This window comes from Lutra lutra, chromosome 8, assembly GCF_902655055.1.
Source record: "Lutra lutra chromosome 8, mLutLut1.2, whole genome shotgun sequence".
Classification (NCBI taxonomy): Eukaryota; Metazoa; Chordata; class Mammalia; order Carnivora; family Mustelidae; genus Lutra; species Lutra lutra.
In genome coordinates, this window is record NC_062285.1 from 90,201,399 (window position 1) to 90,266,285 (window position 64,887).

At 36.9% G+C, this 64,887-nt stretch overlaps 1 protein-coding gene across 1 annotated transcript; it reads left to right on the top strand.

Annotated features, from left to right (window-relative positions):
- The first annotated feature begins 1,258 nt into the window (after positions 1–1,258).
- LOC125106962 (NKG2-C type II integral membrane protein-like) lies at positions 1,259–45,679 on the top strand. The gene is made up of 4 exons (XM_047741524.1): positions 1,259–1,340; positions 1,855–2,003; positions 38,905–39,005; positions 45,371–45,679. Exons 1-4 carry the CDS (start codon positions 1,259–1,261, stop codon positions 45,480–45,482), a joined length of 444 nt encoding a protein of 147 aa, XP_047597480.1. The 3' UTR covers positions 45,483–45,679.
- The last annotated feature ends 19,208 nt before the right edge of the window (positions 45,680–64,887 follow it).

Genomic DNA, 64,887 nt, shown 5'->3' on the forward strand with positions numbered 1-64,887 from the left:
TCCAACACATGTTGTTTCCTGTCTTGCTAATTTTGGCCATTCTAACTGGTGTAAGGTGGTATCTCAATGTGGTTTTAATTTGAATCTCCCTAATGGCTAGTGATGATGAACATTTTTTCATGTGTCTGTTAGCCATTTGTATGTCTTCATTGGAGAAGTGTCTGTTCATATCTTCTGCCCATTTTTTGATATGATTTTCTGTTTTGTGTGTGTTGAGTTTGAGGAGCTCTTCATAGATCCTGGATATCAACCTTTTGTCTGTACTGTCATTTGCAAATATCTTCTCCCATTCCGTGGGTTGCCTCTTTGTTTTCTTGACCGTTTCCTTTGCTGTGCAGAAGCTTTTGATCTTGATGAAGTCCCAAAAGTTCATTTTTGCTTTTGTTTCCTTTGCCTTTGGAGACATATCTTGAAAGAAGTAGCTGTGGCTGATATTGAAGAGGTTACTGCCTATGTTCTCCTCTAGGATTCTGATGGATTCCTGTCTCACGTTGAGGTCTTTTATCCATTTTGAGTTTATCTTTGTGTACGGTGTAAGAGAATGGTCGAGTTTCATTCTTCTACATATAGCTGCCCAGTTTTCCCAGCACCATTTATTGAAGAGACTGTCTTTTTTCCACTGTATATTTTCCCCTGTTTTGTCGAAGATTATTTGACTGTAGAGTTGAGGGTCCATATCTGGGCTCTCTACTCTGTTCCACTGGTCTATGTGTCTGTTTTTATGCCAGTACCATGCTGTCTTGGTGATCACAGCTTTGTAGTAAAGCTTGAAATCAGGTAACGTGATGCTCCCAGTTTTATTTTTGTTTTTTCAGCATTTCCTTAGCGATTCGGGGTTTCTTCTGATTCCATACAAATTTTAGGATTATTTTTTTAATTTAAATTCAATTAGCCAACTTATGGTACATCATTAGTTCCAGATGTAGTGTTTAGTAATTTATCAGTTGTGTATAGCACCCTGTGTTCATCATATCACGTACTCTCCTTAATGCCCATCACCCAATTCCCCCATCTGTCCCCACCCACCTGCCCTCCAGCAGCCAAGTTCTTAAGATTGGTTAAAATCAATACTGTAAGAGATGGAGGGATTTGGTTCTTTAGGCTTTTGAAATACTTTCTCCTAAGTCTTCATTGCTTTACTAATATTGCTTGGTAAAATAAATTTTATGACAGAATTTTATAATTCTAAACAATACACCAAATTCTCAGTTAAGGAACCCAAGTCATTATATTATATTTATTTCAATATTAAATTTTTATGAAGATTCCTTTAGTTTTTTCAGCTATTGACATACTGGATAAGGACAATTCATCCCTGAAAACAAAAATCCAGAAAAGTATAAAATGATTTTCAAAGTCCTGATATTATTTTAGTTTCTATTTTATCTCTATCTTTGGGCAAAGATGATAGATTTTTTGGGGGGGGCGGGGGAAATTAACTACAAAATTGGATAATAAAGGTTCAGAAATGATTATAGGACAATATTACTTCTTAGGTAACAGTATGAAGAAATATTCATTTAAAATCCCCATACCCATTGTTCCCAATTACCTCAAATTTCCTCCTTCTATAACAAGAGATGTATCATTTTACTATTTTAAAATAATGTTTTTGTTCAGTGATCTCAGGACATGTAGAGATTGATATTTTTGTGTGTTTGCTTTATGTGGGCACATAAATTAGGGAAAAAGCTGACTGTTCTCTGTGAGTGTGTTTCAGTGTATTTTGTTTTATTTATACCATCCTGTGAGTGTATATAGATATGTGTATACATATGTGAGTATATAAATTAATTTCAATTTGTCAATATTCAAAGATCTCTTGGAAAATATCTCATAATCTTTCTTTACCTTATCACTGTGGTCATTGTCAAAAAGAGTGGTTTATATATTGCAACACTTGCTATCACATTAGCATTGAAAGAAAACCATGCAATGAGAGTTTGACAGCCTGCGTTTCTAAGAACTCTAAACTGCTCTACATAGATGATGAAGAAGAAATGGTAAGATTTCAAATGTTTCCAGATTTTATTAAAAACTTACCAGTTAATATTATATTGTAGAGCTCATCCATATTTTTGCATTGTAGTTTATTTATTTTAAAATCTGTTAATATTCCACAGTTTGATTCTATGATATTCTATTTATATTTTTATCCCTTTAATGTACACTCAATAATTTTCAGTCTTGCTTTTCATAGAACCATCTTTCTATAAATGCTGTTTTGCCTGAAATAACTTTCTATTTAATTTCACTATACAACAAGGAAACTAGACATATGATTGTACAAATTGATCACAAAGTAGCTAGAACCACATAATTGCAAATCAGATCATGGGAATAGAAGTTTGGAGCTTTTATCAGTCCTGCCAATTTTAATACCATGAAATATCTTCACTTACTTTTGGACTTTATATGAATGGAATCATTCAGCATACATTTTTATGTATGTCTCCTTTCACTCTCATATATTTGTAATCCTCTATATTTTCACATTTGTCTATAGTTTGTGAATTTTCACTGCTGTCTAGTATGAATATGATATTTTAAATCTATTCTCAGGAATTCATTCCTTTTTAGTGTGTGTATTATGAATTATTATTTTGTGAAAAGACTTTTCTATATCATTTTTCACGTATTATGTTTAAAATGATATATATTTAAATAAATACATATTTATATATAATATATAACTGCACAGTAGATAATATATTATATTTAGGCATATTGTATTTATCATAAAAGAATAATGATGCAGAAATATAACATTATAATTATACATAATTATAATACATTTTCTTCTAAGCATTGTAATGAAATTACACAGACATAGGTATGTGTGTATGTCAATTTATTACATTATTCCAACATTTTTCTATATTATTGTGTAAATACACCTTTTATCAAGTAGTCCATTTATCTAAAACTCAGTTGTCTCAGAAAAATTAAAATAACTTCTGATGGTTATATAACAGTATCATTTTTCTGGGGTATTAATTATTTGACTAATCTCTTCTGTGAGAGCGAGAAGTGCTCAAGTGTGTCTCTTGCTCTTTTCTCCTAGACAGTGTCTACTTTTCCCTTTTTAATAGTCTCTGTCATATTTTAGATATGAACTCTTTTTGGAATTCTTAAAATGCAATAGATTTTTGACTCTGTGACTCACATTTTTACTCTCAAATTGGAGTCTTTTAATGACCAAAATTTATTAATGCTACTGTAGTTCAATTTATTACTTTGGGTATTGGTGATTATTTTGGACCAATTTCAGAAATTAGTCAAAGTTCATGAGTGTAGCTTCCTATATTGCTTTCTAGGATTTACTTTTTTAAAAATTTCTTTATTTTTTAACTTTTAGTCAGAGTTTATGGTTCAGTAGAAATTTATTTTTTGTGATGTTATATTTGTGATTCTGTGAGATAAAAGTGAAGGTTATACTTTCCTATATCATTGTTTAATTGATTGAGTATAATTTATAGCAAAGTAGATCTTTTCTTCACAAACTATTTGTATATATATAGATACATAAGTAAATATATAAGTTCTAATCTGCTTTATAAATATATATTTGTATAACTATATAGATCATTATATATACATCAATCACATTCTACACAATCTATCATAACCCACAGCACATTCAGTAAAATGGAGAGCCTTACCTTCCTCTATGTCCCTTTAATGTGTCCCATTTATACTATAATAGTCTTAAATATTTCTCCACTTAAACTGAGAATCACATGGGTATTCTAATTTTGTTTCAACTGATAATTTTGCTTTAAATATCAATTTAGAAAACACAAAAGGTGAAGGAAAGTCCTTTAGACCTAATGATAGTTTTAGTCTTTTTTTTTTTTTTAAGATTTTATTAATTTGACACAGAGAGAGAGTACAAGTAGGGGTAGTGGCAAGCAAAGGGAGAGGGAGAAGCAGGCTCCCCGCAGAGCAGGGAGCCTGATGTGGGGCTCAATCCCAGGACACCAGAATCATGACCTGAGTTAAAGTGGACACTTGACTGACTGAGCCACACAGGCACCCCAGTTTTAGTCTTTCTTTTGTTATCTCTTTTGTCCTGATGATCCAAGATTCCTTCTTTTATCATAATTTCTGTTTAGGTAATTCCTTTTAGCAGTTCTTTTAGAGTGGGTCTGATGGTGACACATTTTCTTGGTTTTCCTTTATTGCAGAATGTCTTTATTTCCCCTGCATTCCTGAGTGATATTTTTGTTGGATTGTCAATGGTTTTTGATTGGAATGATACACTTGGCGTCTAAATATTTTTGTCTTTCTAGCATTTTTTAAACTATTATTATGCTCAGTTAGCCAACATACGGTACATCATTCATTTTTGATATAGTGTTCAGGGATTCATTAGTTGCGTATAACACCCAGTGCTCATGTTCCATTACTTAGACGGGAGAGAAAAAAGTTTTGGGAGTTTTGTCTGTACCCATTGGTGTCTGTGGTTTGCTCACCAGTCTGGGACATGGGAGTGAAAAAGAAATTCCAGGTCTCTCCCTGCCATGTCATTTCTTAGGTTTGGAGTTTTGTCAGCTTTCTCACCACCTGTCTGAATGTTCTTATGTTGTATATAAATATCCAGTGGTTTTAGCTCTATTTGGTGGGAGGAATAGGAATAAGTATATTCTCTCTATCTTTCTAAAGAGGAAGTCTTGTATGTAGTGGTTTTATTTGAATTTTCCTATGAATAATAGTGTTAAGCATAATTTAAAAAATAACACTGAGCATCTTTTCCTTCACTCATTTGGAATTTTATAGTTTACACTTTGGTTTTGTCGGCTTTGGCCAGCAAACCCTGAGGCAGCAAGTGAAAAGATTACTCCAGACACTTAAGTAGGAGAAAGAAGAGGGTGAGGGGACCAGATGCTGTAGTGGCCACACTCTGTCTTCATTTTTATTATGCATGCTATTGTTAACATCAAAGAATCAAGATTAGAAATGAATGTGAAATCTCAGTAACTAGGGCAGACTACTTGGCATCATGTTATTAGAACTATTTGCACTGTGACTTGCAGGCAGAGTAGGTGACCACTAAGGATTTATGCCTAACCTAAGTTAAGCATTTGCCCCCTGGGAGATTGCTTTGAGCCACAACTAGGATCTTGCTATTTTCAGCCCAGAAACTTCAAAGGAGGCCCAGTTTTTGTGTCACTCCTTCTTTGCTTTTCAACTAGCCTCTCTCAAGGAGAATTGTTTATTATATCTTCGCTAGCCAGGTATTGTGAATTCCCACAGGTTTATGATCAATTTGGAGCATTTTTTTTGTATTGTAGTGTAGGGTATGTAATTATTAATATTATTTGATACTCAGTTATTACACAACGTTTGTTGGAAGACTCCACTGAATGACTTTGCATCACTATTGAAATTTATTCACTATATGCGTGTTCTCTTCTAGGATTTTGATGGTTTCCTGTCTCATGTTTAGTTCTTTCATCTGTTTTGAATTTATTTTGTGTATGGTGGAAGAAAATGGTCCAGTTTCATTCTTTTGCACATTGCTATTCAGTTTTCCCAAAACCATTTGTTGAAGAGACTGTCTTTTCCCTCCCCCCTTCATTGGACATTCTTTCTTGCTGTTGAAGAGTAGTTAACCATATGATTAAATGTAGGTCCACTTCTAGGTTTTCTGTTCTGTTCCATTGATCTGTGTCTATTTTGTGCTAGTACCATACTTTCTTAATCACAATTGCTTTGTCTTAAAGACTGGAATTGTGATGCCTCTAGCTTTGTTTATTTTCTTCAAGATTGCTTTGGCTATTTAGGGTCTTTTGTAGTTCCATACAAATTTTAAGATTATTTGTTCCAGTTCTGTGAAAAATGTTCTTGTTATTTTGATAGGGACTGCATTGGATGTGTAGATTGCTTTGAGTAGTTTAGACATTTTAACAATACTTGTTCTTGCAATCCATGATTTCAATTTCTTTTTTTTTAAGGATTTATTTATTTATTTATTTATTTATTTATTTATAGAATATGAGTGGTGCAGTGGGAGCAGAAGGAGAGGGAGAGAGAGAATCTCAAGTAGACTCTGTGCTGAGTGTGGAGCCTGATGTGGGGATTGCTCTTATGACTCTAAGATCGTGACCTGAGTCAAAATCAAGAGTCAGCGACTTAACCAACTGAGTCACCCAGGAGCGTCTGTTTTTCCATTTCTTTGTTTCATCTTCAGGTTCTTTCATCAGCATTTTATAGTTTTCAAAGTGCAGATCTTTTACCTCTTTGGATAGGCTTATTCCTAGGTATCTTAAGGGTTTTGGTATAATTGTAATTGGGACTGATTGCTTGATTTCTCCTTCTTCTGCTTCATTATTTTGGTGTGTAGAAATGCAATAGATTTCTGTTCATTGATTTTGCATCTTGTGACTCTACTGTAAATTTATCAGTTCTAGCATTTTTTTGGTGGAGTCTTTTGGGTTTTCTCTATAGAGTATCATGTCATCTACAAATAGTGAAAGTTTGGATTCTTCCTTGCTAATTGGGTGCCTTTTATTTCTTTTTGCTGTCTGATTGCTGCAACTAGGCCTTTCAGTACTATGTTGAATAACAGGTATGAGTGGACATCCCTATCTTATTCCTGACCATAGAAGAAATGCTCTCAGTTTTTTCCCTATTGAGGATGATATTAGCTGTGGGTTTTTTGTATATGACCTTTATGATGTTGAATTATGTCCCTTCTATCCAGACTTTGTTGAGGGTGGTTTTTATTATTATTATGAATGAATGTTTTACTTTGTCAAAGCTTTCTCTGCATCTGTTGAGAGGGTCATATGGTTCTTATCCTTTTTTTAAATAATGTGGTTTATCAAGTTTGTTGATTTGCAAATACTGAACCAGCCTGGCAGTCCAGGAATAAATCCTACTTGACCATGGTGAGTCGTTCTTTTAATGTACTGTTGGATAGGATAGGCTAGTATTTTGTTGAGAATTTTTATATCCATGTTCATCAGGGATATTGGTTTGTAGTGCTTTTCTTCAGTGGAGCCCTCATATGGTTTTAGAATCAGGGTAATGCTGGCCTTATAGAATGAGTTTGGATGTTTCCTTCCATTTCCATCTTTGTGTGTATTTTGAGAATAATAGGTATCAACTCTTCTTTAAATGTTTGGTGGACTTTTGTTTGTTAGGAGATTTTTTGACTATTGATTCAAAATCTTTGTTGGTTATCATTCTGTTCAGGTTTTCAGTTTTTTTCCTGCTTCAGTTTTGGTAGTTTGTATGTTTCTAGGCATTTATACCTTTCTTCCAGTTTGTCCAACTTGTTGGCATACAATTTCTCATAATATTTTCTTACAACTGTTTGTATTTCTGTTATAGTTGCTGTGATCTCTCCTTCTTATTTGTGATTTTATTTATTTGGGTCTTTTCTCTTTTCTTTTTGATAAGCCTGGTTAGCAGTTTATCAATTTTAGTATTTTTTTTTCAGAGAACCAGCTCCTGGGTTTCTTTTCTTTCTTTCTTTTTTTTTTTAAAGATTTTATTTATTTATTTGACAGACAGAGATCACAAGTAGGCAGAGAGGCAGGAAGAGAGAGAGAGGAAGGGAAGCAGGCTCCCTGCTGAGCAGAGAGCCCTATGTGGGGCTCAATCCCAGGACCCTGAGCCGAAGGCAGAGGCTTAACCCACTGAGCCACCCAGGTGCTCCAAGGGAAGGGATTTTAAATCTCCAACTATACTCATTGAATTGTTAGGTTATCCTTCTAATTCTGTCAATTTCTACTTCATGCTTTTGAGGGTTCTTTTGTTAGGTGAATAATGTATATTTATAATAGTTCTCTTTATCCTTTAACATTTTGATAAAAAATATTCTGATAATACTTCTTGCTTTAACAGCTACTTTGTCTGATATTAGAATAGCCATTTCTTCTCACTTATGGTTATTGTTTTAGGTTTTCCCATAAATAATTATCTCCCATAAATAATTTCACCTATTTGTGCCTTTAAATCTAAAGTGTGTCTACTGTAGATAGCATATAGATGGATCTTATTTTTTAAATTCAGAGTGACAATTTCTACCTTCTAATTGCAATATTTATTTCATTCATATTAATGTAGTTATTTGTACACTTGAATTTAGGTCTATCATTCTGCTCTGTATTCTATGCATATGTCTTATTTTCTTCTTCCACCTTAATTGACATCTTTTGTATTAAACACATATTATTTTAGTGTTCCATTTTAATGCCTCTGTTGATGTCTTAGCTATATTTTTAAATTATTTTCTTAGTCATTCCTCTAAGTATAATAAATATATCTTCTGTTTGCTTTTATTGATATGTACTTTACACATAACATTGCATGTATATATTGCAATATGATTACTATGGTAATATTAATGAACACCTTTCTCATGTCACATATTTATCATTTATGTTTTGTGTTGAAAACAGTTAAGATTTATTCTCTTTGTGGCTTTGAAGTTTATAATACAGTAATGCTGACTATAATCACTATGTTGTACATACGGTCAGCAAAACTCACTCATCTTCAAGTTGTGACTTTGTACACTTAAACAACATCTTCCCAGTTTCCCCACATCTTAGGCCCAGGTAAACAACACTTGACTGTGTTTTTATCAGTTGATTTTTTTTAGATTCCACATTTAAGTAAGATCACATAGTATTTGTGTATTTCTGTCTGACTTATGTCACTTAATATAATGCCTTCAGAGTCCATCCATTTGTCAGAAATGGCAAGATTTCCTTTTATCTCATGGCTGAGTAACATTCGTATATATGTGAGATATATATATTAATCATACCTTCTTAACCCTTTATCTGTTGGCAGACCTTAGGTTGTTTCATTTTTTGACTATTGTAAGTAACGTAATGAGCATGGCTGTGCAGATATTTACTTCAGATACTGACTTCAGTTCCTTTTAATATATACCCAAGAGTGAGATTACTGGATTATATGATAATTCTATTTTTAATATTCTTTGAAAATTAAATGAATTTCCACTGTGGTTGTACCAATGTACATTCCTACCAAAAGTCTTCCTTTTCCTCACATTCTACCAATATTAGTTATCTTTTCTCTTTTTGATAAAAGCCATTCTAACAGATGTGAGGTGATAATCTCATTGCTTTATACTCACTGATTTGCATTTCCCTGATGAATTGTGTGGTTGAGCACCTCTTCATATACCTATTGGCCATTTGTATATCTTCAGAAAAATGTCTACTCAGGTCCTTTGTCCATGTTTAAAATTGGATTATTTTATTTTTTATTATAGTGTTGTATGAGTTCTTTATGTATTTTGGAACTTAGTCCCTTATCAGATAAATGGTTTGCAATTACATTCTCCTAGTCTATATGTTGTCTTTTCTTTCTTTTTTTTTTTGACTGTTTCTTTTACTGTGCAGAAACTATTTAATGTAATGTCATATTTTTTGTTTATGTTTTTGCTTTGTTTATTTATTTTTTGTTTTGTTTACACTTTTATTTTATGCTTATGTTTTTGGTGACTTATCCTAGACATCATTATCTAAACCATTGTCAATGATATTTTTCCTTTTGCTTATACCAGTGATTTTACACTTTCATATATTTTTATGTTATTAATTTGTGTGGGTTTTTGTTGTTGTTTTGTTGCTTGAAGAAATCCCTTTAGCATTTCTGTAGACTAGATCTAGTGCTTATATATTCCTTAGATGCACAGTTTTAACAGACACCAGTGGAGTCATGCTGTTGCAATCCTGTGATTGACACCCAAGTCCAGAGTTGAAATTTGATCCACCATCCCCTGAGATGGTGGGAAAGTCTTTATTTCTCTTTTATTTCTGAATGATAGCTTTGGGGAGTAAGACATTCTTGGTTGACAGTTATTTCTTTTTTCCTTTGATCACTTTGAAAATATCATACCAACTTCTTGGGAAGTGGCAGAGTTAGAAGTTCCTAAGCTCAATTCATCTCATGGGTAAAACTAGTTAACACTCATATCAGTGTAAATAACCTAGACAATGACCCAAAGACTTGCAGAACAGACTGTCCACAGAAGAGTTTAGAGAAGAGGCTACATCCAAGAAGGTAGGAAGTCCAAAGATGTAGGCAGGACCTAAGCAGACTTGCATGACTGTTCGTGGGAAGAAGCACTGCCATAGGTATGGAGAGAGAAGAAACAAACCTTCATACAGAGCACTCCAGGTATGGGGAACCCACTTAGGGAAAAAGAATCCCATAACATTGGCTTCAAAAACCAAAGGGGTCTTATTTTTGTGGGGATTAAGACATGAAACTTTAAAATGAGTAATCCTATCTCTGAGAGAGCCTGGGGGCTATAGAAAACTCAGTCTCTACCCCTAGAGACAGCACAACAAACAACATGACTGAGATACACCATAGAAGCATCAGATTAAAAAAACACCTAGCGTATACAAGAAGTTTTATATACTAATTTCAGAGCATGTGGGGGAGGGCAGGGATCTTCAAAGGAACAAAGGAGATGGCCAGCAGCATTTCCCTGCCCTGATCCCTGGCATAGAGACAAGGAACCAGTGCTGCACCAATGCTCTCCACCTAGCTTGCTAACACTATGCATCACCCTGTATTCCCAACAGTCATGGCTCCTCCAGCCAGGTTCCTGTTCCAGGTATCTTTCTACCTGAGCAAAACTTGCTGACACTGTGTGTCCTGCCCTATGTTCTCCTGGGAACCTACTATCTCCAACATATCCTTGTCCAGAGCTCAGGCAAAGCTGTACCACAAGCCTGGGAGTATCCAAGAAGCCCCAACAGGGGCCAGTACCATTCTAAAGGATTTCTGCCCTGGGGAAGAGGAGAAGATAACCACATGCAGTAGTCCAACTGCAGCCCCAGCAGAGAGTTGGGGTAGATACATGGTCTGACTGCAGGCCCTAAACATTAATGAAAGCTTCTATGGGAGAATAGAAAAGCTTCTATAGGAGAACACAGGGAGAATGGCCTGCTATTTGTATGGTGCTGCATCTTTGGAAATGTCTGGTCTGACTCAACTCAAGTCCAAAGAGGCCCTAAATGGGACCAAACCCATTCCCCAACAGACAATGACCACTGCAGATGACAGGACTCAAGGTAAAAGTAGATCAGCCACAACAGCACGGCTCATACAACACACACAGGCGACACCCTTGGAATGCCTGGATCCACTGAACAAGGGACATTATATAGCAAGGCACTACAGGAACTCTTCTTCATAAAGCTGTTATTTTTAAGAGCAGGAGATATAGCTGACTTTCCTAATACACAGAAAAAGACACAGAGTTAGACAGAATATCAGCAAGGAAACAGTGGCTTTGAATGACACACTGGAATAGATGGTTTTAATAGATATATTCAGAACATTCTACCCTATTAGGGCAGAATACACATTCTTTTCAAGTGCACATGGAACATTATCCAGAATAGGTCAGAAAACAGCTCTCAGCACATTAAAAAAGATTGAAGTCATACCAGGCATCTTTTTCTGATCACAATACCGTGAAACTAGAAATCAACCACAAGAAAAAATCTGGAATGAACACAAATACATGAAAGTTTAAATTCATGCTACTAAACAATGAATGGGTCAACTGAGAAATCAAGGGGACATTTAAAAAATACATAGAGACAAAGGAAATTCAAAACACATTATTTAAGGGGGGGGGAAGTTATAGTAATACAGACCTACTTCAAGAAGCAAAAAAAAAAAAAAAATCTCAAATAAAAAAACAAACTTTACACTTAAAGGAGCTAGAAAAAGAACAGACTAAACCCAAAACCAGCAGAAAGGAGGAAATAATAAAGATTAGAGCACATACAAATGATAGAGGGACACCTGGATGGCTCAGTTGGTTGAGCATCCAACTCTTGATTTTGGCTTGGCTCATGATTTCGGGGTTGTAAAATCAAGCCCTGCATTGGGCTCTAGTCACTTAGCATAGAAGTCTGTACTTCCAAACATGTGCTGAAGCCAGCTAGTACTGGTTTCTGAACACCAATTATGCATGTCTTTTTCAACACTGTGTTCATGATCTCACATTGGTGACTTGAAATAAACCATTCATGGTGACTTTGCACCACAAATATCAACAAATGCTAAAAAAAAAATAATGTTTTCATCCCTTCTCCAGTATGCCCAATTACCAGCACAAGGTTGTATCTATTCATGGTACAGACCAATACAGTGATACAATGATGACTTCAAATAACCTTACTTTTTAAAGAAATAGAGAAACGTGCACACAAACACACACACACACACACTCTCTCTCTCTCTCTTAGACTTGCCCACATATTTACTATTTCTATTGACCTTTATTCCTTCCTGTGGATCTATGTTACCATCTAGTGTTACAAACTTTTAGCTTGAAAAACATTTTTGAAGAACAGGTCTGCTAAGAAGAAATTCAGTTAGGTTTTATGCATGTTGTTAGGTCCTTACTCACCTTCTTTTTTTGAAAGACTGTTTTGCTGAATCTAGAATTCTTGTTTGACAAGTTTATTTGTTTTGTTTCACTTTCTTTTAGGGTTACTTTGGTTTATATTTTGTTGTTGTTGTTTTGTTTTGTTTTGTTTCCAGGACTTTGAGCTCCTTGGTTTTGACCTTCCCTGTCTTTTACTCTTTATAGTTTCTGGTGAGAACTCCTCTATTAATCCTATTATTCGTTGTAATTAAATGTAATCAGTAGTTTTTTGCTACTTCCAAGATCATCTTTTTTTGCTTGCTTTTTATCTTATTTTTTAATCATGCTAAAATAATAGAAAATTTACCATATTACCCATTTATTTAACAAATAAACTTTTTTTCTGAGAGCAGTTTTAGGTTCACAGCAAAACTGAGATATGGCATAGAGATTTCCTATATACTCCTATAGTCTATACGTGCATGGCTTCTCCTATTATCTATAACCCCAACCAGAGTAGTGCATTTGCTACAACTGATGAATGTACATTGACACATCTTTATTACTGAAAGAACATAGTTTAAATTAAAATTTTCCCTTGATCTTGTACATTTTATGAATTTAGAGATATGTATAAAGACATATTTTTATAGAATGGTTTCACGGGCCTAAAAATCCTCTGTCCTTCCCCTATTAATTCTTCCCTTCCTTCTAAGCCTTGGCAACCACTGACCTTTTTACTGTTTCCATTTCCATAGTTTCATGTTTTCTGGGATGTTGTATAGTTGGAATCACACAACATCTCACGTCTTATCCATTACATTTAATATACATGTTAACATTTTACAGCATGCATCTTTTTTTTTTTTTTAAAGATTTTATTTATTTATTTGACAGACAGAGATCACAAGCAGGCAGAGAGACAGGCAGGGAGAGAGGAGGAGGCAGGCTCGCTGCTGAGCAGAGAGCCCGATGTGGGGCTCGATCCCAGGACCCTGGGATCATGACCTGAGCCAAAGGCAGAGGCTTAAACCACTGAGCCACCCAGGCACCCCTACAGCATGCATCTTAACCAACTTTATTCATAGTCTGGGAGTGCTAACTGTATTCACATTGTTGTCCAACAGACCTCTAGAACTTTTACCTTTTAAAACTGAAACTTCATACTCCTCCACTTTCCCCTCAAACCTTATTAATCATCATTCTACTTTCTATCAGTTTCAATATTTAGATATTTCATACAATGTAATAGTACACTCTTTTGCGTATAACTGGTTTTTTTTTCACTTAGCATATTTTTCTGGGGTTTCATCCATGTTGTAGATGTGACAGGATTTCCTTCCTCTTCAAGGCTAATATTACACTGTTGTATGTAATATAAAATAACCATATTTTCTTAATCCTTTTACACATCAGTGGACATGTGGCCTGCTTCTACCACTTAGCTCTTGTAAATAATGCTGCAGTGAGCATGAGTGTAAAGATAATTCTTTATGATCTTGCTTTCAATTTTTTAGACATTTTCCTATATGTAAGATTGCTGATTCATATGATAATTCTATTCTTAATTTTTTGAAGAAGTTCTATAATGTTTTCATAATGGCTGACTGATTTTCATTCCCAAGAACAGTGCAACCATGTCTACTTCCTCATAGGAGGTTTTGTTTTTTGACAATATCCATCCTGAGGAATATGAGGTGATACCTCATTATGGTTTTGATTATCATTTCTCTGATAATTGGTTATATTGAATATCATTATATATTTTTTTTGACCATTTGTATATTTTCAATGTCTATTCCATTTCTTTGCCCATTTTTAATTGGATTATTTGTTTTTTGTTGTTGTTACTAGTGACATAGAATTCCTTATATTTTTGGATATGAATCTTTGTTTTGATATATAATTTGCAGGCATTTTTTCCCCACTCTATCTTTTCATTCTGTTGATCAGTCCCTTTGATGCCCAGAAATATTTTAATTTTATGTAGTCCATTTGTTTACAATGGCATTTTCCTTGTGGTCTGTGCTTTTAGTGTCATATCCAAGAAGTCATTGGCAAATACAGTTTTATTTACTTTCCGTCCATGTTTTCTTCAAGGAACTTTATAGTTTTACACCTTGTGTTTAAGTCTTTAGTCCATTTATTTATTTATTTATTTATTTAAAAGATTATTTATTTATTTATTTATTTATTTATTTGACAGAGAGAGAGAGCAGGCAGAGAGGCAGGTAGAGAGAGAGGAGGAAGCAGGCTCCCTGCTGAGCAGAGAGCCCGATGCGGGGCTTGATCCCAGGACCCTGAGATCATGACCTGAGCCGAAGGCAGCGGCTTAACCCACTGAGCCACCCAGGCGCCCCTCTTTAGTCCATTTAAAGTTAACTTTAGTATATGGTATAAATGTAAGCATCCAACTTCATTCTTGTGCTTGTGGATAGTAAGTTTTCCAGCACATTTGTGAAAGATACTGTCCTTTTCCTATTGAATGGTCTGGTACCCTCATAAAAAATGATTAGACCATACATACACAGGTTTTTGTCTGGATATATTTTGAAGTTGTTTCCATGGGGGATTTAGAGTATGGGGCTTTCTATTCCTGCATCTCTTTGATGTTACACCCTCTCTAGTCTGAAAGAGTGTGTAGGGCAGATATGGATTCTGTGGTAAATAATGTGGTCCACGGCTGCTGGATGTGGAAGACATATCATCTATTCCCTGATTTTCACACTGACTTAAGTCACCTCATAACCTACCCTCTTCCCTCTAGATTATTTCTTTGTGTTTACAAGTCTTCTTCAGTCATGTCAGTATGAAGTTTTGAGATGTGGATTTCTATGTGGTCATTCTGTTATTAGTTTACTCACTCCTGGGGTCCATACATATTTTTTAATGACATTTAAGGAGTTGTTCATTCATTGTGATTTAAGACTGTTTTCTGTCCTTTTTTGTCTCTCTTGTCTTCTCAGATTATACTTAGACCTATGCTAGTTTTCCTGATACTATTAAAATTCTCAGAACCTTGCTAATTTTTTTCTCATTTTTCCCTCTCTTTCTCTGGGATGAGTAAATTCTGCTACTCCATCCTCCATTTCATCATTTTTTTCTACTGCATCTCAAGTTTTCCCTAGAGTAAACAGTGCATTTATAATTTCAGGTATGTATTCATAAACTAAGGATTTCTCTGTGGTCTATTCATATAGTTTTATTTCTCTACTGATATTTCCTACTTGTTATTTGGTACCATATTATCATTTAATAATTTGATCATAGTTATCTTTATAATTTACATTTATTCATAAATATTACTTTAATATACTTTTTTTTTTCTAGCAAATCTAACATCTTTTCCCAGTAAGAGTTTCTATTAACCTTGTTTTCACTTAGCATACAGACCTATACTTTCTATGCATGTTTTAAACCTTTTGGGTGGACATTTTGAAAATATAGTTTAGGAAACATGCATTGTATTTCATTTTTCTTAGTTTTTTTTTTTGAACTTGTATAACTTTTTTTTTTTCATTATATGTGTCTTTTTTTTTTAATTTTTTTATTTTTTCAGCATAACAGTATTCATTGTTTTTGTACCACACCCAGTGCTCCATGCAATCCGTGCCCTCTCTAATACCAACCACCTGGTTCCCCCAATCTCCCACACCCCTGCCCCTTCAAAACCCTTAGATTGTTTTTCAGAGTCCATAGTCTCTCATGGTTCACCTCCCCTTCCAATTTCCCTCAACTCCCTTCTCCTCTCCATCTCCCCTTGTCCTCCATGCTATTTGTTATGCTCCACAAATAAGTGAAACCATATGATAATTGACTCTCTCTGCTTGACTTATTTCACTCAGCATAATCTCTTCCAGTCCCGTCCATGTTGCTACAAAACTTGGGGATTCATCCTTTCTTTCTTTCTTTTTTTTTTTTTTTTCAGCTTTATAAACATATATTTTTATCCCCAGGGGTACAGGTCTGCGAATCGCAAGGTTTACACACTTCACAACACTCACCATAGCACATACCCTCCCCGATATCCATAACCCCACCCCCTCTCCCAACCCCCTCCCCCCATCAACCCTCAGTTTGTTTTGTGAGATTAAGAGTCACTTATGGTTTGTCTCCCTCCCAATCCCATCTTGTTTCATTTACTCTTCTCCTACCCCCTCGACCCCCCATGTTGCATCTCCTCTCCCTCATATCAGGGAGATCATATGATAGTTGTCTTTCTCCGATTGACTTATTTCGCTAAGCATGATACCCTCTAGTTCCATCCACGTCGTCGCAAATGGCAAGATTTCATTTCTTTTGATGGCTGCATAGTATTCCATTGTGTATATATACCACTTCTTCTTTATCCATTCGTCTGTAGATGGACATCTAGGTTCTTTCCATAGTTTGGCTATTGTAGACATTGCTGCTATAAACATTCAGGTGCATGTGCCCCTTCGGATCACTATGTTTGTATCTTTAGGGTAAATACCTAGCAGTGCAATTGCAGGGTCATAGGGTAGTTCTATTTTCAACATTTTGAGGAACCTCCATGCTGTTTTCCAGAGTGGTTGCACCAGCTTGCATTCCCACCAACAGTGTAGGAGGGTTCCCCTTTCTCCGCATCCTCGCCAGCATCTGTCATTTCCTGACTTGTTAATTTTAGCCATTCTGACTGGTGTGAGGTGATATCTCATGGTGGTTTTGATTTGTATTTCCCTGATGCCGAGTGATATGGAGCACTTTTTCATGTGTCTGTTGGCCATCTGGATGTCTTCTTTGCAGAAATGTCTGTTCATGTCCTCTGCCCATTTCTTGATTGGATTATTTGTTCTTTGGGTGTTGAGTTTGCTAAGTTCTTTATAGATTTTGGACACTAGTCCTTTATCTGATATGTCATTTGCAAATATCTTCTCCCATTCTGTCAGTTGTCTTTTGTTTTTTTTAACTGTTTCCTTTGCTGTGCAAAAGCTTTTGATCTTGATAAAATCCCAAAAGTTCATTTTTGCCCTTGCTTCCCTTGCCTTTGGTGATGTTCCTAGGAAGATGTTGCTGCGGCTGACGTCGAAGAGGTTGCTGCCTGTGTTCTCCTCGAGGATTTTGATGGATTCCTTTCTCACATTGAGATCCTTCATCCATTTTGAGTCTATTTTCATGTGTGGTGTAAGGAAATGGTCCAATTTCATTTTTCTGCATGTGGCTGTCCAATTTTCCCAACACCATTTATTGAAGAGGCTGTCTTCTTTCCATTGGACATTCGTTCCTGCTTTGTCGAAGATGAGTTGACCATAGAGTTGAGGGTCCATTTCTGGGCTCTCTATTCTGTTCCATTGATCTATGTGTCTGTTTTTGTGCCAGTACCATGGTGTCTTGATGATGACAGCTTTGTAATAGAGCTTGAAGTCAGGAATTGTGATGCCACCAACTTTGGCTTTCTTTTTCAATATTCCTTTGGCTATTCGAGGTCTTTTCTGGTTCCATATAAATTTTAGGATTATTTGTTCCATTTCTTTGAAAAAAATGGATGGTACTTTGATAGGAATTGCATTAAATGTGTAGATTGCTTTAGGTAGCATAGATATTTTCACAATATTTATTCTTCCAATCCAGGAGCATGGAACATTTTTCCATTTCTTTGTGTCTTCCTCAATTTCTTTCATGAGTACTTTATAGTTTTCTGAGTAAAGATTCTTAGTCTCTTTGGTTAGGTTTATTCCTAGGTATCTTATAGTTTTGGGTGCAATTGTAAATGGGATGGACTCCTTAATTTCTCTTTCTTCTGTCTTGTTGTTGGTGTAGAGAAATGCAACTGATTTCTGTGCATTGATTTTATATCCTGACACTTTACTGAATTCCTGTTCTAGCAGTTTTGGAGTGGAGTCTTTTGGGTTTTCCACATAGAGTATCATATCATCTGCAAAGAGTGATAGTTTGACTTCTTCTTTGCCGATTTGGATGCCTTTAATTTCCTTTTGTTGTCTGATTGCTGAGGCTAGGACTTCTAGTACTATGTTAAATAGCAGTGGTGATAACGGACATCCCTGCCGTATTCCTGACCTTAGCGGAAAAGCTTTCAGTTTTTCTCCATTGAGAATGATATTTGCGGTGGGTTTTTCATAGATGGCTTTGATAATATTGAGGTATGTGCTGTCTATCCCTACACTTTGAAGAGTTTTGATCAGGAAGGGATGCTGTACTTTGTCAAATGCTTTTTCAGCATCTATGGAGAGTATCATATGGTTCTTGTTCTTTCTTTTATTAATGTGTTGTATCACATTGATTGATTTGCGGATGTTGAACCAGCCTTGCAGCCCTGGAATAAATCCCACTTGGTCGTGGTGAATAATCCTTTTAATGTACTGTTGAATCCTATTGGCTAGTATTTTGGCGAGAATTTTTGCATCTGTGTTCATCAAGGATATTGGTCTGTAGTTCTCTTTTTGGGATCCTTGTCTGGTTTTGGGATCAAGGTGATGCTGGCCTCATAAAATGAGTTTGGAAGTTTTCCTTCTATTGCTATTTTTAGGAACAGTTTCAGGAGAATAGGAATTAGTTCTTCTTTAAATGTTTGGTAGAATTCCCCCAGGAAGCCGTCTGGCCCTGGGCTTTTGTTTGTTTGGAGATTTTTGATGACTGTTTCAATCTCCTTACTGGTTATGGGTCTGTTGAGGCTTTCTATTTCTTCCTGGTTCAGTTGTGGTAGTTTATATGTCTCTAGGAATGCATCCATTTCTTCCAGATTGTCAAATTTGTTGGCGTAGAGTTGCTCATAGTATGTTCTTATAATTGTCTGTATTTCTTTGATGTTCGTTGTGATCTCTCCTCTTTCATTCATGATTTTATTTATTTGGGTCCTCTCTCTTTTCTTTTTGATAAGTCTGGCCAGGGGTTTATCAATCTTATTAATTCTTTCAAAGAACCAGCTCCTAGTTTCGTTGATTTGTTCTATTGTTTTTTTGGTTTCTATTTCATTGATTTCTGCTCTGATCTTTATGATTTCTCTTCTCCTGCTGGGTTTAGGGTTTCTTTCTTGTTCTTTCTCCAGCTCCTTTAGGTGTAGGGTTAGGTTGTGTACCTGAGACCTTTCTTGTTTCTTGAGAAAGGCTTGTACTGCTATATATTTTCCTCTCAGGACTGCCTTTGTTGTGTCCCACAGATTCTGAACCGTTGTGTTTTCATTATCATTTGTTTCCATAAATTTTTTCAATTCTTCTTTGATTTCCTGGTTGACCCATTCATTCTTTAGAAGGATGCTGTTTAGTCTCCATGTATTTGGGTTCTTTCCAAATTTCCTCTTGTGATTGAGTTCTAGCTTTAGAGCATTGTGGTCTGAAAATATGCAGGGAATGATCCCAATCTTTTGATACCTGTTGAGACTTGATTTAGGACCAAGAATGTGATCTATTCTGGAGAATGTTCCATGTGCACTAGAGAAGAATGTGTATTCTGTTGCTTTGGGATGAAATGTTCTGAATATATCTGTGATGTCCATCTGGTCCAGTGTGTCATTTAAGGCCTTGATTTCCTTGTTGATCTTTTGCTTGGATGATCTGTCCATTTCAGTGAGGGGAGTGTTAAAGTCCCCTACTATTATTGTATTCTTGTCGATGTGTTTCTTTGATTTTGTTATTAATTGGTTTCTATAGTTGGCTGCTCCCACGTTAGGGGCATAGATATTTAAAATTGTTAGATCTTCTTGTTGGACAGTTCCTTTGAGTATGATATAGTGTCCTTCCTCATCTCTTATTATAATCTTTGGCTTAAAATCTAATTGATCTGATATAAGGATTGCCACTCCTGCTTTCTTCTGATGTCCATTAGCATGGTAAATTCTTTTCCACCCCCTCACTTTAAACCTGGAGGTGTCTTCGGGTGTAAGATGAGTTTCTTGTAGGCAACATATAGATGGTTTTTGTTTTTTTATCCATTCTGATACCCTGTGTCTTTTGATTGGGGCATTTAGCCCATTAACATTCAGGGTAAGTATTGAGAGATATGAATTTAGTGCCATTGTATTGCCTGTAAGGTGACTGTTATTGTATATTGTCTCTGTTCCTTTCTGATCTACTACTTTGAGGGTCTCTCTTTGCTTAGAGGACCCCTTTCAATATTTCCTGTAGAGCTGGTTTGGTATTTGCAAATTCTTTCAGTTTTTGTTTGTCCTGGAAGCTTTTAATCTCTCCGTCTATTTTCAATGATAGCCTAGCTGGATATAGTATTCTTGGCTGCATGTTTTTCTCATTTAGTACTCTGAATATATCATGCCAGCTCTTTCTGGCCTGCCAGGTCTCTGTGGATAAGTCTGCTGCCAATCTAATATTTTTACCATTGTACATTACAGACTTCTTTTCCCGGGCTGCTTTCAGGATCTTTTCTTTGTCACTAAGACTTGTCAATTTTACTATTAGGTGACGGGGTGTAGACCTATTCTTATTGATTTTGAGGGGGGTTCTCTGAACCTCCTGGATTTTGATGCTTGTTCCCTTTGCCATATTGGGGAAATTCTCTCCAATAATTCTCTCCAATATACCTTCTGCTCCCCTCTCTGTTTCCTCTTCTTCTGGAATCCCAATTATTCTAATGTTGTTTCGTCTTATGGTGTCACTTATCTCTCGAATTCTCCCCTCGTGGTCCAGTAGCTGTTTGTCCCTCTTTTGCTCAGCTTCTTTATTCCCTGTCATTTGGTCTTCTATATTGCTAATTCTTTCTTCTGCCTCATTTATCCTAGCAGTGAGAGCCTCCATTTTTGATTGCACCTCATTAATAGCTTTTTTTATTTCAACTTGGTTAGATTTTAGTTCTTTTATTTCTCCAGAAAGGGCTTTTATATCTCCCGAGAGGGTTGCTTTAATATCTTCCATGCCTTTTTCAAGCCCGGCTAGAACCTTGAGAATCATCATTCTGAACTCTATATCTGACATATTACCAATGTCTGTATTGATTAGGTCCCTAGCCTTTGGTATTGCCTCTTGTTCTTATTTTGTTGTGAATTTTTCCGCCTTGTCATTTTGTCCAGATAAGAGTTTATGAAGGAGCAAGTAAAATACTAAAAGGGTGGCAACAACCCCAGGAAAATATGCTTTAGCCAAATCAGAAGAGATCCTGAATTGTGAGGGGGGAGAAAGGGGATAAAAAGGGGTTCAGAAAGAAAGAAAAAAAAAACTATTAAAAAAAAGAAAGCATATAAAGAAAAAATATAAAAAGAGGAAAAAATTATATATATTAGATAAACTATTTAAAAAACGTTAAAAAAAGAAAACAGTAAAAGTTAAAAAAAATTTAGCAGAAGAAGAGAAAAAGAAAAAAAAATTGAAAAAGAAAAAAAAATTAAATTAACTGCAAGGCTAAAAAATCATGGGGAGAAAGCCATGAGTTCCGTGCTTTGCTTTCTTCTCCTGTGGAATTCTGCCGTTCTCCTTGGTAGGTGAACTTGGTCCTGGCTGGGTTTCCCATAGATCTTCTGGGGGAGGGGCCCGTTGTAGTGATTCTCAAGCGTCTTTGCCCCAGGCGGAGTTGCACCACCCTTACCCGGGGCCGCGCTGAGTCATCCGCTCGGGTTCGCTTTCGGGAGCTTTTGTTCCCTGAGCGCTTTCCGTAGAGTCCGGAGGACGGGAATAAAGATGGCGGCCTCCCGGTCTCCGGCCCAGAGGAGCCGAGAGCCCGGGGCCCCACTCCTCAGTGTGCCCTCAGAGAACAGCGCCAAATGACTCCCGTCACCCTGGCCTCCGGCCGCGCTCCGAGCTGACCGAGCCTGCGACCGGTTCAAGGCAACCCCGAGCTGAGAGTCACTCCTCGGCTCTGTCTCTGCAGCCGGCTTCCCCGTTCTAATACCGGTAAGCTCTGCGACACTGAGACACCCCCGATCCTTCTGCGACCCTGCGGGACCTGAGGCCGCGCTTACCCCGCCTGGGCTTCACCCCAGTTAAGCCTCTGGAGCGATGTCCCTCAGCGGAACAGACTTTTAAAAGTCCTGATTTTGCTCCGTTGCTCTGCCGCTCGCCGGGAGCCGGCCCCTGCCCCCGCGGTCTATCTTCTCGTCGCTTTGGATTCACTTCTCCGCCAGTCCTACCTCGCAGAAAGTGGTTGATTTTCTGTTTCTGGAATTGCTGTTCTTCTTCTCTTCAATCTCCCGTTGGATTTGTAGGTGTTTGCAATCTTTAGATAAGCTATTTAGCTGATCTCCCGCTACCCGAAGTAGTCTCAGCCTGCTACTTCTCCGCCATCTTGACTCCTCCCCCCTGAACTTGTATAACTTTTACCATAGAATCTTCTCTTCTGAATTGCCTCCTGATATGTCTGCTCAGTTTTCCCACATTGTTTGTTTTTATTTTCTAGCCTATATTCCCGGGCATTGCCCTTGGTGATTTTGTAGCTTAGATGTCAATCATTAATTTTTTAAAAAAGGCTGTATTCAAATACTGCAAATCAGTAGGGTTTCTGCTCTCTGCCATGTAATGTGTGTGTATGAGAGCGTGTGGGTGTGTGTGTGTGAGGGAAGTGCTCATAACTTTATTATCATTTCTCAATTCTCCTTAAGCTTTCAGGTTTCACTTTTAACTGGGTTTATCCGGCTCTCCTCTACATGTGGGCACATTTTTTTTTTTTTCCATCAACCAGGAGTTTATAGAGAGCTAATGTCCTCTCTTCTGGTGTACTTTCACTTTCAATATCGTCCCCTTATATTTTTGGGAGGCCTCCACCTCAGATTAGAGAAAGTGTGAGTTTTACTCATACATTATCAAGCAGATTCCCCACTTGGAGCTGAAAAACAATAGGCTACTTATCCTTTTCCCCACTGTTAATCCGGTCTGGCCCTGTGGCAACAGTACCAGTGATTTTTGCAGCCTTTCCCAAGTTGTAAATACTATAGTTCCTCTTGATCACTGAGTGAGGGCAGCAAGTGGGAAGGCATGGGCAGTCCTAGGCAAGAAGATTACAAACATTCATTACTTGAATCTGTATGTTTTTTCCCAATAATAAATATTTCATAAATTATTATTAACATTTGGTCAATTACCAGAACTGTAAAACTGTTATTTTTGTCAGATTGTCCTCTGCACTTAGTTTTACTGAGATATTTTCATAATCTGTGCAGTGTATAACATTATATTATAATTTGAAAGACTCTATAGGGAAGCCCATGTGGTTCACTTAGATAAGTATCTGACCGTTGATTTTGGCTCAGGTCAAATCTCTGGGTCATGAGATCAAACTGGGCTCTGGGCTGAGTATGGAACCTGTTTGAGATTTTCTCTCCCTCTGCTCCCCCTCCTGCTCTCTCTCTCGCTCTCTCTAAAATAATAATGATAATGATGTAAGAAGGAAGTAACTTTATTTGTTGCTACAAAATTCAAATGAGTTTAAGAGCTTTTATTTGACTTCAAATAAAATCTGTTTTCTCATAGTATATGTTGAACTTCTTCATTCATTCTTCATGGATTAGAGTCTCTGAGAGAAGCAGTAATTCATGGGTGTTGCCTAAAGGCTTAACTTTCTTTTCCAAACTGTAAGTTTCTTGAAAACTCCTATATTTTACCTCTTAGAAGAATTACTCATAGAAAGAAAAAAAATATGTGAATAATATATAAACAGTGATTTAAGTGCTTCTATAGAAAAATTATATGAAAATATTCAGATTTAGATATATAACCATTTAGTAAATGAAATGCTTCTTCATTAAAATATTAAATTATATTTTACCAAGATTAATTAATATTATTTTTATATTTCAGATTGTCAGTAACTTCAGAGAGGGACAACAATTGTACATTTTTACATGTTCGCACAAACAAATTTACTCTTGCATCCTGCTTAGAAAGAAAAACATATATTTGTAAGTACCAGGCACTTCAGCTTATCTAAATTTGGTATATTGCTTTCTTATCATCTGTAAAGAACATATTTCTCTTTTCTTCAAGCCATACAATTATTTACTCAGTTTTTTTTAAGATATTATTTTTGAGAGAAATTTTAGGTTCACAACAAAATAAAGAGGAAGGTACTGAGATTTCCTTTATTGCTCCTGTCTGCACATGTAATGGCCTCCCCTGTTATTAGCAACATTCACTGGAAGGGTCCATTTGTTACCAAGGATGAATCTGCAATAATGTATCATAATCACCCAAAGTCCAAACTGTACCTGAGATTTCACCCATGGTGTGTAGAACTATTTTTCAACCTTTAGTTATGTTAATGTAGAAATGTATATACTCAGGAACATATTATGCATTTCTTAAGCTTTTATGTGTAGTAAAATAAATTATATCTAAATCATGACATCAAGCATTATTATTTTAAGTCCTCAATAAAGTGAACAATTCCCCTCATATTTCCAAATTAATTGATTTGTCCTAGCCCTTGGAGGGGGCTGCTGCAAAATGAGGGTTGAACAACTCAGGGTGGCAAGGTTTTCGGTGTTGAGAAAGGAGACAGAAACCAGGAGGAGTTTGATGAAAAGTAAGGGAAAGCCTTCTGAGAGGAGCTGAAAGGAAATTATAAGAATACCTTAGGATAAAAGGAGAGTACCAGAAGGAGGGAATCACTGGGAAGCCACCTCTACTCTCTGGAGATGGGATTTAGATGTCACTGAAGACAATGTGGCCACACATGGCTTCATTGCAGACATGCTCACTGCATTGGCCTGGGACAGAGCAATTCCATAGTCTACACCTGAACTTGACAAGCATGGATCTCAGGCTGCTATTGGCAGGAAGGAAGAATTCCCTATGACAGTGTAAGCAGGTAGAGGCTGGAGGATGGGAAACTTTGACTGGGACTGGCCACAAAAACCTGCTGGAGGCTGAATACACAGGACTTCCTGCATGCACAGTTTGCAACAAAGCCATAGGGGCCAAACACCCTGAAACCACCATGAAACCAGAAGAAGAGCCCTTTCTGCTCCAGTGTCTCTCCATTGCCTTTTACCAATAAAACTCACCCATGTGAAATGACAAGGGAGAGAGGTGGATAGGATCTAGCTCCACTGTCTGAGAACAGGGGAGTGAGGATTGATTTGGAGCTGAGAGCACCAAACTGTTATCATGCAACAACATGATATCATGAGTTATTATGCAACAACCACAGGGTTGCTCTATAAGAGCCATGAGGATCTGCCTCAACTTCCCAGAGAATGGAACCAAAGTGGACCTTCAGGATCTATTTTAGTGCAGCACTGTCAAAGATTAGGTTCATTCTTGGGTAGAGCTTGTTTTTTCATTGAATAATAACGAGTGCCCTTGCTATTTTTTCTTGTCTCTTGTTTTCCTGGTTTTCAGATATTTTGGGAGAGATTTTGTTTATTAAATTCCCTCTGTCCTCACTTCTGTCACTCTTTATTACCAAGTTTAGAAATATATTTTGATGTGAGAAATAAAATGTTAAATATTGAAGAAAATAAGTATTTAAAGTGTACAGATATTTGTGTGGGTCAAACAGTTAGTTTTATCAGATTTCAGGACAGACTTTAGTAATTTGATAAAGATTAAGATATTTTTCTAGCCTAATTCAGTTACCAGAGGGAGAGAGATTAAACTTGATTATTAATTGCAAAGTAAATTCATATTTCATATACATTTATCTCTTTGAACATAGACATATTCTTTATATTCTTTACATTTATTTCCCATGTTAACACAGAAGATAGATGCATATTCAGAATTAACTTCATATAATATGTAAATGGTAGTTGTAACTAATTGCTAAGACTGTGTTACAAACAACCCAATCTTGCAATGACATTTAAAAAAAGCATTTGTTTCTCACTCAGCATTTGTGGTTTGGCTGTGTTTCAGTTGATGGAGGTTTGGGTTGTATGGACTTGGCTGTAAACCACAGATGCAGCTCAGATCTTTTTTAATATATTTTATTCTTAGAACAATAGGCTATCTGGTATATGACCTATGAAGAGATTTGCTGCTCTCCTCGGGGCCAGCAGATATATGCTTCTTAATGCTTTCCCTCTGAACTCATAAGGTGTCACTTTCCCACCCACCATATATTGTGAAAACAAGTGACATAGCCAAACCTCTCAATAATAGTCTGCAAAGTTTACTGTTTTCAAAGAAGTCAGTTGGAGGAAGTATAGGTTCACTGAACAATAACCTAATCTACCATAATAGCTACAGGAATATTTTTCTCATTATATTTCATGAGATAGATATCTTTGTACAAAATAAATATGGTGAAATAGAAAAAAAAAGTACTTTCCTAAATTCCCATCTAGATTTTTGTTTCCTCTGTGCCAAAAACTGTTATAAAATAGTTTTGTCTAGCGGTTAACATCATCATTCAGATGTTCACCAGGGTCCTTGATGAACTTACAGTGGGAATAGCAGTATGGTATAAAGTTAAGGACATTGAAAGCCAGGTCACTTCAAGTAAATTCTGAACGCACACTATTAATCTGGTGATTCCAGTTACATAATTGCTCTGGCTCCTATAAAATACAATGCAAATAGTATCTTACTCATAGAGTTACTTGAAGATTATCTGAAAAGCACCTCTTGGCACATAAATGTTCTCTAAATCTCAGTCATTTTTACTTAAAAACTTCATGCTTCAGTTCCATCACTTGTGACATGATAACTGTATATGTAGGTCCTCATGGGGCTGATCTGAGAGATAAATAATATATAATATATGCCTAAAGATCCTTAAAATAAAGCCTAACCACATTTAGTTCTTGCTGTGTGATCTCTTCATATTTTGTGTTTCCAAATATTAAATAAAGACTGATTTCCAAGAAAACCCAAGCTCTAAAACTATCTTCTTCCTTTCACCCATCCAAATCTCTTTTTTACAATATTTTTAGCTGGGCATCAGAAATATAATCTGATTTAACCGCTTTGATCATATTTGGATTTTAAAACAGGTCTTTAAGAAATTCAGTACACATCATCTATGGACACTAAACAAGAGTAATTTTTTTCTTGAATGCGTTTCCACTTTTTTAAAGATTTTATTTATTTAGGGGTGCCTGGGTGACTCAGTCGTTGAGAATCTGCCTTTGGCTGGGGTCATGATCCCAGGATCCTGAGATGGAGTCCCACATCAGGCTTCCTGGCCGGAAGCCTGCTTCTCCCTCTCCCCCTGCTGTGTTCCCTTGCTATGTCTCTCTCTGTCGAATAAATAAATAAAATCTTTAAAAAATATTTTATTTATTTATTTGAGAGAGAAAGAGCATGAGCAGGGGGGAAGGGCAGAGGTAGAGGGAGAAGCAGGAAGCAGATTCGCTGCTGAACAAGGGAACCCTATGAGGGGCAGGATCCAAGGATCCTGAGATCCTGATTGAGCAGACGACAGACAGATAACCGACTGAGCAATCCAGGTGCCCCTGCATTTCTATTTTTTGAAATCATGCTGCATATACTGTTTTCTCTCTTATTGGTCAAGAATCCCAGGCTCCTCACCCAATATGTTATTTTAGACATATGTAAATGCTGTCTCTTTTGGAATTAAAGAAATTTGAAAGGAATTGTCCAGGTGTAATAAGATTCCTGTTCAGTTCCTAGACTGGGGAACCTACAGGGAAGAGACACTGAAATGCCCTTTTCCTTCCAATGTTGGAGCATCCCATCTCTTACCATTGTATCTCTTACCATTGAGAATGGAGAAATGTTAAAGAGAAGGTGCTTAATATCTTCTGATGTGGAACACTTCCCAAATTTATTTAAATGTATTTTTTACAAATCCAAACATATGCACAAAAAGGTGCCTAATCTTACATGTACTATGGGGATTATTTGGTAAAGTGAGCATGTGTTAAGGGATGCATCTTATGTATAAAGGAATATTATCAGCCATCAGAAAGAATGAATACCTATAATTAGCATCAACATGGATGGAACTGGAGGGGATTATGCTGAGTAAGATAAGTCAAGCAGGGAAGACCATTATTACATGGTTTCACTCATAGGTGGAATGTAAGGAATAAAGCAAAGGACCTCAGAGAAAGGGAGGGAAAACTGAATGGGAAGAAATCAGAGAAGGAGAAAAACCATAACAAATTCTGGATTCCTGGAAACAAACAGAGGGTTACAGAAGGGAGGGGGTGAGGGGATGGGATAACTGAGTGATGGATATTAAAGAGGGCACATGTGGTGATGAGCACTGGGTATTACACCCAACTAATGAATCGTTGAACACTACACCAAAAACTAATGATGTATTATATGTTGGTTAATTGAACATAATAATAAAAAAAGGATACAGCAAAATCAGAGGAAAAAAGTATATATTATATGTATATTAGAGGGCTGCTACAAGAGTGAATTCAGAATAGAAAAGGTCATGGGGAAGTCAGGGTTATAAAGATAAAAATGGTAGTTTTCTCTCTGTCTAAATCTGACCTATACATTAGGTATTGAACATAAAGAACTTGTTATTTGTGATCCAGAGTTAAACACCATGCATTTCAATACTAAATTCAGAGGAAGATGGTGCCCTTTTAAAATTGACTGCTGGAGCAGAGCAGAAAGTGTATTTATTCTCTGTAGGCCACCAGTTCCAGAGAATGTAGGAAGGACTGATCTGTGTCTGCCTAATCTTGGGTATCAGATTTATTAGTCTGAAACTTTTGTTTTCTGGCAATTAATGAGATAAAGTTGGGGATAAAGCCATAAAAAGTGTTGCTCTGCCCTACATTTCTTGACACTTTCCCTTAATTACAACCACTGTTTGTTTGTGGCTTCTCCTTGGGCAACAGGTAGAAATTTAGCTTGTGTACTACAAATGCTCTAGTTAGGTAAGAGTAATGCAGTCTGGGAGGGGAGTAAAAATAATTTTTAAAGGGAAAACAACGTGATAACATCAAAGTTATGACACATGTGTAATTAAAATCTTAGAAGGAGAAGGAAATGTTTGACAGAAAATTATTAAAGAAATAATGGCTGAAACTATTTCAAATTTATTGAAAAATGCCAAGTTAAATTCAGGAAGACCAACCAAACCCAAATAAGATAAGTATAAATGTATCTTAAAGTTTATATCAATAAGTATAAACTAAATCACTAGTGGGTACATTGTAGTCATATTTCTGAATACTAAAGAAAATCTTGAGACCAATGAGAGAATAACAACACTTTGTATGTCCAAAAACTCGTTAGAAATAATGAAATTTACAAGATAATAGAATGTTAATCACAACAAAAAATATGCCAAGTCAGAACTTGATATCATTAATAGTCTTCCAGAATGAAGGTAGATTAAGACATGTTCAAATAGCTACTTAGAACGTCCATCATCAACAGTCTTTGCAGAGCAAGAGGTGCTATGGGAAGGGGATTCTCTAGACTTAAGACTAACAGTACCAGATGAAAAACTGGGTATTTGAGAAGGTGAGAAGGGCATGAAAAGTTATAAATATCTGGGTAAATATGAAAGGCAATCTTCTATTAATTTCTTTGCAGTGTGCATGACTATTAAAAGCCAAGTTTGCAACAGTATATTCTGATGTTTATAATGTATGTAAGATATAATACCTATGACAACTATACCATAATGGGTAAGGGAGGTGATCAATAACTTGTTTGGTACAAGATTTCTTAAATTTTACAAAATTAATTCTAACTAGACTAAGAATACTTAAAAGTGTGTACTGTAATCTTTAGAACAACTACTAAAAATATAATGTAAACAGAAGTAGCATAAAAGCCAAATATTAATCGAAATAGAATTCTAGTAAATATTCAGATAGTCCCAAAGAAGGCAGGCACAGAGGGCACAAAGACAAAATAAATTATGTATGTAATATAAAAGACTAAAAATAATTAAGAAAATAGTTTTTCTACCCCAAATTCTTACTCTGTTTGTTCTTCACCATAAGTATGTGTTATACGGACTAAATTAGTATACCTTTGGCACATTCAGTTTAGGTTGCCTTTCCTTGAAATGGATGCAGTCTTTTCCAGACTAGGAAAAAAAATGGGTTTTAAAAAATCTTATGTTTCTTATTTTTATAACTCCAAATATATATTAGCATATAAAAAATAAAAACACTAGTCATCCATCCACATAATCATCACCATTATCTTCCTCATAATAAGAAAAAGTTTTCCACCAATACAGTTTATAAGGTAAAATTATTTCCCAGAGCTCAAGGATCACTGATGCCAAAGACAAGCTTCTATAGATATTTTGAACCCGAGACACATAGGATTAGGTAGCTATGATCTAAAATTGAAAAGTATGCAAAAAAGAGAGAGAGAGAGAGAAGAAAAGAAAAAAAGGAGAAAAAGACATTAAATTTAATATTCTTGAATATTGATTTTAAAGTACAAATATTTAGAGTGAATAAAAATACAAGGGATAAAAATGGACACACGAAAAAATAAGTTAGTGTGTTAAGGATAGGGTATGGGGAAAACCCAGAGAAATTTGAAAAGGCCAAAAAAAGAACTTCTAGAAATTAAAACAAAAACATTTAGATGAATAATCAATGGAGCAATTAAAGAACAGATTAGAAAAGATTAGGGAGAAAGTAAGTGAACTGAAATAATTGAAGACAAGTGAAAAGGAGGGAGAAACTATAAAAGCTACTCAGGCATGAAGGATAACCTTTCCAAAGTGAATCAGAATGATAGGGAAATGCAGATAAGTCATGTTAGAAAAGAGCATATGTGATTGTAGTCAGGATTGGTAGCCCACTGGATCCTCCCATTCAAGAAGCAGAGTTAGTCACTATCAGAATAGATACTTTTTTTTTTAAGCTCTTTTCTTTTTTAAATTTTATTTTTTACAAACATATAATATATTTTTATCCCCAGTGGTACAGGTCTGTGAATCGCCAGGTTTACACACTTCACAGCACTCACCATAGCACATACCCTCCCCAATGTCCATAACCCCACCCCTCCTCTCCCAACCCCCATCCCCCCATCAACCCTCAGTTTGTTTTGTGAGATTAAGAGTCACTTATGGTTTGTCTCCCTCCCAATCCCATCTTGTTTCATTTACTCTTCTCCTACCCCCTCGACCCCCCATGTTGCATCTCCTCTCCCTCATATCAGGGAGATCATATGATAGTTGTCTTTCTCCGATTGACTTATTTCGCTAAGCATGATACCCTCTAGTTCCATCCACGTCGTCACAAATGGCAAGATTTCATTTATTTTGATGGCTGCATAGTATTCCATTGTGTATATATACCACATCTTCTTTATCCATTCGTCTGTTGATGGACATCTAGGTTCTTTCCATAGTTTGGCTATTGTAGACATTGCTGCTATAAACATTCGGGTGCATGTGCCCTTTCGGATCACTACGTTTGTATCTTTAGGGTAAATACCCAGCAGTGCAATTGCTGGGTCATAGGGTAGTTCTATTTTCAACATTTTGAGGAACCTCCATGCTGTTTTCCAGAGTGGTTGCACCAGCTTGCATTCCCACCAACAGTGTAGGAGGGTTCCCCTTTCTCCGCATCCTCACCAGCATCTGTCATTTCCTGACTTGTTCATTTTAGCCATTCTGACTGGTGTGAGGTGATATCTCATTGTGGTTTTGATTTGTATTTCCCTGATGCCGAGTGAGCACTTTTTCATGTGTCTGTTGGCCATCTGGATGTCTTCTTTGCAGAAATGTCTGTTCATGTCCTCTGCCCATTTCTTGATTGGATTATTTGTTCTTTGGGTGTTGAGTTTGCTAAGTTCTTTATAGATTTTGGACACTAGCCCTTTATCTGACACGTCATTTGCCAATATCTTCTCCCATTCTGTCAGTTGTCTTTTGGTTTTGTTAACTGTTTCCTTTGCTGTGCAAAAGCTTTTGATCTTGATAAAATCTTGATCTTTTGATCTTTGATAAAAAGTTCATTTTTGCCCTTGCTTCCCTTGCTTTTGGTGATGTTCCTAGGAAGATGTTGCTGCAGCTGAAGTCAAAGAGGTTGCTGCCTGTGTTCTCCTCAAGGATTTTGATGGATTCCTTTCTCACATTGAGGTCCTTCATCCATTTTGAGTCTATTTTCATGTGTGGTGTAAGGAAATGATCCAATTTCATTTTTCTGCATGTGGCTGTCCAATTTTCCCAACACCATTTGTTGAAGAGACTGTCTTTACTCCATTGGACATTCTTTCCTGCTTTGTCGAAGATGAGTTGACCATAGAGTTGAGGGACTATTTCTGGGCTCTCTCTTCTGTTCCATTGATCTATGTGTCTGTTTTTGTGCCAGTACCATGCTGTCTTGATGATGACAGCTTTGTAATAGAGCTTGAAGTACGGAATTGTGATGCCACCAACTTTGGCTTTCTTTTTCAATATTCCTTTGGCTATTCGAGGTCTTTTCTGGTTCCATATAAATTTTAGGATTATTTGTTCCATTTCTTTGAAAAAAATGGATGGTACTTTGAAAGGAATTGCATTAAACGTGTAGATTGCTTTAGGTAGCATAGACATTTTCACAATATTTATTCTTCCAATCCAGGAGCATGGAACATTTTTCCAATTCTTTGTGTCTTCCTCAATTTCTTTCATGAGTACTTTATAGTCTTCTGTGTATAGATTCTTAGCCTCTTTGGTTAGGTTTATTCCTAGGTATCTTATAGTTTGTGGTGCAATTGTAAATGGGATAGACTCCTTAATTTCTCTTTCTTCTGTCTTGTTGTTGGTGTAGAGAAATGCAACTGATTTCTGTGCATTGATTTTATATCCTGACACTTTACTGAACTCCTGTACAAGTTCTAGCAGTTTTGGAGTGGAGTCTTTTGGGTTTTCCACATATAGTATCATATCATCTGCAAAGAGTGATAGTTTGACTTCTTCTTTGCTGATTTGGATGCCTTTAATTTCCTTTTGTTGTCTGATTGCTGAGGCTAGGACTTCTAGTACTATGTTGAATAGCAGCGGTGATAACGGACATCCCTGCCATGTTCCTGACCTTAGCTGAAAAGCTTTCAGTTTTTCTCCATTGAGAATGATATTTGCGGTGGGTTTTTCATAGATGGCTTTGATAATATTGAGGTATGTGCTGTCTATCCCTACACTTTGAAGAGTTTTGATCAGGAAGGGATGCTGGTGTAAGGTGGTATCTCAATGTGGTTTTAATTTGAATCTCCCTGATGGCTAATGATGATGAACATTTTTTCATGTTTCTGATAGCCATTTGTATGTCTTTATTGGAGAAGTGTCTGTTCATACCTTCTGCCCATTTTTTGATATGGTTTTTTATTGAAATAATGAAGTTAGTTTTTTGTTTTTTTTTTTTTGTTTGTTTTTTTTTTGGTCTTTCTAGCATGCCTTTTTTCCATATTTTTACTGGAGAGAAAATAAAACATTGTGGGACTTTTGTCAGTACCCTTTGGTGTCTGTGGTTTGCTCAACAGTCTGGGATATGGGATGGAAAGAGAAATCCAGGGCGCTCACCACTCTGTCATTCCTTGGGGTTGGAGTGCCCAGTTCTGTCAGTTTTCTCATCTCCTGTTTGAAACTGCTGTTGTTTTTTTATAAAATGTCCAGGGGTTTTAGTTGTATTTGGTAGAGGGAATAGGGAACAGGGAACAGTGTTTTCTATTTTGCAGGAATTCTGATATGTAGTGGTTTTAATTTGTATCTTCCTAAGATTAATAGTGTTAAGCATTTTTCCCTGTACTCATTTGTCATCAATGTGTGCTTTTTGATGTTAGTATCTTTCAATATTTTGGCTATATTTTTACTTTCTGTCACTGTATTTTGAAAATTCTTTATTATTATTTTTTTACAATGATTTATAAGTATTTCCTCTCAAGTCTATGACTTGCTTTTCTCTTCTCTTCAAAGAGCAGACATTACCTTAAGGAACTATGCTTTATCAATTTGTTCTTTCATGGATTATGTTTTGTTGTTCTTTGTAAGAAATCTCTTCTCAACTTTAGGTCAGATGTTTTTTAATACATCTTATTGAAATTTTATCATTTATAGTTATTGATGATCAGTTTTTAGCATTTTTGTATATAGTATAAAGTTTATATTATTAATTTCATTTGATGCTCCATTGTTTCCACACCATTTGTTTTAAGACTCTATTTTCTCCACTGAATGACTGCATCATTGTTGAAATCTGCATTCCATATATGTTTGGGTATAAACTGCATTTTTTCCTCAGTTTCCTTAATCTTGTATATATTTTTATGTCAATCCATACTTTAAAAATTGTTCTTTTGTAAACAGGGGGTTTATATTAGTTATTCTTCAGAATTCTCCTATCTATTCTAGATCATTACATGGATGTTTCCTTTCTATTTCTATTAGACTAAATTTTTTAAAAATTAAGAATGAAAATTAGTTTTATCAGTTGCCTTCTGCATCAGAGAAATCACATCATTTGGCCTTCTTTACTCTGCTAATGTGACAGATTAAGTTTATGGAATTTCACATATAAATCCAAAGTGGTATTTCTTCAATAAATCTACTTACATCATAGTCCATTATTTTTATATACTGTCAGAATCAGTTTAGATTGCCATGGACATGTAATTTCCCTTTTCCTTAGTATTCCAAGAAAACATACACAACACATATTTTATTAGACGCCCCCCCCTTTTTTTCCCTGTAAGGGTTTCTGTTTGGATTATAATTGACATTTCATTTTTCTTTACTTATAAGCACCTAGATATTCTATAACTGAGAATGAAAAGCTTTCTGGATTATAGATTAAAATATATTAGAAGTTAAGACACTTCTGATATTTTTATTTCCTTTTGTTTTGGTTTTCACAAGTTGTATTTGATAGGATGTTTTCAATTTTATGTCTATTTTAAACATACTTGCATATTTTCATAGTGTTCTCTTATGGTAATTTTATTGTGGTATAATGTACATACAGATGGTTGCCAACACCTGGCTGAATTTTCAAGTGTCACCATCATATGAATAAGAAAATGTGTAAGCCTGATTATTCACAGACCTGTATCCCTGGGGCAAATAATATATTATATATTAATAAAAAAAGGAAAGAAAGGAAGAAAGGGAGAAAGAAAGAAAGAAAGTTAATTTCCAAAGGAAATCACTGTAGATCTCATTAATTCAGGTATAACCTACCTTAGGGCTTTAATTAAAAATAATATTTATTCCAAAACAAAACAAAACAAACAACAACAAAAAGAAAATAAATATTACCAGCACGGCAAAATACCCCTTTCATTTTCATATTTTCACCTCCATTTACAAACATTTACATAAATAGAATCATACAGCATGCATATTTTATTTTTGGCATTTTCAGGGGAAGCTAAACTTGTGCATTTCATCCATATAGTTTCATGAAGTTCTAAATCATCCAGACTCCTTGCTATTTCATTGTCTGATTCTACTACAGTGCATTCATCCATGCTATTGCTAATACTCTTGGATATTTGGGTATTGATCCACTAGGGGCTGCCATGAGTTATTCTATTATACGTACTTCACAATTTTCAGCTTAGTATATGTTTATCATTTCTTTCTTCTCTAACTTTAATAGGCTCTTCTCTGTACAGCATCTTGAGAGGGAAGCTACTCAGATCATGCATCTTATAACACTCTTCCTTTTGGATATAAGTGACAAAACTATGAATTGTTTCCAAACACTACTTTGGTTTCATTTTAAAAGTTTTGATATATTCTCAGTTTAGTATCATCCAGTACAAGGTATTTTCATAGATCTCATCTTTGGACTATAAATTTTTCAGAGTCTATCACTTTTCTACATGTTTGGAAATTTTCCACATTTCTTTCAATTGTCACTTCTAATTTATTCCTTTGTCTTCAGAGAATATACTTTGAAAATTTCCATCCTTTCAATGTTTGATCCCTATTTATGACCTAGAAGAATAATTTCTATGTATATCAATTTTGTCAAGCTGGTTCCTAGTGTTTCGACAGTCTTCCACGGGGCTTCTGATTTTGTGAGTAGCTGGTCTCTCACTTACTGATGGAAGAGCTTTTATATCTCCAACTGTAATTATTGAATTGTTTATCCTCCCAAATCTTTCAATTTCTATTTCATGTATTTAAGGGTTCCATTGTTAGCAAATAATATGTTTATAATTATTTTAATCTTCTTCTCATATTGACAGCCTTAATGCGTGAAATGTTTCTTTTAATTTCTAATTAAATTTCTTGTTCTAACAGCTACGTTGATATTAGAATAGCCATTTGTCCTCACTTATGGGGTTATTGTTTATATGATAGATCTTTTGCTGTTGTTTTTCTTTCATCCTTTGTGCCTTCGAATCTAAAGTGTGTGTGTTACAGAAAGCATAATGACGGACCTTAGTATTCTTTTCTTATTCAGGAAGACAATTTATATCTTTTGATTGGAATATTTACTGAATTAGCATGAATGTCATTATTGGGATAGTTGGATTTAGGTCTCCCATTTTGCTGTTCATATCATGTTTATGTCTTGTTTTCTTCTTCCACCTGATGTCTAACCCTTATCTGATATATACGTAGGAGTGACATCACTGAATAATATGGTATTTTTATTTGCAATTGCTTGAAAAAATGCTGTACTATTTTCCATTGTGGCAGCACCAATTTACATTTCCTCCAAAGGATTTTCTTTTCTTCAGATCCTCTCACCATTTCTCTTATATTTTTGGAAAAAACAATTGTAACAGGTGAGAGTTGATATTTTATTGTGTTTTTGATTTGCATTTTCCTGACGATTAGTGATTTTCTTTCTTGTACCTATTAGCCATTTCTATGTCTTCAGAAAAATGTTACTCAGGCCCTGTTCCCATTTTGAGAATCACATTCTTTTCTTTGTTTTTATTGCATTGGTTGAGATATTTATATATTTGGATGTAGGTTCCTTATCTGATATATGGTTTACAATATTTCTCCTGTTCTGTACATTGTTCTTCCAAATATTTTTTCAACTTTGTTTCCTTTCCTTTGCTGTGCAAACACTTTGTTAATTTTTCTGCTTTTTCTTTCTCATTCAAGACATGAATAAATTCTGTTATTCCTTCCTTGATTTCAAATATTTTTTTCTAGTGTATCTCATATTTTCTGGAGAGCCAATGAAGTGAATTTTCATTCAGGTGTATAATGATAAACTAAGAAATTCTCTGTGGTTTATTCATATAGTTTTATTTCTCTATTGATATTTCCTATTTGCTATATTCCTGCCATTACATATTCATTTAATTATCTGAACCATTTTCTTTATAATTTCCATATACTTATTTTTATAAGATTTTATTTATTTACTTCAGAGAGATTGAGAGACAGAGACAGGGAGCACAAGCATGAGAGGGGGAAGAAGGGCACAGAGAGAAATAGACTCCCTGTTCATCAGGGAGCCCAATGTGGGACTTGATCCCAGGACCCTGGGATCATGAATAGCCAAAGGCAGAAGTTTAACCAACTGAGCCACCCAGGTGCCCCATATAATTTCCATATGTTTATAAACAGTTCTCTAAAATGCTGTCTTAAATTAAAGTAGCACCTTATCACAATAGAAGTTTATATTGACCTATGCTTTCCTGTAGTATAGTAGACATTTGTCAGTGACTTTTCATGTTTTTTTTTAAATAGATATTTTTGGTAATATAGTTTAAATAATATGTAATCTGTTTCATATTCTTAGATTTATATATTTTGTAAGTTGCATACACTTTACTGTAGGATCTTCTTCCCTATAATCTGCCTGCTGATAGTTTTGTTCAGTGTTTCCAAATAATTATTCTTTATTTTTATTTTTTAGCTTACATTCCTAAGGATTGCTCTTGTGAGTTTGTAGCTTAAATGAAACCCCCAAGTTTTCTAAAAGCTATGTTCAAAAACTATAATCAGTAGGGTTTGTACCCTCTGCCATGTGGGGTATGTGTGTGTGTGTGTGTGTGTATGCATGTGAGAGGGGAGTGCTCACAACTTGAATATCATTTCTCAAGTCTCCTTCTCCTTAAAATTCTACTGGGTTCATCTTGGTCTCCTCTCCATGTGTGCATATTTTGTTCAACCATCCAAGAGTGTGTAGAGAGCTCATATCAACTCTTTCATTGTATTCTCACTAACAGTATCTTCCCATTGTATTTATGGGATCATGGTGCTTGACAGAAAAACCAAAATCTTGACTAGTAAACATATGGGTTTTCCTCATTCATTACCAAGCGAAATCATCACTCTGAGCTGATAAGTCACTGGGCTCTTTCAGTCCTTTCCCCATGCTGATTGAGTCTCCCCTGTGGCACCAGCACCATTGTTTTCTGCAGCTTCTCCAAATTGTGGAACTACAAGCTTCTGGATTACTGAGCTACAGTGGGCAGGTAGGGAGGCATGGGAGCAGTGCTGAGCAGGAAGACTACAGATGTGCCTCTTCTTACGAGAATCTCCAGGAGTTTTTCAATAATAGATATTTCATAAAATATTATTAACCTTTGTTAAATTATCAGAATGCTGAAATTGTTGTCTTTGTAAGATTTCCTCTTCATTTGCTCCTACTAAGATATTTTCATAACATGTTCAGTATATAACACCATATTAAAATGTGAAAGATTCTATAAAGTAAGAAAAAAATAACTGTGGTTGTTATTACAAATTCAAATAAGAGCTTTTATTTGACTTCTAAAAAACATTGTTTCTCATAGTGTTTGTTCGGTCTCCTCATTCGTTCTTCAAGCAGAGTTTTCCAGAATATCAATATTAATTCATCACTGTGTCCAAAAGCCTCAGCCTTCTTTCCTAAAGTGTAAGTTTCTTGACAACTTTTGTATTTTATGCCTTAAGAGGACAAATCTTACAAAGAGTAAGTGCAGTATGTGAATAATCCTAAGAACATAAAAAAAACATAAACATAAAAACTGTTTCCGGGGGGAGGAGTCAAGATGGCGGAGAAGTAGCAGGCTGAGACTACTTCAGGTAGCGGAGATCAGCTAGATAGCTTATCTAAAGATTGCAAACACCTAAAAATCCAACGGGAGATCAAAGAGAAGAACAGCAATTCTAGAAGCAGAAAATCAACCACTTTCTGAAAAGTAGGACTGGCGGAGAAGTGAATCCAAAGCGACGGGAAGATAGACCGTGGGGGGAGGGGCGGGCTACCGGCAAACAGCGGAGCAAGGGAGCACAAAACCAGGATTTTTAAAAGTCTGTTCCACTGAGGGACATCGCTCCAGAGGCTTAACCGGGGTGAAGCCCATGCAGGGTCAGCATGGCCTCAGGTCCCGCAGGGGATCCACCCCAGAAGGATCGGGGGGTGTCTGAGGGTCGCAGAGCTCACAGGTATTAGAACAGTGAAGCTTGCTACAGAGACAGAGCCAAGGAGTGAGCTCACAGCTCGGGGTTACCTTGAACTGGTCGCAGGCTCAGTGAGCTTGGAGCGTGGCCGGAGGCCAGGCAGACGGGAGTAATTGGGCTCTGTTCTCTGAGGGCGCACTGAGGAGTGGGGCCCTGGGCTCTCGGCTCCTGCGGGCCGGAGACTGGGAGGCTGCCATCTTCATTCCCGTTCTCTGGAACTCTACGGAAAGCACTCAAGGAACAAAAGTTCCCGAAAGCAAACCTGAGCGGACTTCTCAGCCCAGCCACTGGTAAGGGCAGTGCAATTCTGCCTGGGGCAAAGGCACTTGAGAATCACTACAACAGGCCCCTCCCCCAGAAGAACAACAAGAAATCCAACCAGAACCAAGTTCACCTACCAAGGAGTGCAGTTTCAATACCAAGGAGAACAGCGGAATTCCAGAGGAGGAGAAAGCAAAGCACGGAACTCCTGGCTTTCTCCCCATGATTCTTTAGCCTTGCAGTTAATTTATTTTATTTTCTTTTTCAATTTTTTTTTCTCTTTCAATTTTTTTTCTCTTCTTCTGCATTTTTTTTGACTTTTACCCTTTTCCTTTTTAACGTTTTTTAACGTTTTTAGTTTATCTTATATATATATATTTTTTTTTCTTTTCTATATTTTTTCTTTATTTGTTTTCTTTTTTTAATTGTTTCTTTTCTTTCTTTCTTTTTTTTTTTCTTTCTGAACCTCTTTTTATCCCTTTTCTCCCCCTTCTGATTTCGTTAAAGCATATTTTCCTGGGGTTGTTGCCACCCTTTTAGTATTTTACTTGCTCCTTCATATACTCTTATCTGGACAAAATGACAAGGCGGAAAAATTCACCACAAAAAAAAGAACAAGAGGCAGTACCAAAGGCTAAGGACCTAATCAATACAGACATTGGTAATATGTCAGATAGAGAGTTCAGAATGATGATTCTCAAGGTTCTAGCCGGGCTCAAAAAAGGCATGGAAGATATTAGAGAAACCCTCTCCGGAGAGATAAAAGCCCTTTCTGGAGAAATAAAAGAACTAAAATCGAACCAAGTTGAAATAAAAAAAGCTATTAATGAGGTGCAATCAAAAAGGGAGACTCTCACTGCTAGATTAAATGAGGCAGAAGAGAGAATTAGCAATATAGAAGACCAAATGACAGGGAATAAAGAAGCTGAGCAAAAGAGGGACAAACAGCTCCTGGACCACGAGGGCAGAATTTGAGAGATAAGTGACACCATAAGACGAAACAACATTAGAATAATTGGGATTCCAGAAGAAGAGCAAACAGAGAGAGGAGCAGAAGGTATATTGGAGAGAATTATTGGAGAGAATTTCCCCAATATGGCAAAGGGAACAAGCATCAAATTCCAGGAGGTGCAGAGAACCCCCCTCAAAATCAATAAGAAAAGGTCCACACCCCATCACCTAATAGTAAAATTTACAAGTCTTAGTGACAAAGAGAAAATCCTGAAAGCAGCCCGGGAAAAGAAGTCTGTAACATACAATGGTAAAAATATTAGATTGGCAGCAGACTTATTCACAGAGACCTGGCAGGCCAGAAAGAGCTGGCATGATATATTCAGAGTACTAAACGAGAAAAACATGCCGCCAAGAATACTATATCCAGCTAGGCTATCATTGAAAATAGAAGGAGAGATTAAAAGCTTCCAGGACAAACAAAAACTGAAAGAATTTGCAAATACCAAACCAGCTCTACAGGAAATATTGAAAGGGGTCCTCTAAGCAAAGAGAGACCCTACAAATAGTAGATCAGAAAGAAACAGAGACAATATATAATAACAGTCACCTTACTGGCAATACAATGGCACTAAATTCATATCTCTCAATAGTTACCCTGAATGTTAATGGGCTAAATGCCCCAATCAAAAGACACAGGGTATCAGAATGGATAAAAAAACAAACCCACCTATATGTTGCCTATAAGAAACTCATTTTAAACCCGAAGACACCTCCAGGTTTAAAGTGAGGGGGTGGAAAAGAATTTACGATGCTAATGGACATCAGAAGAAAGCAGGAGTGGCAATCCTTATATCAGATCAATTAGATTTTAAGCCAAAGACTATAATAAGAGATGAGGGAGGACACTATATCATACTCAAAGGAACTATCCAACAAGAAGATCTAACAATTTTAAATATCTATGCCCCTAACGTGGGAGCAGCCAACTATAGAAACCAATTAATAACAAAATCAAAGAAACACATCGACAAGAATACAATAATAGTAGGGGATTTTAACACTCCCCTCACTGAAATGGACAGATCATCCAAGCAAAAGATCAACAAGGAAATCAAGGCCTTAAATGACACACTGGACCAGATGGACATCACAGATATATTCAGAGCATTTCATCCCAAAGTAACAGAATACACATTCTTCTCTAGTGCACATGCAACATTCTCCAGAATAGATCACATCCTCAGTCCTAAATCAGGTCTCAAATGGTATCAAAAGATTGGGATCATTCCCTGCATATTTTCAGACCACAATGCCCTGAAGCTAGAACACAATCACAAGAGGAAATTTGGAAAGAACCCAAATACATGGAGACTAAACAGCATCCTTCTAAAGAATGAATGGGTCAACCAGGAAATTAAAGAAGAATTGAAAAAATTCATGGAAACAAATGATAATGAAAACACAACAGTTCAAAATCTGTGGGACACAACAAAGGCAGTACTGAGAGGAAAATATATAGCGGTACAAGCCTTTCTCAAGAAACAAGAAAGGTCTCCGGTACACACCCTAACCCTACACCTAAAGGAGCTGGAGATAGATCAAGAAAGAAACCCTAAACCCAGCAGGAGAAGAGAAATCATGAAGATCAGAGCAGAAATCAATGAAATAGAAACCAAAAAAACAATAGAACAAATCAACGAAACTAGGAGCTGTTTCTTTGAAAGAATTAATAAGATTGATAAACCCCTGGCCAGACTGATCAAAAAGAAAAGAGAAAGGACACAAATAAATAAAATCATGAATGAAAGAGGAGAGATCACAACGAACACCAAAGAAATACAGACAATTATAAGAACATACTATGAGCAACTCTACGCCAACAAATTTGACAATCTGGAGGAAATGGATGCATTCCTAGAGACATATAAACTATCGCAACTGAACCAGGAAGAAATAGAAAGCCTGAACAGACCATAACCAGTAAGGAGATTGAAACAGTCATCAAAAATCTCCAAACAAACAAAAGCCCAGGGCCAGATGGCTTCCCGGGGGAATTCTACCAAACATTTAAAGAAGAACTAATTCCTATTCTCCTGAAACTGTTCCAAAAAATAGAAATGGAAGGAAAACTTCCAAACTCATTTTATGAGGCCAGCATCACCTTGATTGCAAAACCAGACAAGGATCCCATCAAAAAAGAGAAATACAGACCAATATCCTTGATGAACATAGATGCAAAAATTCTCACCAAAATACTAGCCAATAGGATTCAACTGTACCTTAAAAGGATTATTCACCACTACCAAGTGGGATTTATTCCAGGGCTGCAAGTTTGGTTCAACTTCCACAAATCAATCAATGTGCTGTTCAACATAGTACTAGAAGTCCTAGCCTCAGCAATCAGACAACAAAAGGAAATTAAAGGCATCCAAATCAGCAAAGAAGAAGTCAAACTATCACTCTTCACAGATGATATGATACTATATGTGGAAAACCCAAAAGACTCCACTCCAAAACTGCTAGAACTTGTACAGGAGTTCAGTAAAGTGTCAGGATATAAAATCAATGCACAGAAATCAGTTGCATTTCTCTACACCAACAACAAGACAGAAGAAAGAGAAATTAAGGAGTCTATCCCATTTACAATTGCACCCCAAACTATAAGATACCTAGGAATAAACCTAACCAAAGAGGCTAAGAATCTATACACAGAAGACTATAAAGTACTCATGAAAGAAATTGAGGAAGACACAAAGAATTGGAAAAATGTTCCATGCTCCTGGATTGGAAGAATAAATATTGTGAAAATGTCTATGCTACCTAAAGCAATCTACACATTTAATGCAATTCCTTTCAAAGTACCATCCATTTTTTTCAAAGAAATGGAACAAATAATCCTAAAATTTATATGGAACCAGAAAAGACCTCGAATAGCCAAAGGAATATTGAAAAAGAAAGCCAAAGTTGGTGGCATCACAATTCCGGACTTCAAGCTCTATTACAAAGCTGTCATCATCAAGACAGCATGGTACTGGCTCAAAAACAGACACCTAGATCAATGGAACAGAAGAGAGAGCCCAGAAATAGTCCCTCAACTCTATGGTCAACTCATCTTCGACAAAGCAGGAAAGAATGTCCAATGGAGTAAAGACAGTCTCTTCAACAAATGGTGTTGGGAAAATTGGACAGCCACATGCAGAAAAATGAAATTGGATCATTTCCTTACACCACACACGAAAATAGACTCAAAATGGATGAAGGACCTCAATGTGAGAAAGGAATCCATCAAAATCCTTGAGGAGAACACAGGCAGCAACCTCTTCGACCTCAGCTGCAGCAACATCTTCCTAGGAACATCGCCAAAGGCAAGGGAAGCAAGGGCAAAAATGAACTATTGGGATTTTATCAAGATCAAAAGCTTTTGCATAGCAAAGGAAACAGTTAACAAAACCAAAAGACAACTACAGAATGGGAGAAGATATTGGCAAATGACGTGTCAGATAAAGGGTAGTGTCCAAAATCTATAAAGAACTTAGCAAACTCAATACCCAAAGAACAAATAATCCAATCGAGAAATGGGCAGAAGACATGAACAGACATTTCTGCAAAGAAGACATCCAGATGGCCAACAGACATGAAAAAATGCTCCAAATCACTCGGCATCAGGGAAATACAAATCAAAACCACAACGAGATATCACCTCACACCAGTCAGAATGGCTAAAATCAACCAGTCAGGAAATGACAGATGCTGGCGAGGATGCGGAGAAAGGGGAACCCTCCTACACTGTTGGTGGGAATGCAAGCTGGTGCAACCACTCTGGAAAACAGCATGGAGGTTCCTCAAAATGTTGAAAATAGAACTACCCTATGACCCAGCAATTGCACTACTGGGTATTTACCCTAAAGATACAAACGTAGTGATCTGAAGGGTCACGTGTACCCGAATGTTTATAGCAGCAATGTCTACAATAGCCAAACTATGGAAAGAACCTAGATGTCCATCTACAGACGAATGGATAAAGAAGATGTGGTATATATACACAATGGAATACTATGCAGCCATCAAAAGAAATGAAATCTTGCCATTTGTGACGACGTGGATGGAACTAGAGGGTATCATGCTTAGCGAAATAAGTCAATCGGAGAAAGACAACTACCATATGATCTCCCTAATATGAGGGAGTGGAGATGCAACATGGGGGGCTAAGGGGGTAGGAGAAGAGTAAATGAAACAAGATGGGATTGGGAGGGAGACAAACCATAAGTGACTCTTAATCTCACAAAACAAACTGAGGGTTTCTTGGGGGAAGGGGGTTGGGGGGGTGGCGTTATGGACATTGGGGAGGGTATGTGCTATGGTGAGTGCTGTGAAGTGTGTAAACCTGGCGATTCACCACCTGTACCCCTGGGGATAAAAATATATGTTTATAAAATGAAAAACGAAAACAAACAAACAAACAAAAAAACTGTTTCCACAGAAGAATGAAATGGAAATATTCAGATTTAGATGTACAAATATTAGTTTAAATAAACTGTTTATTGTTCAAAACATTGTGTTTATATTTTTAAGAGTAATAAGATATAATTCTCTGTATTTCAGGTCGTCAGTTTTTTCAGCAATTGTCAAGAATTATCCATTTTTCAACTTTGACTCAAACATAAGATATTTTGAAAACTGCTTAGATCTAAAAATATATGTTTGTAAGCATTAGGCATTTTAGTTACCTAATTTTGGTATAACGCTATCTTACCACCTATAAAGAAGATATTTCTCATTTTTTCAAAAGGCATATAATTTTCCCAGATATTTTTCAGATACTATTTTTAGAACAATTTTAGTTCACAACATAATTAAGAAGAAGGTACAGAGGTATCCTCCATTGTCCCCGTACACACATGTGTGGCCTTGCCTGTTATCATCATCATTCACTAGATGGTTCATTTGTTACCAAGAAGGAACCTGCAGTTTGGATCATAATCATGCAAAGCCCAAAGTGAGGTTTCCCCCTTGGTGTCATAGAACTGTTTTTTTTTTCATCTTAATTTTAATTAATGTAAAAAATATACACTCAGGTACTTATTACAACATATTTCTTAAGTTTTTGTTATTAAATCATAAATGACAAGTTATAATATGAAGCACTGTTATTGTAAAGTCTTCTGTAAGGTCATCAATCCACTCATATTTCCAAATGAATTGATTTTTCTAGCCCTGAAAGGGGCTACAAATAAGGGTTGAACAACCCTGGGTGCCAAGATTATCCACCAGAATTGACTCAGGAATAGAAACCAGAGGAAGACTGATGTAAACAACTATTATCCATTTGTAAGGGAAAGCCTACTAAGAGGAAAAGCTACTAAAGTCAAGAAAATCATAACGAAATCCTTAAGGTTAAAGGAGAATACTCAAGGGAGAGATCACTGGGAAACCACATCTGCTCTCTGGAGAGGGGATTTAGATGTCATTAAAGACAATGAAGACAATGCGACCACACATTGTCTTCAATCAATAGATGTCATTGAAGACAATGTGGACACAGCTTCATGGCAGACATGCTCAATGTGTTGACCTGGGACAGGGCAGCTCCACAGTCCACAGGCTGAACTTAGTGAGGCTGGATCTCAGGCTGTGACTGGCAGGCAGGAAGAACTCCTGTTAGGATGCACAGAGCAGAGGCCAGGAAACTGACTCGCACTGACCACAAAACTTGCTGGAGGCTGAATACAAGGACTTCCTGCCTGCATGCGGCAGGTAACCAAGCCATAGCCACCAAACACCCTGAAAACACCATGAAATCAGAAGAGCCCTTGCTGCTGTGTCTCTCCATTGCCTTTATTGACAGAACTCAAACTCATGTGAGCTGACAAGGAAGAGAACTCCATTTTCTGAGAACAGGGCACAGAGGGGTGGGTAGATTTAGAGCTGAGAGTACCAAATTGTGGGCAGACACTCAGGGTGATCATGCAACCACCACAAGATTGCTATGTAAGAGCCATTCCCACCTGCCCCACGTCCTCTGAGAATGGAATAAACAGCTATCTTCTGAACCTCTTTTAGTCCTGCACCATCAAAATTAGGTTCATTTTTTGGTAGAGATTGGTGTCTTCTCAATCATTAATAACCAGTGTCCTTCACCACTTTTTCTTGTGTGCTGTTTTCCTTCTTACCTGGATTTCAGATGTTTTAGAAGACATCTTATTTTATTAAATTTCCCAAGTCCCCACTTCTGTCACCCTTATCCAGGCTAGAAAATATTTTGATGTAAAAAATAAAATGTTAAATTATGAAGAAAACAAGAATAAAAGTGTAAAGGTATTGTGTGAGTCAAACAGATAGTTAATGCTACAATTCCCAACAAACTTTAGTAATTTGGTAGTGATTCAGATATTTCTACCCTCGTTCAATTACAAGAGGGAGAGAGATTGAACTTGATTATTGCTTGCAAAAATATTCATACTTCATAAACATATGTCACTTTGAATATAGACAAATTTTTTTGCACATATTATTTTTTGAGAGCTATTTATTTATTTATTTTATGCAGAGAGAGGGAGAGAGAGAGAGAGAGAGAGAGAGAGAGAGAGAACAAGCAGGAGAGTAGCAGTCAGAGGGAGACGTAATCTCCCCACTGAAAAGAGCCAGACTGGAGGGTGTATCACTCAGTCCCAGGACCCTGGGAATAGGACCTCAGCGTAATGCAGATGCTTAACTGACTGAGCCACCCAAGCAAACTTACACATATTCTTTACACTCTCTGTACTGATTTCTTATACTCTGATTGAGAAATTATATGAATACTCAAAATCAAAATCATATAATATGTAAATGCTAGCTGTAATGGTTTGCTGACATTGTACTCAAACAACCCAAGATTGCAATGACATTGTAAAATAAACAATTATTTCTCATTCACCAGTTTCTGCTTTGGCTGGGTTTTAGTTGATCGAGGCTTGGCTTCATGGGCTTGGCTCCAGACCACACTATAGATTCAGCTCAGAACTTTTGGATATATTTTATTTTTAGAAGAGCAGCTACCTGATGTATGATATCTTATAGCAGAGGTTAGTGGTTAGGAGAAATGTGCTTCTTAATGCCTGGACCCTGAACTTATAAGCTGTCACATTCCCACTCACATTAGATCGTGAAAACAAGTCACATGGTCAAACTTATCATTGATTTTCTGTAGGGTTTACTCCTTTCAAAGTGCTCTGATGGAAGGAATGTAGTTTTATTGAACAAAAACCTAACTTACCATAATAACTGTAGGATTTTTTTTTCTTATTGTATTTCATGAAAGAAGCTTGTTTGTAAAAGAAAAATATTGGGAAATAGATTTTTGAAATCAAGTTGCAGTTATTATTCTTTCTCTTACTGGTCAAGAAACCCAGTCTTCTCACCCAATGTGTTACTTTGGACATATGTAACGGTCTCTTTTGGAATAGAAGAGATTTTTAAAGGAATTTTCAAGGTTTGCAAGATAGTCTGTTTGGTTCCTGGATTTGGGGAACCTACTGGGGCCTAGGGGAAGAAGACACTGAATGCCCTGTTCTTTCCAGTGTTGAGTATCCCATTGACACATATGTATTTCTTAGCATGGAGAATAAAGAAAGGTAAGAGAGAAGCTCTTTAATATTAACATTCTGATGTGGAACACTTCCCAGTTTTTTCTTAAATTATGTTTTACATCTGTACATGCTTCTAAAAAAGATGCTTAATGTCTTACATGTACCCATAAGAATCCATGGGAAGACTTTGGTAGAGTGAACTTAAGTGGAGGATCCACCAAATTCACTGGAGATATATAAGCATGGAACACTATTTTAAGGGAGTTAGGCAGGTGTAAAGTCAAAGTAGAAACAGTCATGGAAGGGCTCAGTCAGATAAGTGACTGACTCTTGATTTCAGGTCAGGTCACTACCTCAGGGTCATGAAATTGAGCCTGTGTCCAGCTCCATGCTCAGCACAGGGTTTGCTTAAGATTCTCTCTCTCTTGCCTTCTGCCCCAACCCCCTTTCAAATGAATAAATAAATCTTAAAAAAAAAAAAAAGAGAAGACCATATGGTCTTGATGATAATAGCTTTGTAATAGAGTTTCAAGTGCAGAATTGTAATGCCTCAGGCTTTGGTTTTCTTTTTCAACATTATTTTGTCTTTTGGGGGGCATTTCTCATTCCATGCAAATTTTAGGATTGTTTGTTCTAGCTCTGTGAGAAATGGTGATGGTATTTTGATAGGGCTTGTGTCAAAACTATAGATTGCTATTGGTAGCATACACATTTACCAGTATTTTTTCTTCCAATTCATGAGGATGGAATTTTTTTTTCCATTTCTCTGTGTCTTCCTCAATTTCTTTCATAACTGTTCTGTAGTTTTAGTTTCTCATTACCTCTTTGGTTAGGTTTATTCCTCTGTACCTTACAGTTTTGGTGCAATTGTAAATAGGATTGAACCCTTAATTTCTATTTCTTCTGCCTCACTGTTAATATATAGAATGCACCTGACTTCTGTGCATTGATTTTTATCCTGTGCCTTTGCTGAATTCCTGCATGAATTCTAGCAATTTTTTTTGGTGGAATCTTTGCATTTTCTACATAGACTATTATATCATTTATGAAGAATGAAGATCTGAATTCTTCATTGATTTGGATGTCTTTAAAATCTTTTCGTTGTTTGAGTGCTGAGGCTAGGACCTCTAGTGCTATTGAACAACAGTGGTGAGAGTGGACTCGACTGTTGTGTTTCTGACCTTCTCATACTGCTGGTGAGAATGCAAACTGGTGCAGCAACTCTGGTAATCAGTATGGAGGTTCCTCAAACAGTTGAAAATAGAGCTACCCTATTACACAACAGGTACACTACTTGGTATTTATCCAAAGGTGCAAACATTGTGATTCAAGGGGGCATATGCACCCCAATGTTTGTAGCAGCAATGTCCACAAGAACCAAACTAGGGAAAGAGCCCACATGTCCATCGGCAGATGAATGGATATAGAAGATGTGGTATATATACATTGAAGTATGACCCAGCAACCAAAAAGAGTGAAATCTTGCCATTTGCAATGATGTGCATGGAACTAGAATGTGTTATGCTAAGCAAAATAAGTTAAGTCAGAGAAAGACCAATAATGTATGGTTTCACTCATATGTGGAATTTAAGAAACCAAACGGATGAACATGGAGAAGGGCGGAAAAACAACACAAGATGAAAACTGAGGTGGAGGCAAATCATAAGAGACTCTTAACTATAGGGAACAAACAGGGTTGCAGGAGGGGAGATGGGTGAGAGGAAGGGACAACTGGGTGATCTGCATTAAGCAGGACATTGAGGTAATGACCATGGGATGTGATATGCAACTGATGAATCACTAAATTCTACCACTGAGACTTAAAAAAAAAAATCCTCAGAGAAGTCAGAGATATAAAGATCAATGTGGCAGTTTTCTGTGTGTCTAACTTTCTAAGACTATACATTAGGTTTTGAACATTATGGGCTTCTTATTCTAGATCTCAGAGTTAAGCAGTCCTCATTTCAGTACTAATTTCAGAGGAAGGTGATGTTCTTTTATAATTTGCTGTGTTTGCAGCACAGCAGAAAGTGTATTCTTTGCGGGCACTCGGTTCCAAAGAAAATGCGAAAAGGACAAAGTTGGGTCTGTCCAAACTCCTGTACCCAATTGATTAATCTGAAATTTTTATTTTCTGAAATTAATGATTGTATTTTATGAATAAAATAAGGCTTTAACATTTAAAAATTGTTGCTCTGCTCTTTTGTGTGTGTGTGTGTGTGTGTGTGTGTGTTTAATTTTTTTATTTTTTTCAGCATAACAGTATTCATTATTTTTGCACCACACCCAGTGTTCCATGCAATCCGTGCCCTCTACAATACCCACACCTGGTGCCCCCAACCTCCCACCCCCCACCCCTTCAAAATTCTCAGATCGTTTTTCAGAGTCCATAGTCTCTCATGGTTCACCTCCCCTTCCAATTTCCCTCAACTCCCTTCTCCTCTCCATCTCCCCTTGTCCTCCATGCTATTTGTTATGCTCCACAAATAAGTGAAACCATATGATAATTGACTCTCTCTGCTTAACTTATTTCACTCAGCATAATCTCTTCCAGTCCCGTCCATGTTGCTACAAAACATGGGGATTCATCCTTTCTTTCTTTCTTTTTTTTTTTACAGCTTTATAAACATATATTTTTATCCCCAGGGGTACAGGTCTGCAAATCGCCAGGTTTACACACTTCACAACACTCACCACAGCACATACCCTCCCCGATATCCATAACCCCACCCCCTCTCCCAACCCCCTCCCCCCATCAACCCTCAGTTTGTTTTGTGAGATTAAGAGTCACTTATGGTTTGACTCCCTCCCAATCCCATCTTGTTTCATTTACTCTTCTCCTACCCCCTCAACCCCCCATGTTGCATCTCCTCTCCCTCATATCAGGGAGATCATATGATAGTTGTCTTTCTCCGATTGACTTATTTCGCTAAGCATGATACCCTCTAGTTCCATCCACGTCGTCGCAAATGGCAAGATTTCATTTCTTTTGATGGCTGCATAGTATTCCATTGTGTATATATACCACATCTTCTTTATCCATTCGTCTGTAGATGGACATCTAGGTTCTTTCCATAGTTTGGCTATTGTAGACATTGCTGCTATAAACATTCGGGTGCACGTGCCCCTTCGGATCACTACGTTTGTATCTTTAGGGTAAATACCCAGCAGTGCAATTGCTGGGTGATAGGGTAGTTCTATTTTCAACATTTTGAGGAACCTCCATGCTGTTTTCCAGAGGGGTTGCACCAGCTTGCATTCCCACCAACAGTGTAGGAGGGTTCCCCTTTCTCCGCATCCTCGCCAGCATCTGTCATTTCCTGACTTGTTAATTTTAGCCATTCTGACTGGTGTGAGGTGATATCTCATTGTGGTTTTGATTTGTATTTCCCTGATGCCGAGTGATATGGAGCACTTTTTCATGTGTCTGTTGGCCATCTGGATGTCTTCTTTGCAGAAATGTCTGTTCATGTCCTCTGCCCATTTCTTGATTGGATTAGTTGTTCTTTGGGTGTTGAGTTTGCTAAGTTCTTTATAGATTTTGGACACTAGCCCTTTATCTGATATGTCATTTGCAAATATCTTCTCCCATTCTGTCAGTTGTCTTTTGGTTTTTTTAAGTGTTTCCTTTGCTGTGCAAAAGCTTTTGATCTTGATAAAATCCCAATAGTTCATTTTTGCCCTTGCTTCCCTTGCCTTTGGTGATGTTCCTAGGAAGATGTTGCTGCGGCTGACGTCGAAGAGGTTGCTGCCTGTGTTCTCCTCAAGGATTTTGATGGATTCCTTTCTCACATTGAGATCCTTCATCCATTTTGAGTCTATTTTCGTGTGTGGTGTAAGGAAATGATCCAATTTCATTTTTCTGCATGTGGCTGTCCAATTTTCCCAACACCATTTATTGAAGAGGCTGTCTTTTTTCCATTGGACATTCTTTCCTGCTTTGTCGAAGATGAGTTGACCATAGAGTTGAGGGTCCATTTCTGGGCTCTCTATTCTGTTCCATTGATCTATGTGTCTGTTTTTGTGCCAGTACCATGCTGTCTTGATGATGACAGCTTTGTAATAGAGCTTGAAGTCCGGAATTGTGATGCCACCAACTTTGGCTTTCTTTTTCAATATTCCTTTGGCTATTCGAGGTCTTTTCTGGTTCCATATAAATTTTAGGATTATTTGTTCCATTTCTTTGAAAAAAATGGATGGTACTTTGAAAGGAATTGCATTAAACGTGTAGATTGCTTTAGGTAGCATAGACATTTTCACAATATTTATTCTTCCAATCCAGGAGCATGGAACATTTTTCCAATTCTTTGTGTCTTCCTCAATTTCTTTCATGAGTACTTTATAGTCTTCTGTGTATAGATTCTTAGCCTCTTTGGTTAGGTTTATTCCTAGGTATCTTATAGTTTGGGGTGCAGTTGTAAATGGGATAGACTCCTTAATTTCTCTTTCTTCTGTCTTGTTGTTGGTGTAGAGAAATGCAACTGATTTCTGTGCATTGATTTTATATCCTGACACTTTACTGAATTCCTGTACAAGTTCTAGCAGTTTTGGAGTGGAGTCTTTTGGGTTTTCCATATATAGTATCATATCATCTGCGAAGAGTGATAGTTTGACTTCTTCTTTGCCGATTTGGATGCCTTTAATTTCCGTTTGTTGTCTGATTGCTGAGGCTAGGACTTCTAGTACTATGTTGAATAGCAGTGGTGATAACGGACATCCCTGCCGTGTTCCTGACCTTAGCGGAAAAGCTTTCAGTTTTTCTCCTTTGAGAATGATATTTGCGGTGGGTTTTTCATAGATGGCTTTGATAATATTGAGGTATGTGCCGTCTATCCCTACACTTTGAAGAGTTTTGATCAGGAAGGGATGCTGTACTTTGTCAAATGCTTTTTCAGCATCTATGGAGAGTATCATATGGTTCTTGTTCTTTCTTTTATTAATGTGTTGTATCACATTGATTGATTTGCGGATGTTGAACCAGCCTTGCAGCCCTGGAATAAATCCCACTTGGTCGTGGTGAATAATCCTTTTAATGTACTGTTGAATCCTATTGGCTAGTATTTTGGCAAGAATTTTCGCATCTGTATTCATCAAGGATATTGGTCTGTAGTCTCTTTTTTGTTGGGATCCTTGTCTGGTTTTGGGATCAAGGTGATGCTGGCCTCATAAAATGAGTTTGGAAGTTTTCCTTCTATTTCTATTTTTTGGAACAGTTTCAGGAGAATAGGAATTAGTTCTTCTTTAAATGTTTGGTAGAATTCCCCCGGGAAGCCGTCTGGCCCTGGGCTTTTGTTTGTTTGGAGATTTTTGATGACTGTTTCAATCTCCTTACTGGTTATGGGTCTGTTCAGGCTTTCTATTTCTTCCTGGTTCAGTTGTGGTAGTTTATATGTCTCTAGGAATGCATCCATTTCTTCCAGATTGTCAAATTTGTTGGCGTAGAGTTGCTCATAGTATGTTCTTATAATTGTCTGTATTTCTTTGGTGTTCGTTGTGATCTCTCCTCTTTCATTCATGATTTTATTTATTTGGGCCCTCTCTCTTTTCTTTTTGATAAGTCTGGCCAGGGGTTTATCAATCTTATTAATTCTTTCAAAGAACCAGCTCCTCGTTTCGTTGATTTGTTCTATTGTTTTTTTGGTTTCTATTTCATTGATTTCTGCTCTGATCTTTATGATTTCTCTTCTCCTGCTGGGTTTAGGGTTTCTTTCTTGTTCTTTCTCCAGCTCCTTTAGGTGTAGGGTTAGGTTGTGTACCTGAGACCTTTCTTGTTTCTTGAGAAAGGCTTGTACCGCTATATATTTTCCTCTCAGGACTGCCTTTGTTGTGTCCCACAGATTCTGAACCGTTGTGTTTTCATTATCATTTTTTTCCAGAAATTTTTTCAATTCTTCTTTGATTTCCTGGTTGACCCATTCATTCTTTAGAAGGATGCTGTTTAGTCTCCATGTATTTGGGTTCTTTCCAAATTTCCTCTTGTGATTGAGTTCTAGCTTTAGAGCATTGTGGTCTGAAAATATGCAGGGAATGATCCCAATCTTTTGATACCGGTTGAGACTTGATTTAGGACCAAGAATGTGATCTATTCTGGAGAATGTTCCATGTGCACTAGAGAAGAATGTGTATTCTGTTGCTTTGGGATGAAATGTTCTGAATATATCTGTGATGTCCATCTGGTCCAGTGTGTCATTTAAGGCCTTTATTTCCTTGTTGATCTTTTGCTTGGATGATCTGTCCATTTCAGTGAGGGGAGTGTTAAAATCCCCTACTATTATTGTATTCTTGTCGATGTGTTTCTTTGATTTTGTTATTAATTGGTTTATATAGTTGGCTGCTCCCACGTTAGGGGCATAGATATTTAAAATTGTTAGATCTTCTTGTTGGACAGTTCCTTTGAGTATGATATAGTGTCCTTCCTCATCTCTTATTATAGTCTTTGGCTTAAAATCTAATTGATCAGATATAAGGATTGCCACTCCTGCTTTCTTCTGATGTCCATTAGCATGGTAAATTCTTTTCCACCCCCTCACTTTAAATCTGGAGGTGTCTTCGGGTTTAAGATGAGTTTCTTGTAGGCAACATATAGATGGGTTTTGTTTTTTGATCCATTCTGATACCCTGTGTCTTTTGATTGGGGCATTTAGCCCATTAACATTCAGGGTAAGTATTGAGAGATATGAATTTAGTGCCATTGTATTGCCTGTAAGGTGACTGTTATTGTATATTGTCTCTGTTTCTTTCTGATCTACTACTTTTAGGGTCTCTCTTTGCTTAGAGGACCCCTTTCAATATTTCCTGTAGAGCTGGTTTGGTATTTGCAAATTCTTTCAGTTTTTGTTTGTCCTGGAAGCTTTTAATCTCTCCATCTATTTTCAATGATAGCCTAGCTGGATATAGTATTCTTGGCTGCATGTTTTTCTCATTTAGTACTCTGAATATATCATCCAGCTCTTTCTGGCCTGCCAGGTCTCTGTGGATAAGTGTGCTGCCAATGTAATATTTTTACCATTGTACGTTACAGACTTCTTTTCCCGGGCTGCTTTCAGGGTCTTTTCTTTGTCACTAAGACTTGTCAATTTTACTATTAGGTGACGGGGTGTAGACCTATTCTTATTGAATTTGAGGGGAGTTCTCTGAACCTCCTGGATTTTGATGCTTGTTCCCTTTGCCATATTGGGGAAATTCTCTCCAATAATTCTCTCCAATATACCTTCTGCTCCCCTCTCTGTTTCCTCTTCTTCTGGAACCCCAATTATTCTAATGTTGTTTCGTCTTATGGTGTCACTTATCTCTCGAATTCTCCCCTCGTGGTCCAGTAGCTGTTTGTCCCTCTTTTGCTCAGCTTCTTTATTCTCTGTCATTTGGTCTTCTATATCGCTAATTCTTTCTTCTGCCTCATTTATCCTAGCAGTGAGAGCCTCCATTTTTGATTGCACCTCATTAATAGCTTTTTTGATTTCAACTTGGTTAGATTTTAGTTCTTTTATTTCTCCAGAAAGGGCTTTTATATCTCCCGAGAGGGTTGCTTTAATATCTTCCATGCCTTTTTCAAGCCCGGCTAGAACCTTGAGAATCATCATTCTGAACTCTATATCTGACATATTACCAATGTCTGTATTGATTAGGTCCCTAGCCTTTGGTATTGCCTCTTGTTCTTTTTTTTGTTGTGAATTTTTCCGCCTTGTCATTTTGTCCAGATAAGAGTTTATGAAGGAGCAAGTAAAATACTAAAAGGGTGGCAACAACCCCAGGAAAATATGCTTTAGCCAAATAAGAAGAGATCCTGAATTGTGAGGGGGGAGAAAGGGGATAAAAAGGGGTTCAGAAAGAAAAAAAAAAAAAACTATTAAAAAAAAGAAAGCCGATAAAGAAAAAATATAAAAAGAGGAAAAAATATATATATATTAGATAAACTATTTAAAAAACGTTAAAAAAAAAAGGTAAAAGTTAAAAAAAATTTAGCAGAAGAAGAGAAAAAGAAAAAAAAATTGAAAAAAAAATTAAATTAACTGCAAGGTTAAAAAATCATGGGGAGAAAGCCATGAGTTCCGTGCTTTGCTTTCTTCTCCTCTGGAATTCCGCCGTTCTCCTTGGTAGGTGAACTTGGTCCTGGCTGGGTTTCCCGTAGATCTTCTGGGGGAGGGGCCCGTTGTAGTGATTCTCAAGCGTCTTTGCCCCAGGCGGAGTTGCACCGCCCTTACCCGGGGCCGCGCTGAGTCATCCGCTCGGGTTCGCTTTCGGGAGCTTTTGTTCCCTGAGCGCTTTCCGTAGAGTCCGGAGGACGGGAATAAAGATGGCGGCCTCCCGGTCTCCGGCCCGGAGGAGCCGAGAGCCCGGGGCCCCACTCCTCAGTGCACCCTCAGAGAACAGCGCCAAATGACTCCCGTCACCCTGGCCTCCGGCCGCGCTCTGAGCTGACCGAGCCTGCGACCGGTTCAAGGCAACCCTGAGCTGAGAGTCACTCCTCGGCTCTGTCTCTGCAGCCGGCTTCCCCGTTCTAATACCGGTAAGCTCTGCGACACTGAGACACCCCCGATCCTTCTGCGACCCTGCGGGACCTGAGGCCGCGCTTACCCCGCCTGGGCTTCACCCCAGTTAAGCCTCTGGAGCGATGTCCCTCAGCGGAACAGACTTTTAAAAGTCCTGATTTTGCTCCGTTGCTCTGCCGCTCGCCGGGAGCTGGCCCCTCCCCCCGCGGTCTATCTTCCCGTCGCTTTGGATTCACTTCTCTGCCAGTCCTACCTTGCAGAAAGTGGTTGATTTTCTGTTTCTGGAATTGCTGTTCTTCTTCTCTTCAATCTCCCGTTGGATTTGTAGGTGTTTGCAATCTTTAGATAAGCTATTTAGCTGATCTCCCGCTACCCGAAGTAGTCTCAGCCTGCTACTTCTCCGCCATCTTGACTCCTCACCATGAGATTTCTTGTTGTTGCTCTGCTCTTAATTACAACCATTAGTTCTTTGTGGCTCCTCCTAAGGCAACATGTAAATATCTAGCTTTGTCCCCCTCAAATGCTCTGGATTGGATAAGAATTATAATGGAATCTGAGAGGGGATCAAAAATAATTTTTACAAGAGAGATCAACGTGATAATATCAAAAGTTATGACACATGTAATTAACATCTCACAAGGAGAGGGAAACAATTAGCAGAAGATTATTTGAAGAAATAATGGCTGAAGCTAATTTGAATTTGTCGAAAAACACCAAGTTAAAGTCAGGAAGCTCAGCAAAATCCAAATTAAAATAATAAAAACTAGATCACATGTAGGCACATTGTAGTCATACTTCTGAAACAGATAAAAAATATTGAAATCAATGAGAGAATAACAACACTTTCTATGCCTAGAAATTCACTAGAAACAATAAACTTAGGAGATAATAATCATCTCATTAAAAACCCTGCCAAATCAGAATGTGATATCATTATAGTCTTCCAGAATGAAGGTAAATTAAGACGTTTTCCAGAAACTACTTGGCCTGCCGTGCAAGAAGTATTAAAGGAAGAAAATGTGTCAGGTTTATGTGTCATAGTTTCATGAGAAATCTTGTTGTCCGGGAAGGCATAAGGACATGTAAAGTTATAAATATCAGGGTAAATATGAAAGACAATCTTCTGTGAATTTCCTTGCAGTATGCGTGACCATTCAAAGCAAAGTTTGCAAGTTTCTTCCAGTGTTTATAATTCATGTGATATGTAAGACCTATGACAACTATTTACCTTAATGGTGGGGGGAGGATATCAATAAACCTGTTTCATACAGGGTTTCTTACGTTGTACCAATAATTCTACCTAGACCATGAAAAGTTAAGACTGTGTACTGTAATCTTAGTATAACCACTAAGAAGAAACTGTACACAGGGAGAGCCTAGAAGCCAATATATTAATTGAAGTGGAGTTCTAAAAATTATTCAAATACCTCTTTGGTTAGGTTTATTCCCAGGTATCTTATGATTCTTGGTGCTATAGTAAATGGAATCGATTCTCTAATTTCCCTTTCTGTATTTTCATTGTTAGTGTATAAGAAAGCCACTGATTTCTGTACATTGACTTTGTATCCTGCCACGTTAGTGAATTGCTGTATGAGTTCTAGTAGTTTGTGGGTGGAGTCTTTTGGGTTTTCCATATAAAGAATCATGTCATCTGCGAAGAGAGAGAGTTTGACTTCTTCATTGCCAATTTGGATACCTTTTATTTCTCTTTGTTGTCTGATTGCTGTTGCTAGGACTTCTAATACTATGTTGAACAAGGGTGGTGAGAGTGGGCAAGCTTGTCGTGTTCCTGGTCTCAACGGGAAGGCTGTGAGCTTTTTCCCATTGAGGATGATATTTGCTGTGGGTCTTTCATAGATAGATTTGATGAAGTTCAGGAATGTTCCCTCTATCCCTATACTTTGAAGCATTTTAATCAGGAACGGATGCTGGATTTTGTCAAATGCCTTTTCTGCATCAATTGAGAGGACCACGTGGTTCTTCTCTCTTCTCTTATTAATTTGTTCTATCACATTGATTGATTTGCGAATGTTGAACCATCCTTGTAGCCCAGGGATGAATCCCACCTGGTCATGGTGGATAATCTTTTTAATGTGCTGTTGGATCCTGTTTGCTAGGATCTTGTTGAGAATCTTAGCATCCATATTCATCAGGGATATTGGTCTGAAATTCTCCTTTTTGGTGGGGTCTTTGCCTGGTTTGGGGATCAGGGTAATGCTGGCTTCATAGAAAGAGTCTGGAAGTTTTCCTTCTGCTTCAGTTTTTTGAAACAGCTTCAGGAGAATAGGAGTTATTTCTTCTTTGAAAGTTTGGTAGAATTCCCCAGGGAATCCATCAGGTCCTGGGCTCTTGTTTTTTGGGATGTTTTTGATCACTGCTTCAATCTTGTTACTAGATATCAGTCTATTTAGGTTGTCAATTTCTTCCTGGTTCAATTTTGGGAGTTTATAGTTTTCCAGGAATGCATCCATTTCATCTAGGTTGCTTAGCTTATTGGCATATAACTGTTGATAATAACTTCTGATGATTGTTTCTACTTCCTTGGTGTTAGTTGTGATCTCTCCCTTTTCATTCATAATTTTATGAATTTGGGCTTTCTCTTCCTTTGGATTAATGTGGCCAATGGTTTATCAATCTTATTGATTCTTTCAAATAACCAGCTTCTAGTTTCATTGATACGTTCTACTGTATCTCTGGTTTCTACCTCATTGATCTCAGCTCTAATCTTGATGATTTCCCTTCTTATGTGTGGAGTTGGTTTGATATTTTGTTGATTCTCCAGTTCTTTAAGGTGTAGAGACAGCTGCTGTGTTCTGGATTTCTCAATTTTTTAGAGGGAGGCTTGGATGGCTATGTATATCCCCCTTAGGACCGCCTTTGCTGTATCCCATAGGTTTTGGACTGAAGTGTCTTCATTCTCATTGGTTTCCATGAATTGTTCAGTTCTTCTTTGATCTCCTGGTTGATCCAAGCATTCTTAAGCAAGGTGGTCTTTAGCTTCCAGGTGTTTGAGTTCCTTCTGAACTTTTCCTTGTGATTGAGCTCCAGTTTCAAAGCATTGTGATCTGAGAATATGCAGGGAATAATCTCAGTCTTTTGGTATCGGTTGAGTCCTGATTTGTGATCCAGTATGTGGTCTATTCTTGAGAAGGTTCCGTGTGCACTTGAGAAGAATGAGTATTCTGTTGTTTTAGAGTGGAATGTTCTGTATATATCTATGAGGTCCATCTAGTCCAATGTGTCATTCAATGCTCTGGTTTCTTTATTGATTTTCTGCTTTGATGATCTGTCTATTTCTGAGAGAGGCGTGTTAAGATCTCCTACTATTAGTGAATTCATATCAATATGACTCTTTATCTTGATTAACAGTTTTCTTATGTAATTGGCTGCTCCCATATTGGGGCATAGATATTTATAATTGTTAGATCATCTTGTTGGATAGTCCCTTTAAGAATTATGTAGTGTACTTCTGTATAAGAATCCCAGAGAAGGCAGGCACAATGTGCACATAGACAAAATAAATTACAAATCTTGAAGTATATAATTTGGGGAATTAACAGTTCCATAATATGAATCGTATACATATGATGACATAATTAAGAAAAGAATTCTTCTATCCCAAATTCTTACTCTTATTATTCTTCCCCATAAGTATGTGTGGTCTAGCTTCAATTAGTATTCCTCTGGCAGATTCAATTTAAGCTATTTTCCCTTAAAATGGATATAGTGTTTTCCAGACTACAAAAGGTGGGTTTTGAAAAATACTTATATTCCTTATTTTTCAATTTCCAATATATATAATAGCAGATAAAAAATAAAGTTCTAGTCTGTCACCCACATAATCTTTGTTATTATCTTTTCCATAATTAAAAATCCTCTAAGTGTACATTTTATCATAGGCAAAATTATTTCCCAGATTTTAATCATCATTGTTGCTAAAGAAAACCTTCTGCAGTTATTCTCAACCCAGGCTATTTAGGATATGGAAACTATGCTCAAAATTGAAAATCATAAAAAAAAAAAAACAAAGGAAAAAGAAGAAAAGCAAAAGAGAAACACACATACACACACACATACACACCAAATGATGGAATTCTTGAATATTGATTATAAAGTACAAATATTTAGAGTGAATAAAAGTATAAGGGATACAGAATGACTACCAAAAAAAGAGGTTAGTGTCTGATGGTTAGACTTTGGAAAACCTGGAGTAATTTTTAAAAATCAAAAAGAAGAATTCTAGAAATGAAAACAAAAATATTTAAATGAATAATTGATGGAGTGATTAAAGAACAAGTTAGAAAAGATTCGGGAGAAAGTAAGTGAATTGAAAGAAAAAGACAAGAGAAAAGGAGGGAGAAACTATAAAAGCTACAGGTATGAGGGATAATATTTGCAGAGAGGATCAGAATGATTGGGAGAATGCAGATAAGCCATATTGGAAGAGAGCATATGTGGTGGTAGTCAGGACTGGTTGTCCACTGGATCGTCCCATTCAAGAAACATAGTTCCTCGCTATTGGAAAAGATACCTTTAATAAACACTGTGCTGCATCATAGTAAAACTATTTCTAATTCCCATCCTTCCGTTTTCTGTTGAATCTATGACAAATTGGATTTTTGCCCCAACAGCTCACTGGAACGATTCCCTATTCTGTACACAAAATAACAAAATCTCATCTTGATTAGCAGCAGCATTCAACAGAGTGGATCATTCATTCCTCCTGGAAACATTTTTTCACTTGGTATCCATGGCAACATAGTTTCATGGGTTTGAGTCCCATCTCCTCATTACGCTTTTGATCTTGTTTGCTGATTTCACCTCTTCTCCTCTTCCTCTTTACATGAGAGAGTCTCAGAGCTTATCCTAGAACTTCCTCTTATTTACATCCACTTTAAGATCCTGGGTGACCATCTCTGTTACTTTGTTTTAAGCAGCACGTGCAAGCTGAAAAGCCCAGTTTTATACTTTCTTGCCCATATCTCACCATTCACTTTAGGACATTGATCTCTGAGTCCTTAGTCAACTCTTCCATTTGTGTGTTTCACAAAAAATTCACTCTTCGGATGTCCAATCCAAACACAGACTCTTAATTACACCCACTTCATGTATAATCCTTCCCAGCTCATTGAATGGAAACAGATTCAATCTCTTTTCAGATACTCAAGATAAAGCACATGCTTCATCCATGACCTCTTTCCTTCTTTCTCAGGCCACGTTCTCAGATTAGAGAATACTGACTTCAGAGTATTCCAGAGTCCAATCTCTCATCACCATTGCCACACTTTACCTTAGCCCAAGCCACCAAATCCCTGTAGTATTTTGAGTCTCCCTGTTTTTGTTCTTAAATTTTCTCATTACTTTTTGTCTGCCAAATTGAGACTAGTATAATGAAGTCAGAGCATGCAACACATCTGTTCCTACTTCTTGAAAAAGCTGTTACAGACTTACCAAGCAAAAACCTGGGAGATCTGATCTTTTCAATTTATGCACATTACTTTATAATACAGCATTTCTCAATCTTTACTTCATTATCTCCCCCAAACCCAACCCACCAAGAAGTCTTTACAGACACATTATCACCATGAAAATTCAAAATCAAAAATATGTTATATCTCTCTCATGTACTATATGTGTAACTGTGCTTAAATAAAATGGGCTACATTTTTTCGCTACCAACACAACATAAATACAATTATAAGAGAATATTATTTTCCTTAAGAGAAGAAGAGAGAGAGAGAGCACAGGCAGGCAATGTGGCAAGCAGAGGCAAAGGGCAAAGCAGGCTCCCCACTGAGCAAGGAGCCCAATGCAAGACCCTGGGATCATGACTTGAGCCAAAGGCAGACACTTAATGACTGAGCCACCCAGGTGCTCTAAGAGAATAGTATTAAAAAAACATTTAGAGCAACAAATGGGGACAACCTGGAAGAAATGGATACATTCCTAGAAACATAAACTGCCAAAACCAAAACAGGAAGAAATGGAAAACCTGAGCACATCGATAACCAGCAGAGAAATCGAATCAGTCATCAAAAATCTCCCAACAAACAGAACTCCAGGGCCAGATAGTTCCCAAGGGGATTCTGTCAAACATTTAAAGAAGAGTTAATACATATTCTCCTCAAAAAATTCCAAACAAACAGAAATGGAAGGAAAACCACCTAATTGATTCTATGAGGCCAGTATTAGCCTAATCAACTCCACTATAAAAGAGGACTGCAGGCCAGTATTCCTGATGAACATGGGTGCAAATAGTCTCAACAAAATACTAGCAAATCAAATCCAACAGTAATTTAAAGAATAAAGTGGGATTTAATTTTTGGCAGCAAGGGTTGATCAATACTCACAAAGAAAACAGTGTGATATACCATATTCATAAAAATGTAAAGTACCATATGAAGATTTCAACAGATGTATAGAAAGAATCTGACAATGCACATTCAAAATAGCTGGAGATAAATATCACTAAACTCCTGTTGTTAATGGGGTGGTGTTTACAGATTTTTCCCATTATAGTAGTAATGACATCAGGAGAGTATAAGCAAAAGAAGCATGTTATGCCAAGATTTAGCAACCTGTGTGTAAATAGAACTGATGCATCTAAAATACTCTTCAAAGACCTGAATTTTCAGGTCTCAGCATTTGTGACCAAGAAAAAAGCAAGTTAACAGCATGGGTTGTCAAGCCTGTGACCCCAATATCTTGTGGAACATAAACATTTCTCAGAGTCATGTCGCAATTAGCTGATACATTACAAGCTGAAAGTCTCGGATATTCTGGAGTTGTGTGATAAGATAAAGTGTTTTCAAAATAGACCAAGTGTAAGGATTTCCTGTTCAAATTTTAAGTGACACATTGAAGAGAAATCTACTTTTTCCACTATTATCTCTCTCTGAGCTCTCTCACAGGGCCGACAGTCTGTGAAGACACAGATACCTTACAAGAGTAACCTGGTTTCCCAGTAGAAGATGTAGGACCCTGTGGCCAACAGAAGGTATGTGTCACTCCTCTGCTGTCTCTCTCCTAGCTGCCTCACTTAGTGGGAGATACAGATGCTGAATGGGATGCACATGAGGTACAGTTAATATGCAATCAAATCACAGAGAACATTGGTACACTTATTCCAACAATTTAGGGTAACAGACAAGAAGGGATATGAAAAACACTGGAGAATTTCTTAAAGTATTCAAATTCTTGCCTGTGGAGAAGTAATTAGGTGCATATACATGCACATAACTGTGTCTGCAGATCAGTTGAATTTCATGTGAAATCCCATAAGCATCATGAGAAGCGACAGTTAATTTTGGATTTGTCATCAATATAGATATAATTACATATATTACTTGATCTTTAGCCCAGTCTTTGAAAATAGATTCTTAAAACAGATGAACATAGGTGAAGGGGAAAAAAAGAGAGGAGGCAAACAATAAGACATTTGTAACTATAAAGAACAAACTGATGGTTGCTGAAAGGCAGGTAGTCAGGGGATGGGCTAAATGTGAGATGAGTATTAAGGAGGACGTTTGTAGTGATGAGCATTGGGGTTATATGTAAGTGATGAATCACTAAATTCTACTCTCGAAACGAATATCATACTATATGTCAACTAAATAGAATTACATAAATATTTGAAAAAAATAATTTAAGATGAAGCCTTCAATCATAAAAGTCAAATGTAATTCCTCATATACTTGCTTTGTTAAATGAAAGTAGTTTGATTGTTCATGGAAAGCAGATGAAGTACCTTCTGGAAAATACTAATTTATACTTAGGTATGAAATAATCAAAAAACTTTTAAAAAATTGATCAAAACTTGGCAAAAAAAGATATTTAATACTGAAAGAGAAGCCTGTCTAATGGATTATGTTACCTTCTCTAAGGATATGAATCAGCAATGATACTGTGACTATTCTGTTAAAAGTACTTAAGATAACTAATATACTATTGAGAACTTAGAAAAGCTGAATGGAATGTTTAGTGCTTTAAATGCATTTTATTTTATATATTTTAATTCCCAGTTTAGATTAGTATAAACTAGGTAGCTAGGTAGGAAATAACT

Bases quoted from the DNA above. Each gene is read 5' to 3' on its own strand.
- LOC125106962 (XM_047741524.1), top strand. From the start codon at position 1,259: ATGAAGATTCCTTTAGTTTTTTCAGCTATTGACATACTGGATAAGGAC. The intron at 1,341-1,854 runs TAAAATGATTTT...TTTCTTTACCTT, and splicing joins AACAAAAATCCAGAAAAGTA to ATCACTGTGGTCATTGTCAA. The intron at 39,006-45,370 runs GTAAGTTTCTTG...TCTGTATTTCAG, and splicing joins TCAGCCTTCTTTCCTAAAGT to GTCGTCAGTTTTTTCAGCAA.